The 72,089-nt window shown below is 36.4% G+C and overlaps 5 protein-coding genes across 5 annotated transcripts; 3 read left to right on the plus strand and 2 right to left on the minus strand.

The window, feature by feature from the left end:
* The first annotated feature begins 2,133 nt into the window (after positions 1 to 2,133).
* Positions 2,134 to 9,780, plus strand: LOC144448677 (fatty acyl-CoA reductase 1-like). The gene is made up of 12 exons (XM_078138962.1): positions 2,134 to 2,325; positions 2,551 to 2,726; positions 3,108 to 3,180; positions 4,089 to 4,195; positions 4,886 to 5,063; positions 5,272 to 5,316; positions 6,003 to 6,121; positions 6,536 to 6,603; positions 6,899 to 6,980; positions 8,124 to 8,213; positions 8,592 to 8,721; positions 9,487 to 9,780. The coding sequence occupies exons 1-12, from the start codon at positions 2,134 to 2,136 to the stop codon at positions 9,778 to 9,780; spliced, it is 1,554 nt and encodes a 517-aa protein (XP_077995088.1).
* A 2,037-nt stretch (positions 9,781 to 11,817) lies between these two features.
* On the plus strand, positions 11,818 to 20,771 carry LOC144448588 (fatty acyl-CoA reductase 1-like). The gene is made up of 12 exons (XM_078138865.1): positions 11,818 to 12,009; positions 12,475 to 12,650; positions 13,037 to 13,109; positions 14,171 to 14,277; positions 14,986 to 15,163; positions 15,373 to 15,417; positions 16,342 to 16,460; positions 16,861 to 16,928; positions 17,297 to 17,378; positions 18,540 to 18,629; positions 19,001 to 19,130; positions 20,478 to 20,771. The coding sequence occupies exons 1-12, from the start codon at positions 11,818 to 11,820 to the stop codon at positions 20,769 to 20,771; spliced, it is 1,554 nt and encodes a 517-aa protein (XP_077994991.1).
* Positions 20,772 to 25,159: 4,388 nt separating this feature from the next.
* Positions 25,160 to 32,812, plus strand: LOC144448699 (fatty acyl-CoA reductase 1-like). The gene is made up of 12 exons (XM_078138986.1): positions 25,160 to 25,351; positions 26,353 to 26,528; positions 27,268 to 27,340; positions 27,882 to 27,988; positions 28,222 to 28,399; positions 28,787 to 28,831; positions 29,316 to 29,434; positions 30,225 to 30,292; positions 30,603 to 30,684; positions 31,040 to 31,129; positions 31,782 to 31,911; positions 32,525 to 32,812. The coding sequence occupies exons 1-12, from the start codon at positions 25,160 to 25,162 to the stop codon at positions 32,810 to 32,812; spliced, it is 1,548 nt and encodes a 515-aa protein (XP_077995112.1).
* A 1,555-nt stretch (positions 32,813 to 34,367) lies between these two features.
* LOC144448012 (small ribosomal subunit protein uS15) lies at positions 34,368 to 38,578 on the minus strand. Its single transcript, XM_078138158.1, has 5 exons — positions 38,518 to 38,578; positions 37,947 to 37,995; positions 37,107 to 37,185; positions 36,185 to 36,354; positions 34,368 to 34,572 (listed from the first exon to the last, which is right to left on the minus strand). Exons 1-5 carry the CDS (start codon positions 38,538 to 38,540, stop codon positions 34,438 to 34,440), a joined length of 456 nt encoding a protein of 151 aa, XP_077994284.1. The 5' UTR covers positions 38,541 to 38,578; the 3' UTR covers positions 34,368 to 34,437.
* Positions 38,579 to 51,836: 13,258 nt separating this feature from the next.
* On the minus strand, positions 51,837 to 70,888 carry LOC144448557 (fatty acyl-CoA reductase 1-like). The gene is made up of 13 exons (XM_078138833.1): positions 70,792 to 70,888; positions 67,042 to 67,310; positions 64,281 to 64,456; positions 62,594 to 62,666; positions 61,275 to 61,381; positions 60,284 to 60,461; positions 58,100 to 58,144; positions 56,434 to 56,552; positions 55,875 to 55,945; positions 54,651 to 54,729; positions 54,175 to 54,264; positions 53,070 to 53,199; positions 51,837 to 52,338 (listed from the first exon to the last, which is right to left on the minus strand). Exons 2-13 carry the CDS (start codon positions 67,228 to 67,230, stop codon positions 52,006 to 52,008), a joined length of 1,590 nt encoding a protein of 529 aa, XP_077994959.1. The 5' UTR covers positions 67,231 to 67,310; positions 70,792 to 70,888; the 3' UTR covers positions 51,837 to 52,005.
* Positions 70,889 to 72,089: the final 1,201 nt, after the last annotated feature.

Raw genomic sequence — 72,089 nt, forward strand, 5'->3', positions numbered from 1 at the left:
GCGAAACATCTGAATTCGATTGTCACCGTTACTGTATCGAGATGTATTGGTATACCACACAATTCATCCAATCAATCAATCAATCAATCAATCAACCAATCAATCAATCAATCGGTCGGTGAATTTATAAAGCACCAGTATCCACTACAATGCAGAGTTCAGAGGCACTGTACAGTTAGAATGATCTGGAGGGAGAACAGATATGTCTTTAGGTCTTTTTTGAAGGCGTTAGCTGTTGGCTTTTGTCGTATTTCCAGTGGCAGTGCATTCCATAGATGGGGTGCAGCGCGTGAGAATGCACACCCGCCATACGAAAACAGTTTGCTATTTTTTTAGAGTGTGGGCCCCCCCCCCCGGGGGGGTGGGGGGAGCTGCAAAAAAATTCTGAACAAAGAATTTTCTCCTCAGACGTATAATCGAATAATTAAGCCGTAGTGTTTCGTCAAGTACAAAGACATACGAGTGCACGTGTGATTCAAATTGTAAAGTAGAGTAATACAATTATTTAATTCTAATGTTGGGGGCGCTAGATCGTGTCAAGGTCACTGATCAAGGTTCAAGTTTATACTTTGATATAACACGGACTAATCGTACTTCGTCTCTACTACTCGACCGTTGAACTTAGTTAGTGCTATAAACTTTTACGGACACCCGGATCACCTGCTAAACTTATAGATCTCATCGTCCGGTGATTTACAACAAATTTCAGGTAATGTGAGATTTTTCAGTGTAAGCGGCTTTCTTCATTATTGAATATGTACCGGTGGTTGAAAAAACTCCAATCATTATTAACGTAGCAATAGGATCGAAATACATCGCCTTTTAGCCAGTTACAGGAGAAATGAAGTCGCCTTGGTGTTTCACTCCTCAGCAGTGATGTTTTTAACACAAAGCTCTAGCATAGTGGTAACTGGGCTGTGTTTGTTAGGTACAATAACTTACTCATAATATCGTACACCCTGAATAAGTACTGCATCACATGTACCGACATGTGGGTACGGATGAACATAGTTTTGCATACACGTCAAATCAAACAAATTGATCCAAAATCAGCGCCCTCAACGGCGATCATGATTTTAACCTGTCTCTGTACTACCTATGGATATAATAACACCGACAACTGATTAACATGTAGAATGTCTAATTAGTGATATTTTAACAATTTTAAGTGAAAATAGTGTGGTTGTCTGATAAAAAAAATGATACTCAAGTTAAAACTAGCGCAGTTTTAAACAGAGAGACATTTTCAAAACCAAGCTTATATATGCGCAAGATTCAAACTACACTACCTACAGATAATATTGACCACTAATTAATAGATACAATGTCTTTTTATAAGTAACCGACTAATTTTTTTAATGAATATATCTTTTGGTTAATTGGTGGAAAAAATGGCCCAGTTGCAACTAGTGTAGGTTTGAATTAAATGAATTTGCTAACTGTTCGTTGACATTCTCTCTCAACATTAACTGTCGTCAAAAGCTTCTCCCTTGTGCCAAGTAGCATTTTCCGCTTTTCCTAAATAGGTTATTTTGCTTTGATTTCAGTAAATGTGTTAACTTTGTGAAAACGCTGTCAAAAGTCTCGCTAAATGTGTTCGACGAGCCCAACAAAACAGGTTTTAAAACTTAAACACACACACACACACACACACACACACACACACACACACACACACACTCCAATTAATTGCAGCTTTAACGATATCCCACTGTGTAAAAATTTGTGTTTGTTTCGTTCCACAATTGCCCACATGTCCATGTTTGAATTCCTTCAATAGTCATTACAGATTGCCATTGAAATTTTGCAACTGAAATATATTATAATATTATTGCACGGGTCATTAATACTGACCAAGTGTAACCCCCCACACCCACACTCACACCTCGACCCACACCCACACCCACACCCACACCCACACCCACTACACATAAGGGATTCGGTTTGACATCGGCTATTAGATGAAATTCGATTAGTATTGATATTAATATTAATGAATCAAATAAAAACGTGCAAATGTGTCGACAAAGGTCTGTTACTGAAAGCATGTTGAAATATGTTCATTCATAAAATTTGTACTAATTTCTGTTCATATTTCTATTCTCCCTGACAACAGATGCTTAAAAAGTAAATATGGCGCCAACCATAGCAGAGTTCTTTGCTGGACAGAAAGTACTGATCACCGGGGCAACTGGATTTCTTGGCAAAGTTCTTGTAGAGAAACTGTTAAGATGTTGTCCAAATATTGATGTGATGTATTTGATGGTAAGACCTAAAGCCGGACAGCCACCACAACAGAGAGTGCAAGAAATGATTGCCACAAAGGTTAGTCGAGTCCTGCAAACAACAGCTAGGCTAAACCCGCCGTTAGTTCACGGCAGTCTACGTCATTCATCAATCTATTTGGTGTGATACTCTTTGCATTTGCCAAGAACAGAGATTGTCTAGATTTAGATTCTGTAATGATCATTAACATATTTAGCATAATATCATTAACATGAGTATTTTCTCAATGGCCCTCCAGAAATATTTAAATTCTATCATTTACAGCTGTTCGATAAAGTACGAGAAGAAAACCCAAATGGTCTGGAAAGAATTATTGCAGTGAAAAGTGACATGTTAGAACCAGGTTTAGGACTGAGTGATGAAGACAGAGAGATGCTACAACAAGAAGTGGGAGTTGTATTCCATGTTGCAGCCACCGTCAGATTTGATGAAAAAATGAAGTAAGTTGTAGGGCTTTGCCGATACGAGTCGGAAGACGTGAGTAATGAAAGAAAACCTCTACTGTCACGCGTATTTTCCGGCTGAATGAAGGAAAAATGTAAATCAATAATTCTTGAATAATTTAATCGTCACGCCACAAACACAATTGGGAAAAATAATAATGATTTTGAACGTTTAGATTCATATCTTGAACGTCAACGTAGGTGCACGTTCTAATGAAGTAGTATGTCCAGGCTCAGGCCACTAGTATTTCTAGGGTAATTGCATGTTTTATGTTCGAATATGTTCAAATTGGCCTGCATATCATGAGGTGTAACAGTTGTACACGTAGTTTCAATTTCGCTTGTTGATACATGTAACTACTTTTCATTATTTTCCAGACTTTCATATCAATTGAATGTAAAGGGTCTATTGGAGCTGCTAGCAATCTGCAGAAACATGAACAAATTAAAAGTACGTCGTTGTGTCTATACATCATTCAATCAAACCTAAGTGAAACCAAAATAAGTTCGTGATAACACAGCATTATTTTACATCACTCAATCAATCCCCGATTCATAACAGTGGTGACAACTGACCAGTTATAGGTAGACAATATGAATGAGAATTATATACATTTGTCGCTGTATATGTATATATGCCACTTACTAGTAACTACTATTGATCCAGTGTGTGTATGATAATATACATCTAGGGAATTACGATATTCGACTACAAACTCTTTATTTAACAATTTCATCAAATATATAACAAATGGTTTGTATTTTTGTAATGTATCTAATATTGCTTCATGTATGCACAATGTAAATATATCATACAAAATCACAATTTTGACAAGGTAGTGCTTTTCTTTAATATTGCCCGTGGGTAATATCATCTCAGCCCGTCTGCAATATCATCTCAGCCCGTGGGAAATATCATCTCAGCCCGTGGGCACTGTCACTTCAGCCCATGGGCAATATCATTTCAGTTCATGAGCTATATCATTTCAGCCCACGAGCAATATCATCTGAGCCAATGGCCATGGATAATCTCAGTCGGTGGACAACATCATTTCAGCCAATGGGTAATCTCAGCCCATGGGCAATATAATCTCAGCCCGTGGGCAACATCATCTCAGCCATGGGCAATATCAGTTTAACCCTCGGGCAATATAATCTAAACCCATGGGCAATATCATCTCCTCCACCCATAGCCAGTCCAGTATCGAGAATGTTTTTATCTAAACAATTTCAAGATATCATGTATGTCATGCATTGAATTGACTTTTCAGTCGATTCACCTTAACACACGTGAATTAAGCTCTCCCTGTGGGAAAAGTGTAGAATCCTTTTAAAATAATACCCCTTTTCCCATTACAGGCATTTGTTCATACATCAACTGCCTTCTGTAATTGCGACAGAAAATACATTGAAGAGAAAATCTACCCACCACCCATGGACCACAGAAAATTAGACGATGTGATGGCGTAAGTACAAATATATACCGAGCAGTTAAACCAGTTAACCAAGAACTTTGCTTGGCTGTAAGTTATCCATTACATCAGTAACCCTGAATCCTCGATAGTGTGTGTTGTGATAGCACCCATACTTCTGCATCAACAACGAAAGCTGCAAAAAATATCTGTTTCTCTATGTTTCTATGTGTTTAAGGGACCGCGTTAAGGATATTTGTGTTTCTTAAGGGTACAATCAACTTAGGATAAAAATTGGTTTATAGTTTTAGTCATAATTATAAGTAAGATCAAAGTCAGGCTATTTATTTATTTATTAAACTTTATTTGAAGAAGGTAGCCCAGTTGGCCTTGGCCAATCTTCCCTGGGGGTCCTCTAAATATAAATAGTACAAAGACAAAAGAGACAAATACAAACTATACAATAAAGACATACAATAAACAGCAAAAGTGTCTAAAGTTTTGTCATAAAATATTGTATATAATTATATATATAGCCTCTTGTCAGCTATGTGTCTAACGATGATGAAACTATCCATCGAATGATTCTAAGAAATATTAAACATAAAATGAAATGAATTTTGCATTTGCCTGTTTTTGTTTGTCTTTCTGATGACATTTATAGATCTAGACTAATTTGCATATTGGAAGTACAATTTACACCTTCTTATTCATCAATGTAAAATTTTATCCTGATTTTTACAGATGGATGGATGATGATATGATAAAAACTATAACTCCAAACTTGATTTCTCCTAAACCAAATACATATACCTTCACAAAAGCCATTGCAGAGCATGTATTGATGGAATATTGTGGTGATATACCCGTTGCTATTATAAGACCGTCCATAGTTGGCGCTGTATGGAAGGAACCCATACCCGTGAGTAGGATTTATTTCTATGTGTCATTGTGAAAGTTACCGTTATAACTTTTCGCATTCTTCTTTTTATAATCCCTTGATAACTGTAGAGATTATCGACATTGGCCTTTAAACATTGCATAAATAGATTTATAGTTGTACACATTTGCAATCATAAAAACTTACACAATATTCGTATCGTTAATACAGGGTGTTTAATTTGTTGCAGGGATGGATAGATAATTTCAACGGACCAAGTGGTTTGATTGCTGCAGTAAGTGTATCTTTGCATTTCAGTGACATTTTGATGTAGTGTATAAATCTCTTGGAATGTTTATATGTTCCTGTTTGTTACCATACAAATAAGTTACATGGATTGCGGAAAGCTTGTTCTTTTCTCTGTCAATCTCTTTGGTGTTATGTGCACATGAGCGTAGTTTATTTCTGTGAAGTACCCGAACTATCATGATATACGTATTTACTGGAAAACATTCCTCAAATAACCAAAGATATATTCACTAAAAATTGATCAATTACTTAAAAAACAGACATTGTATCTGTTAATTAGTAATCAATATTATCAGTAGGCATCGTAGTGGCAATTCTATAAATTTTGCGGTTTTCGATCAGACACAATGTGATAATAAACGCTTATCAATTAGTATTATGAACAATATTGTTATATTCTTTGTAACCACAAATGATCAATTCATAGTCACCCTGACCATTGTGTGAGGTTTATGTTATCAGTAGCTCCAGATTAGGTAATACGATAACCACAGATAATCCCGTAGTCCTATGTGCGTGGGCATGCTCAGTCTGGATTGCAAGTTCCCTATTAACGTATTTATTTTTTTTTATTTTGACAGTGTCGCAAAGGTCTTATACACGTCATCAATATCAATGTTAATCATAAATCAGTTTGAAATCTATAAAAAATTATATACTGATCCATTTCAGGTTGGGAAAGGCCTATTACGTGTTGCAATGGCTAATCGCAATGGTATACTCAATTTCATTCCCGTAGACATTTCTGTCAATGTTCTGATTGCAGCAGCCTGGAATATCGGTGTACATAAGTAAGTCTATAATAATATCTAGATATGTGTTTACACGAACTCATTTTTTAATAACATACACTACGCGATACAACGGACAAACCTGAAAATAAAGAGCCCATTCGTTTGTTTGTTTATTTATTTATTTACTTTATTTGTCCTCGGTAGCCAATACAACCCATAACACCAAAGTAAAACGTTTCCTGTATGTACTACAATCGTTTATACACGTGATATGAATGCTATAAACGAGTGTGACACATCGAGAAAGTGCTTTACTTCAGTGTTACTCGTTGTACGTCTTTCCAATGAGGCCGAGACGACTACAGTTCCATCCACGCCATCTCAACATCGGTTATATTGTTTGATTGTTTGGCCCTAACGCTGCACAAAACCTAAAGAAATGCTAACAATTTACTGTATATTTTTATCCAGACCTAAAACAACTCCTGTTTACAACGTCAGCATGGGATGGAGCAATCCTTTTAGATGGGGAGAATTGGGTGAGTAAACAAAACACAAACAAATATTCTGAAAATATTGAAACACTTAAAAACTATAGCCAAATATAAAACAAATTTATATGAATCATTACATTCATACATGGCGATTTAAGAAAATGGGTATATCATAATTATACGACACAACAGAATTTTATGAATGAACTTAGCTAATGTCTTGCTATCTGCGAAAAGGAAATCAAAATTGCAATTATGAGTTAGTGCACTAGTTTAGGTTGCTAATTATGAGCTTTTTCTGTCCTATATGTTGTTAATATTATGTTTTGCTATTACACAGAGACGATTGTTTTACCATTCTACAATCGGGTTCCTTTAGACAATGTAATCAGAAGACCCGAAACGCTTATTACAGAGAATCGGTAAGTGTGAAAAAATCTCAGACCACTAGAGTTCATTCTACAGTATGTGGATGTTAGCTACATTGTTTGATATAGAGAGAAAGCGTAGCGACAAAACAACTGTGTCTGTGAAATTAATGCACATCGTCGTAAACCACAGCCTCTTTTACGGCACCGTCCAAGACGCACCGTCAAGAGGATATTTTCCTTTGCGTCAGCAGAAATATTATATTGTACTTTGGCTTGCGAGAATGCAAATATTTTTTTTCTAATGTATAACAACAGAATGTATGTCTAGCTGTAATGACGTCGGCATGCAAGACTTGGTGACTTATGTATTGTGCAAAACTTGTAATTATATTATACCAGTATATTGATGGTGGAAATCGAGGGATCTGATTGGTCTAGACATCGAACTAGCGCGTCTAAAATGAGAGATAATGCACAGTTGGCACGCATCCAAATTTTGATGTTCACTGTTCGTCTACGAACGTCGCAGTCCGTGCAGGGATGGAGGCGCAAATGAGACCAGAACACGTTACGTCTTATCTTGTTTCCGATATTTTCAATATACTGGTATAATATAATAGCGATAAACCACCACTGGGAATTCCAGTGAACGAAATATACTCGCTATCGCTCGTGCATATATTTCGTTCACTGGTCAAAACCTCTTGGTATACCATTTCCAGGGGGTGGTTTATTGCTTAAATAACTTTACACATTATTTACAGTACGTCGATATGTTGGAACTGTTACTCTGTTGATTGATGAAATTACGTTTTGTTACATGTCTATTAAAGCATTTCGAGATAGTTCTCTTAGACTCTGAGTTTTAGTTCTCACTTTATTGTTTTAAAAATGACCACATCTATAAATTCTCATTTTAAAAATCTTCCCCAATTAAGACGATATTACTGATTGTTATACTACGGTTCCAAGTCGGTTTATTGGATTTACAGGGACACTTTTGGCGGCAAGGCGAATTACAAGACTTGTGGCAAAGTAATTAACAACGCGATAATGGAAGACACATGATTTGCAATGTGGACGAGACGAAGACTAGTCTAACTCATGTTGAAAAAGAAATTATCCACAGTACAGTATCAATTTTACCCCTGGAAGTAAATTTCTTGTAGGGTTCTAACGTGATGTTTATTCCAGAGTTGTCCATGGTTACTGGGACGTCGTGTGTCATGTATTCCCAGGCTATTTTTATGATTTCCTGCTTCGTTTGATGGGACAGAAAGCAAGGTATGCACTTCAGTATAGTGTTTTTTAAAGGAGGGCGGGGTGAAAAAGAATCTGGCACTACACCTGTCTATTGAACGTGAATGCCACTACAGGATATAAGGGTATATCTATAGACGTGATTCTTATAATAAGTGTTTATTTCGATAAATAGCCATGAATATACATTGTTCATCTAATCCATATTCACGTCTGTTAAGACCCATGATGCAACAGTTTACTACTGATAGATAACAATAGAGGTGATGTATTTTCATTTGGGAAACCTCATGATACTGGGCTGATGATGAAAGCAATTGAAGCAGTATACTTTTAAACTTGATATTTCGAGTGGTAACCTGCCTCAGCAGCAGCATCTGTAATGTTGTCTTATTTTGACAGAATGGTTCGTATTTATGACAAAATGAGGAAAACCATGTCCAGTATGGAATACTTCACAATGAACACGTGGGAATGGTCTCGTGAGAACACTGACTCACTTTGTGCATTGCTGTCTGAGGAAGACAACAAGGTAAGGTGATGGTGAGGTGAGAACACTGACTCACTTTGTGCGTTGCTGTCTGAGGAAGATGATAAGGTATGGTGTTTAACATGGATGTATGAGGACCTCAACGACAAAATTAAAAGTACTAGTTCATAAGATCTAGAAGAATAACAGAACAAGTTGACTAGTATTGATTGATAAGATGTTTAACTATTGATTTATATCACTTCTTGCATTTAGTTATCATTTAGGTATAAGTTTTATCTAAACTTCGATATCCGATATTTCAAGTTCATATATTGCCCGTTTTGACCTGCCCTCTAGTGGTCAGTCTCAGAATTCGTGACTTAACATTGTCATAGCCTAATGATTTCCAAGTAAATAGGCATCAATATAGTATTATCGGTAATGTTATTTAATACTTACCAACTTAAATAAGTACCACCTAGGTAAGTTAGGAAAATCACATTTCTTCAGTCAGCCTACGGTCTATCAAACTACATAAATTACAAAGGCATCAAGCATGGCAGTTAGTTTCATCAACAAACTTGTTACACTAAATGCTAAGGGGAAAACCATTTTATTTCGTGGGGGGAGGATTTGGACCCAACGGCAAACTGTTTTTTTTCAACCGCTATGGCAGCAACTTTTTCTTCCTGCTTTTGGTCGGCTACAATTTTCCTCAAGCCCCCCCCCCCTGAAATCAAATGGTTTAGCCCTAAGACAATAATTAGTAAAGTATAACGCTGTCACTCTTTGATTTACGTGTTGTTTGTTTTTCATCTATTTCAGGTATTTTACACAGACTTTCGTCCCCTTGACTGGAAATCCTACCTGGAGGCTTATTGTCTGGGAGTCAAACGTTTCGTACTCAAAGAAGAACTATCTGGACTAGAACAAGCAAGAGCACATCTGAAGCGAATACGTAACTTACGCTACGCGTTTAACGCCATGCTCCTTATTTTCATTTGGCGTTTCTTGATTACCAGATCTCAAATCGCTCGTAATCTTTGGTATTTTATCACAGCTACTGTTGTCAAGTTTGTAAGGTTGATAAGATTAAGACTTACGAGTTCTACCAGCTAGATACAAGACGGGGATGGATAGATGGATGGGTGCATGGGTGGATGGTCGGATGGGCATCGACGGTCATACATACATACATACATACATACATACATACATACATACATACATACATACATACATGCATACATACATACATACATACATACATACATACATACATACATACATACATACACACAAACACACACACACACACACACACACATACATACATACATACATACATACATACATACATACATACATACAGACAGACAGACAGACAGACAGACAGACACACACACACACACACATACATACATACAGACAGACAGACACACACACACACACACATACATACATACATACATACATACATACATACATACATACATACATTCATACATACATACATACATACATACATACACACACACACAAACAAACACATACATGTACATACATACATACATACATACATACATACATACATACATACATACATACATACATACATACATACATACATACATGCATGCATGCATACATACATACATACATACATACATACATACATACATACATACATACATACATGCATACATACATGCATACATACATGCATGCATGCATGTATGTATGTATGTATTTATTATTATTATTATTATTATTATTAGGGAGCATCGAGCATCTTACTATTACAAAAGTAAATGGTGGAATACAACTATGGATTTTTAATTGCCTTCTTTTAATCAGATGTATTTAATATTAAAACTACACAGTGTATTGACCTAGAAACTATGGCTTGTGTAAGGAACATTCATTTTCTTGGTGTTTTATTTCTTTTTCCATTTCACCCGGTTGTATTTTAAAATTCATTCTGGTTTTTTTTTATGTTCTTTGACTGACACCCTATTTTCTTCCGTACACACACACACACACACACACACACACACGCACACACACACACACATTCATACATACATACATACATACATACATACATACATACATACATACATACATACATACATACATCTCTATTGTAAGCAAAAACTCACATTGTTTGTCTTTGTTACCCAAACCTGAGACTGAAAGATCTGCCTTTATGGACCCCGTTCGCAAATTTCCACAGTGGATGGCGAATGATGAGAGTACCCCATCAACATAGTTTACACTCTGCCCAAACCCTTTGAATGAAAGTTGTCCTCCTGATGATGTGAGATAAGGTACTACCACAACAATAAATAATCTACAGTCATTTGCATCTGAACATGCTCGGTTTGGTAAGTTAGCAACCATATCTGAGCATGCTCAGTTTGCCAGGGTTGCTGAGTTAGCAACCGTATTTGAGCATACTCAGTTTGAGTTGTTAAGTCAGTTAACCGTATCTGAGCATGCTAAGTTTGGGTTGCTAAGTAAAGTAGCAGCTTTACTAACAGAATAGTGTGTACAGTAAGTGGGTAATCAAATGATTTATTTTAAGCTTCGTTTTTTTCATGACAAGAAGCAAGAAAACTACTTCTTTCTTGAGCATCGTTTTCACAAATAGCATAGCATACCAGAAGTGATGACACACACACACACACACACACACACACACACACACACACACACACATTCCAATTAATTGCAGCTTTAACGATATCCCACTGTGTACAAATTTGTATTTGTTTCGCTCTACAATTGCCCACAGGTCCATGTTTGAATTCCTTCAATAGTCATTACAGATTGCCATTGAAATTTTTCAACTGGAATATATTATAATATTATTGCACGGGTCATTAATACTGACTAGGTGTAACCCCCACACCCCGACTCACACCCACTACACATAAGGGATTCGATTTGACATCGGCTATTAGATGAAATTCGATTAGTATTGATATTAATATTAATGAATCAAATAAAAACGTGCAAACGTGTCGACAAAGGTCTGCTACTGAAAGCATGTTGAAATATGTTCATTCATAAAATTTGTACTAATTTCTGTTCATATTTCTATTCTCCCTGACAACAGATGGTTAAAAAGTAAATTGCGTCAACTAATCCAATATGGCGCCAACAGTAGCAGAGTTCTTTGCTGGACAGAAAGTACTGATCACCGGGGCAACTGGATTTCTTGGCAAAGTTCTTGTAGAGAAACTGTTAAGATGTTGTCCAAATATTGATGTGATGTATTTGATGGTAAGACCTAAAGCTGGACAACCACCACAACAGAGAGTGCAAGAAATGATTGCCACACAGGTTAGTCGAGTCCTGCACACAACAGCCAATCTGATTAAAATCTGATGTGGTAAAAACGGCTAGATATCTTTATTTACCTCTATATGTCCATTATTTTGTGTCGTTTGTTTTGTTCCGAGTGATCGCTGCCTTATTGTCGACATTCAATGGGATTGTCTATTACACAGGTTCAGATGTAGGAAGGCGGCGATCACTCATAACAAAACAAACGCCACAACACGATGGAAATAGAGGTAAATAAAGACATCTAGCCGCTTTCACCACATCAGATTGGGTTAAAGCCACCGTTAGTTGACGGTAGTCTACGTCATTCATCAATCTATTTGGTGTGATGCTCTTTGCATTTGCCAAGAACTGATTCCAGATTTAGATTCTGTAATGATCATTAACATATTTAGCATAATATCATTAACATGAGTATTTTCTCAATGGCCCTACAAAAATATTTAAATTCTATCATTACAGCTGTTCGATAAAGTACGAGAAGAAAACCCGAGTGGTTTGGAAGGAATTATTGCAGTGAAAAGTGACATGTTAGAACCACGTTTAGGACTGAGTGATGAAGACAGAGAGATGCTACAACAAGAAGTGGGAGTTGTATTCCATGTTGCAGCCACCGTCAGATTTCATGAAAAAATAAAGTAAGTTGTAGGGCTTTGCCGATACGAGTCGGAAGACGTGAGTAATGAAAAAAAAACCTCTACTGCCACACGTATTTTCCGGCTGAATGAAGGAAAAATGTAAATCAATAATTCTTGAATAATTTAATCGTCACGCCACAAACACAATTGGGAAAAATAATAATGATTTTGAACGTTTAGATACATATCTTGAACGTCACGTTCTAATGAAATAGTATGTCCAGGCTCAGGCCACTAGTATTTCTAGTGGTCTGAGGTCCAGGGTAATTGCATGTTTTATTTTCGAATGTGTTCAAATTGGCCTGCATATCATGAGGTGTGACAGTTGTACACGTAGTTTCAATTTCGCTTGTTGATACATGTAACCACTTTTCATTATTTTCCAGACTTTCATATCAATTGAACGTAAAGGGTTTAGTGGAGCTGCTAGCAATCTGCAGAAACATGAACAAATTAAAAGTACGTTGTTGTTGTGTCTATACATCATTCAATCACTGACTCACCTATTTGTGATTTTGCTTATTAAAATAAAGACTTACTATAATGGGGAATGTCGGGAAAATGAATTGAAATTTAGTAGTTCGTGCGTTAAAATGCTAATGCAACATTTTCTTCTTGGTTTTGATGCAAACATGATTTTTTTAAAATTCAACAATTTACAAACCTAAGTGAAACCAAAATAAGTTCATGATAACACAACATTATTTTACATCACTCAATCAATCCCCGATTCATAACAGTGGTGACAACTGACCAGTTTTATGTAGACAATATGAATGAGAATTATATACATTTGTCGCTGTATGTGTATATATGCCACTTACTAGTAACTACTATTGATCCAGTGTGTGTATGATAATATACATTTAGGGATTTACAATATTCGACTACAAACTCTTTATTTAAAAATTTCATCAAATATATAACAAATGGTTTGTATTTTTGTAATGTATCTAATATTGTTTCATGTATCCACAATGTAAATATATCATACAAAATCACAATTTTGACAAGGTAGTACTTTTCTTTAATATTGCCCGTGGGTAATATCATCTCAGACCCTCTGCAATATCATCTCAGCCCGTGGGAAATATCATCTCAGCCCGTGGGCACTATCACTTCAGCCCATGGGCAATATCATTCAGTCCATGAGCTATATAATTTCAGCCCATGAGCAATATCATCTGAGCCAATGGGTAATCTCAGCCGATGGACAACATCATCTCAGCCAATGGGTAATCTCAGCCCATGGGCAACATCATCTCAGCCCATATGGGCAATATCAGTTTAACCCTTGGGCAATATAATCTAAACCCATGAACAATATCATCTTCCCTGCCCGTAGCCGCATCGAGATATCATTTATACCATAATAGATTTAATGTAACATGTAATACATATCATATAACCATGCATTGAATTGACTTTTCAGTCAATTCGCCTTAGCACACCTGAATTCAGCCCTCCCTGTGGGAAAAGTGTAGAATCCTTTTAAAATAACACCCTTTTTCCCATTACAGGCATTTGTTCATACATCAACTGCCTTCTGTAATTGCGACAGAAAATATATTGAAGAAAAAATCTACCCACCACCCATGGACCACAGAAAATTAGACGATATGATGTCGTAAGTAAAAGTCATTTACAAATATATACCGAGCATGCGCAGTTAAACCAGTTAATCAAGAACTTTGCTTGTTGTAAGTTATCCATTACGTCAGTAACCATGAATCCTCGGAAGTATGTGTTGTGATAGCACCCATACTTCTGCATCAACAACGAAAGCTGCAAAAAATGTCTGTGAAATTAATGTTCTCTAAGTTTCTATGTGTTTAAGGGACCGCGAAAGGATATTTGTGTTTCTTAAGGGTGTACAATCGTCGACTTAGGATAAAAAATGGTTTATAGTTTTAGTCATAATTATAAGTAAGATCAAAGTCAGGCTATTTATTTATTTATTAAACTTTATTTAAAGAAGGTAGCCCAGTTGGCCTTGGCCAATCTTCCCTGGGGGTCCTCTAAATATAAATAGTACAAAGACAAAAGAGACAAATACAAACTGTACAATAAAGACATACAATAAACAGCAAAAGTGTCTAAAATTTTGTCATAAAATATTGGTGACAGCCTCTTGTCAGCTATGTGTCTAACGATGAAGAAACTATCCATCGAATGATTCAAAGAAATATTAAACATTAAATGAAATGAATTTTGCATTTGCCTGTTTTTGTTTGTCTTTCTGATGACATTTATAGATCTAGACTAATTTGCATATTGGAAGAACAATTTACACCTGCTTATTCATCAATGTAAAATTTTATCCTGATTTTTACAGATGGATGGATGATGATATGATAAAAACTATAACTCCAAACTTGATTTCTCCTAAACCAAATACATATACCTACACAAAAGCCATTGCAGAGAATGTATTGATGGAATATTGTGGTGATATACCCGTTGCTATTATAAGACCGTCCATAGTTGGCGCTGTATGGAAGGAACCCATACCCGTGAGTAGGATTTATTTCTATGTGTCATTGTGAAAGTTACCATTATAACTTTTCGCATTCTTCCTTTTTATAATCCCTTGATAACTGTAGAGATTATAGACACTGGCCTTTAAACATTGCATACATAGATTTATATTTGTACATATTTGCAATCATAAAAACTTACACAATATTCGTATCGTTAATACAGGGTGTTTAATTTGTTGCAGGGATGGATAGATAATTTCAACGGACCAAATAGTTTGATTGCTGCAGTAAGTGTATCTTTGCATTTCAGTGACATTTTGATGTAGTGTATAAATCTTGGAATGTTTATATGTTCCATATAAATAAGTTACAAAGCCTGTTCTTTTCTCCGTCAACGGCGTTGGTGTTATAATAACAATGTTGGTTTCTTATATAGCACTTTCCCACTCCATGCTCAAAACGCTTTACAATTATTACCCCTGGCATTTTAGTCTTCCTCAACTCCCCCGGGAGCATACAATCCATTGCAGCCATTTAAGCGCATAGGATTAAAGCCTTCACATTGCAACCTACATCCTACCCAGTTATAAAGCTGTGTTGAGGCTCAAATCGTGGTGGTTCAAATCTTGCCCAAGGACTTTAGCCACTCAGAAACAAACAGCAGGCAGCGACGGGGCTCGAACCTGCAACCTGTAGATTCCAAGCCGGTCACGCTAACCATTCACCCATCATGACTCCACTGTACACATGAGCGTAGTTTATTGCTGTGAAGTACCCGAACTATCATGATATACGTATTTACTGGAAAACCAAAGATATATTTACTAGAAATTGATCAAATACTTCTAAAACAGTAGTGGCAAGTCTATAAATTTTGCGGTTTTCTATCAGACAAAATGTGATAATAAACGCTTATCAATTAGTATTATAAACAATATTTTTATATTGTTTGTAACCACAAATGATCAATTCATAGTCACCCTGTCCATTGTGTGAGGTTTATTTTATCAGTAGCTCCAGATTAGGTAATACGATAACCATAGATAATCCCGTAGTCCTTTGCGTCTGGGCATGCTCAGTCTGGATTGCAAGTTCCCTATCAACGTGTTTATTTTTTTTATTTTGACAGTGTCGCAAAGGTCTCATATTAATGGTAATCATAAATCAGTTTGAAATCTATATAACAATTACTTTTTACTGATCCATTTCAGGTTGGGAAAGGCCTATTACGTGTTTTAAAGGCTAATCCCAATGGTATACTCAATTTCATTCCCGTAGACATTTCTATCAATGTTATGATTGCTGCTGCCTGGAATATCGGTGTACTCAAGTAAGTCTATAATATCTAGATATGTGTTTACACGAACTCATTTTTTGATAACATACACTACGCGATACAACGGACAAACCTGAAAATAAAGAGCCCATTCCTTTGATTTGTTTATTTACTTTATTTGTCCTCGGTAGCCAATACAACCCATAACACCAAAGTAAAACGTTTTCTGTATGTACCATAAGGCTATACACTTAATATGAATGCTATAAACGAGTGTGGCACATCGTGAAAGTGCTTTACTTCAGTGTTACTCGTTGTACGTCTTTCCAATGAGGCCGAGACGACTGCAGTTCTATCCACGCCATCTCCATCGGTTATATTGTTTGATTGTTTGGCCCTAACGCTGCACAAAACCTAAAGAAATGCTAACAATTTACTGTATATTTTTATCCAGACCTAAAACAACTCCTGTTTACAACGTCAGCATTGGATGGAACAATCCTTTTAGATGGGGAGAATTGGGTGAGTAAACAAAACACAAACAAATATTCTGAAAATATTGAAACACTTAAAAACTATAGCCAAATATAAAACAAATTAATATGAATCACTACATTCATACATAGCGATTTAAGAAAATGGAGATATATATATATATATATATATATATATATATATATATATATATATATATATATATATATATAATTATATATATATAATCATAATTATACGACACAACAGAAGTTTATGAATGAACTTAACTAATGTCTTGCTATCTGCGAAAAGGAAATCAAAATTGCAATTATGAGCTAGTGCACTAGTTTAGGTTGCTAATTATGAGCTTTTTCTGTCCTATGTTGTTAATATTATGTTTTGATATTACACAGGGACGATTCTTTTACCATTCTACAATCGGGTTCCTTTAGACAATGTAATCAGAAGACCCGAAACGCTTATTACAGGGAATCGGTAAGTGTGAATAAATCTCAGACCACTAGAATTCATTCTACAGTATGTGGATGTTAGCTACATTGTTTGATATAGAGAGAAAGCGTAGCGACAAAACAACTATGTCTGTGAAATTAATGCACCTCGTCTTAAACCACGTTTTTACGGCACCGTACAAGACGCACAGTCAGGAGGATATTTTCCTTTGCGTCAGCAGAAATATTGTACTTCGCTTGCGAGAATGCAAATATTTTTTTTCCAATGTATAACAACAGAATGTATATGTCTAGCTGCACTGACGTCGGCATGCAAGACTTGGTGACTTATGTATTGTGCAAAACTTGCAATTATATTATACCACTATATTGATGGCGCAAATCGAGAGATATGATTGGTCTAGACATCGAACTAGCGTGTCTAAAATGAGCGATAATGCACAGTTGGCACGCATCCAAATTTTGATGTTCACTGTTCGTCTACGAACGTTGCAGTCCGTGTAGGGATGGGGTCGCAAATGAGACCAGAACACGTTACGTCTTATCTTGTTTCCGATATTTTCAATATACTGGTATACTATAATAGCGATAAACCACCCCTGGGAATTCATGGTACACCACTCGGTTTTGACCAGTGAACGAAATATACTCGCTATCGCTCGTGCATATATTTCGTTCACTGGTCAAAACCTCTTGGTATACCATTTCCAGGGATTGGTTTACACATTTAATATGTACAGTACGTGGACATATTGGAACACTCTGATATTTTGTTACTCTGTTAATTGATGAAATTACGTTTTGTTACATGTCTATTAAAGTTTTTCGAGATAGTTCTCTTAGACTCTGGGTTTTAGTCCTCACTTTATTATTTTAAAAAGGACCACATCTATAAATAAATTCTCATTTTAAAAATCTCCCTCAATTAAGACGATATTACTGATTGTTATACTCCGGTACCAAGTCGGTTTATTGGATTTACAGGGACACGTTTGGCGGCAAGGCGAATTACAAGACTTGTGACAAAGTAACTAACAACGTGTTAATTGAAGACACATGATTTGCAATGTGGACGACACGAAGACTAGTCTAACTCATGTTGTAAAAGAAATTATCCACAGTACAGTACCAATTTTACCCCTGGAAGTAAATTTCTTGTAGGGTTCTAACGTGATGTTTATTCCAGAGTTGTCCATGGATACTGGGACGTCGTGTGTCATGTATTCCCAGGCTATTTTTATGATTTCCTGCTTCGTCTGATGGGAAAGAAAGCAAGGTATGCACTTCAGTATAGTGTTTTTTAAAGGAGGGCGGGGTGAAAAAGAATCTGGCACTACACCTGTCTATTGAACGTGAATGCCACTACAGGATATAAGGGTATATCTATAGACGTGATTCTTATAATGAGTGTTTATTTCGATTTGATAAATAGCCATGAATATACATTGTTCATCTAATCCATATTCACGTCTGTTAAGACCCATGATGCAACAGTTTACTACTGATAAATAACAATAGAGGTGATGTATTTCATTTGGGAAACCTCATGATACTGGGCTGATGATGAATGCAATTGAAGCAGTATACTTGACATTTCCAGTTGTAACCTGCCTCAGAGGCATCTTTAATGTTGTCTTATTTTGACAGAATGGTTCGTATTTATGACAAAATGAGGAAAACCATGTCCAATGCGGAATACTTCACAATAAACACATGGGAATGGTCTCGTGAGAACACTGACTCACTTTGTGCATTGCTGTCTGAGGAAGACAACAAGGTAAGGTGATGGTTGAGTGAGAACATTGACTCACTTTGTGCATTGCTGTCTGAGGAAGATGATAAGGTAAGGTGATGGTGAGGTGAGAACACTGACTCACTTTGTGCATTGCTATCAGAGGAAGACAACAAGGTAAGGTGGTGGTGAGGTGAGAACACTGACTCACTTTGTGCATTGCTGTCTGGGGAAGACAACAAGGTAAGGTGGTGGTGAGGTGAGAACACTGACTCACTCTGTGCATTGCTGTCTGGGGAAGACAACAAGGTAAGGTGGTGGTGAGGTGAGAACACTGACTGACTTTGTGCATTGCTGTCTGGGTAAGACAACAATGTAAGGTGATGGTCCAGTGAGAACACTGACTCACTTTGTGCATTGCTGTCTGGGGAAGACAACAAGGTAAGGTGGTGGTGAGGTGAGAACACTGACTCATTTTGTGCTGCTCTAAGGAAGACAACAAGGTAAGGTGATGGTCCAGTGAGAACACTGACTCATTTTGTGCATTGCCTTTTGAGGAAGACAACAAGGTAAGGTGATGGTCCAGTGAGAACACTAACTCATTTTCTGTATTGCTGTCTGAGGAAGATGATAAGGTAGGTGATGGTGAGGTGAGAACACTGACTCACTTTAAATTTGCCCATTGCTGTCTGAGGAAGACAACAAGGTATGGTGTTTAACACGGATGTATGTGGCCCTCAACGGCAAAATTATAAGTACTAGTTCATACGATCTAGAAGAATAACAGAACAAGTTGACTTGTATTGATTGATAAGACGTTTAACTATTGATTTATATCATTTATTAAATTTAATTATCATAGGTATAAGTTTTACCGAAACTTCGATATCCGATATTTCAAGTTCATGTATATCGCCATATTGCCCGTTTTGACCTGCCCTCTAGTGGTCAGTCTGAGAATTCGTGACTTAACATTGTCATAGCCTAATGATTTCCAAGTAAATAGGCATCAATATAGTATTCTTGGTAATGTTATTTAATACTTACCAACTTAAATAAGTACCACCTAGGTAAGTTAGGAAAGTCACATTTCTTCAGTCAGCATACGGTCTATCAAACTACATAAATTACAAAGGCATCTAGCATAGCAGTTAGTTTCATCAACAAACTTAGCTTTGTTACAGTAAATGCTAAGGGGAAAACCATTTTATTTTGGTGGGGGGGGGGGATTTGGCCCCAACAGCAAACTGTTTTTTTTTTTCAACCGCTATGGCAGCAACTTTTTCTTCCTGCTTCCTGCTTGAAATCAAATAGTTTACCTCTAAGATAATAATTAGTAAAGTATGACGCTGTCACTCTTTGATTTACGTGGTTTGTTTTCATCTATTTCAGGTATTTTACACAGACTTTCGTTCCCTTGACTGGAAATCCTACCTGGAGGCTTATTGTCTGGGAATCAAACGTTTTGTACTCAAAGAAGAACTATCTGGACTACCACAAGCAAGAGCACATCTGAAGCGAATACGTAACTTACGCTACGCGTTTAACGCCATGCTCCTTATCTTCATTTGGCGTTTCTTGATTACCAGATCTCAAATCGCTCGTAATCTTTGGTATTTTATCACAGCTACTGTTGCCAAGTTTGTAAGGTGGATTAGATTAAGACTTACGAGTTCTACCAGCTAGATACAAGACGAGGATGGATGGATGGATGGGTGGATGGACGGTTTGGCATCAACGGTCATACATACATTCATACATACATACATACATACATACATACATACATACATACATACATACATACATACATACATACATACACACACACACACACACACATACATACATACATACATACATACATACATACATACATACACACACACACACATACATACATACATACATACATACATACATACACACACACATATACATACATACATACATACATACATACATACATACACACATACACACACACACATACATACATACATACATACATACATACATACATACATACACACACACACTCATATATGCATACATACATATAGACAGACAGACAGATAGACAGACAGACAGACAGACAGACAGACAGACAGACAGACAGACAGACAGACAGACAGACAGGACTGATTTCAGCTTCCTCAAAATGGGTTTATTTGGAGAATAAGGAGCAGCGAGCATCTTACTATTACCAAAGTAAATGGTGGAATACAACTATGGATTTTTAATTGCCTTCTTTTAATCAGATGTATTTAATTACAGTTGACATACTATTAAAACTACAGTGTATTGACCTAGAAACTATGGCTTGTGTAAGGAACATTCATTTTCTTGGTGTTTTATTTCTTTTTCCATTTCACCCGGTTGTATTTTAGAATTCATTCTGGGTTTTTTTATGTTCTTTGACTGACACCCTATTTTGTACGTACGTACGTACGTACGTACATACATACACACACACACACACACACACACATATACATACATACATACATACATACATACATACATACATACATACATACATACATACATACATACATACATACATACATGTGTAGTACTCGTAGGTGGTGTAATATGGTACGATACTGGAATAGATTACTTAATCTATAAGATGATAGACTAATAAAGAAAATATTTGTTTGGGACCTTTTACTGAGTGCTGGTAACTGGTCAGCAGAAATATACAACATTTTTGAGAGTTTAAATATTGATGATGTGACCCCTTGTGATATTGCTATGGCCAGAGAGAGAAAACAGAAAATGTACACTGACGGTTGGCATAACAATGTCTTAAACAAGCCTAAACTCCGTACTTATTGCACGTTTAAGACCACGTATTGTGCGGAAGGATATCTAAATCTGGACCTATCAAGGTCCGAAAGGTCCCTTCTCGCCCAGTTTCGATTAGGAATTCTACCATTAAGGATAGAAACGGGTCGCTTCAGAGGTGAAGCGCTAAACACTCGTACATGTAGATTTTGTGACTTGAACGAGATTGAGGACGAACCTCATTTTATTTTCCATTGTTCACTTTACAATGGTATTCGTCATATTCTTTTGAACAATGTAAGGATCGCTTGTCCCGAATTTCCTACCTCCAACGATACCAGGAAGTTGAACTACATCATGACTAAACATCCAAGACTCGTTTCAAAATTTGTTTCAAGGGCCTTCAATAGAAGGCGTGATATATTGTATGTACAGACCTAAGTTATTATGTTACATTGCGAAAGTTTTTTTGGATGTAGTCTGCATTTTTTTCAACACTGTTACCTGTATATATTGTACACTGACTGTAGTGACTTGTAAGCCCGCTGAGCTGGGTAATTCCTTGTATCGACTTGTATTGTTACTATTATGTTATGTGATTACATGCCACTCTAATAAACATACTACTACTACTACATACACACATACACACACACACATACATACATACATACATACATACATACATACATACATACATACATACATACATACATACATACATACATACATACATACACACACACACACACACATACATACATACATACATACATACATACATACATACATACATACATACATACATACAAAAATTAATGTAGTTGCCACTTTAGTGTTGAGGGCGCTTCACGAGAGCACCGCGGTGACACAGTCGTGGTTTGGTTTCATCCATATATAGTCACATTGTTAGGTCAAGGCCATTACCACTCTCGTTCATAACGTACTGACATTGATACCTGTGACCTCAGGTTTCAGTCACCGTCCTTTTACTTCACGACTTGACCTTTGGGATTTTAGGCTAGAACTTGGCGGAGACCTATATACAGTTTAACTGTATCGTTTACAGTGAAATTAAGGTAACGTGTGACTTTGTGTTTTAATTCTTGTGAGGATAGCAGTCGCGATTAAAAGTATGTTATATTAATCACTATAATATGAGGTTATAACCACTGCCGTGGTGTATTCGATGCAATTTGTGCAACCGTACTCTTTAGTATCATCTCAGATGTATTTTGTACATATAAATCGTATTAGAGAAAATTAAGTATAGCCGTCTTGATAACGTAATAATGTATGTCACAGCTAGTCATGTACGATTGCTTTTTTTCATTACTGTCGAAATCTGAACAGAGTGATGTCAGTTATAATATCAATGGTGACCTGATTTCATAAATCACCTTCCTAACACACGTATAGACCCTAAAGCTGTCACCATAGCCTCCCTCGATGTGTGACAATTTCCACCAAATTACCGACACCGTGTATGTATGGTCCGGGTAGTTAGGCTGATAAAAGAGTCCACAGTGCAGTGCCCCTATATATCCCCTTCTCGTAGTTTACTTTGAATGTATGTAGGCTAATAAAAAAAACATACGCTCAAAACTAGTACATGTATATGCTACCGTACGAACACTCGTGCATATTATTGTGACCCCTAGGCCTGATCTAACATTTTATAGTTAGGTGGGAGATTGGCGGAGATAGATCTTGTAGAAATTGGACACGTTTACTGCAGAGTGTCGAGAATCCATGTAACATTGAAGGCTGTCTGGCCAATCATTTGTTAGCACTCATCTTAGCGTAACCCAATCAATATACATAGTACGACTTTTAGACTGTCGACGTATTATACTGCTTTAGTTATAGAAAGGTCGGGCTATTCAAAAAGAACTATCTGATGGTGTTGTTATGTAATGTAAACGACGTATTACTACTAGGAAATTTATTACTGTTGGCGTACGTGTACACTATACGAAACGTCATATTTGACCATGTCTTTCCACCGGGGTAAATCTTGACCAGAGGATGTGTAAATGTTGTGAGTATGAGACGAAGTTCCACCTTTGACTTAATTGACCCCGGGTGATCTCTCCCCTGAGGGCTGGAGACAGTCAAAAATGATAATGCGTCTCTTACTACTCCTGGACAGAGATGGTGGTTAGGTGGGTCACAGGTTGGGTAAAGGTTGGGTAAATTGGACTTTTAATTCGCGATTGTATAGTGGTGGGGATTGCTAACACAATCGCTTGTGGGCTAATATTCTATCCAAGGATGAATAGTTGCACTATAACATGACAAAACATCACGTGACTCCATTTTTCAGGCCAGTAAAATAATGATATCTAATATCATATACTATATTCCCGCTTGTAGACGGTGAACGGGACGGTGATTCTGACAATCAGGGGGACGTTGTCAGAATCGAGTCCCGACTTTCGCAGTCTGCAAGCAGGTAGTACATAACACTAAGCCGAACACCGGTTAAACATCCATGATTCTAGAAATATTACTGTCCCAGACGTCCATGTGATAAGCGAAAGAGCATTGACTGCTATGCAACCGTATAGGTCATGGACTTCACTCCCTTGGTCCATGGAATATAACAAGTTTTAAATTTGTGTCTCAACAAGTTGGAACATGTAGGAATGCATTATTACCATTTTGCTATTGTCTTTTCGAGTTCATAGTTTAATATTAGGCGCTCTATTGTAATTTCCATCAGTGTAGTAGCGCATGCGTAGAGATGTAATTTTTATACCTCAGACCTCAAAATGTGGACTTTGCTGACGTTTCCTGGTAAATATATGGATTGAAATACTTTCGATATTTCCTAAGTGCTGAGTTTTTCAAAACTTTTTGAATAGTGTGGCAATTTCGGTTAGGTTTTCCCCTTTTCTTTCTTTTGCGAATTATTTTTCGCTTAGAACCCCCCCCCCCTCGATATCCAGTGAATCAACTTAATAAAGCAAAAGAAGTTGAAATGAGGGTAGGTGAAAGCATGGGTTTTGAGTCTCATCATAACAAAGTCCTGAATTTCTGAACTTGACGTATTAATTTTGTAAAATCACGTGACTTCGTTGCATTTTTTGATGATGAAATATTTTGTTAAAGCACACCGCTTTATTTCCGCTCTCAAAACAGACGACAAACTTTGTGGAAAATTTACTCCACTGTGAGGGAAAGAAATTTATAAAGAAAGTAAAGAACAACAAAGCGGACTGAAAGAGATCATGAAGTCATAGTAACAAAACAGAAGACCGAACGTCGTCAACTAAACCAATATGGCGCCAACTGTAGCAGAGTTCTTTGCTGGACAGAAAGTACTGATCACCGGGGCAACTGGATTTCTTGGCAAAGTTCTTGTAGAGAAACTGTTAAGATGTTGTCCAAATATTGATGTGATGTATTTGATGGTAAGACCTAAAGCTGGACAACCACCACAACAGAGAGTGCAAGAAATGATTGCCACCAAGGTTAGTTATCTACTATGCTTGCAACCACAGGGACGTGTAATATTTTTTAGGTTGTTGTATAGTATAGCATAGTATAGTATAGTGTGGTGTGGTGTGGTGTGGTGTGGTGTGGTGTAGTGTAGTGTAGTGTAGTGTAGTGTAGTGTAGCATAGCGTAGCATAGCATAGCATAGCATAGCGTAGTATAGTATAGTATAGTATAGCATAGCATAGTATAGCATAGTGAACACATATTGCCTGGCCATGAGGGCTATAGCACCCGTTTATTACACCCGAGGGACTGTGAGTTACCAGAATCACATGCTATTTCCCGAGGCCAACGGCCGAGGGAAATAGCATGTGATTCTGGTAACTCACAGTCACGAGGGGGTAATGAACGGGTGCTATAGCCCGAATATAGGCCAGGCAATATGTGTTTTATAATATACCTCATGCTGTGAACTCGCGGTGGCAGACGACATCGTCAGAAGCTGCCATTTTTACCTGCTGTGAACGCGCGGTGGTCACGTGACTATGTAAAAATTGATGGGACTATTCCCCAAGGGAAGTAGTCATTCTATTTTCCTATCACGTGACTGATTCTAGCGAATCATGGCACAGCATTATCACTAGGTATATTATAACATAACATACTATAGTATAGAGTGTACTGATACATTTGGAGTATCAGGATTCGTGTGATATTTCATCACGAACACTCTTAAGAAATACTACACGTCCCTGTGTTTGCAACTATTCTCGGAAGCTAGAAGATAAATTTCCATTGGCGTAGCGAAAAACAGTATGTGTCTTTAACAGTGCCCTTGGTTTTACTACAAGGTTTGCAACAGATTAGTCTTGTATCCATGGCGATGAACACCGTTAAACAAAGTTACGTTAATATAATGATTATTATATTAAACCATTTTTTCAAATATCGATGTTGAGCATTGATTAGGCGAGCTAGTAAGACAAAAACAGAACCTGCACTTTGATTTTGCAATATATATCTCCTTCTTATAGCTGTTCGACAAAGTACGAGTAGAAAATCCAAGTGGTCTAGAGAGACTTGTTGCGGTGAAAAGTGACATGTTAGAACCAGGTTTAGGACTAAGTGATGAAGACAGAGAGATGCTACAACAAGAAGTGGGAGTTGTATTCCATGTTGCAGCCACCATCAAATTTGACGAACAGTTAAAGTGAGTTTTCATATGAATGGGTATTCGTCGTTTTTATTTTTTCTCTTCTCGTCTCTTTCGTTGTAATACACAGTGTATAATTAGATGCCCAGAGATTTGCATATAATAGGGAACTTGTAATCCAGACTGAGCATGCTCAGACGCAAAGGACTATGGGATTATCTGTGGTTATCGTAATACCTAATCTGGAGCTACCGATAAAAAAAACCTCCCACGTGCACAATAGTCAGGGTAAACTATGAATTGACCATTCGTGGTTGCAAACAATGTAACAGTATTGTTTACAATACCAATTTATTAGTATTTATTATCATATTTCCTATGATACAACATTCAACATGGCTTGCAAGTTCCCTATTATAAGTAAGTCTTTATGTTCTTAATAGTGGTGGTTGATGTAATAGAGAATGTTTCGCTTGAATCATTCAATACGCATGCGCATATATGAAAGGCTCTCTAAATTGTGTTTTTGACGACAAAGCCCCCTTAGGTCACGAGTACTTTCCTTGGCTGAACGGAGAAAAATATTTGAGAATAACATCTATAACCTCCTATTTTACGTACAATAACAAAGATTTTACATATTTATTGAGTTACAAACAAAGACTTTGTCAATGTTGTTTCATATTAATTTTTCAAGTAGGAAGACATGATAAAATTGTTTTAGAAATTTAAAATCCAAATAAATACCCAAATCCTCATCCATATGGCCACTTTGACCAGTCTTACTGTTTTGCAGACTTTCATACCAAATGAATGTTACAGGCTTAATACAGCTACTGGAACTCTGTAAAGACATGAAGAAATTACAAGTACGTTCAACTCTAATTGTTTGATGTCCGTAAATAAGCAGTAAACACAGCCACAAACTTGGACCAACTAAGAGTAATTGGCATTTTGCTGGGGAGTCCGATGCGCCAGCTACGACAACTTCCTGAGGTTTAACTATACATGTATATCCTTACACATGGATTCATGACCGTCTGCATATTAATCAGTATTCATAATTTAACAGTAGTATTCATAGCCTCAAAAAAGATGGGACACAGGTAGTGAACATAATCTAGGCGTACTGTGACTTGGTGGTTATCACAAACATCTACTATGTGTATGACAGAATCATACATGACTTGTCTGCATTTGGTCGACCCTTCTTCTCTTCATTTGAATACATCAGATATTCGTATGCATTCTCGCAAGAAATAGCATAATAGTTCTGCCTCTTACGTGCGGTACGTTTCGGACGGTGCCATACAGAGTTCGATGCCTGTGGTTAACGAAGTTGTTCTTAAATATGTAAAATACATAATTTATATGAAAACTGAAACATCAGTTATTATTTCCACCTGGCAGGCATTTGTTCACACATCAACAGCATATTGTAACAGTGATGTACAGTACATTGAAGAGAAGATCTACCCACCACCCATGGACCACAGAAAATTAGATGATATAATAGAGTAAGTAGAAATCTATGACGCATTACAAACCGTACTTTATTTTCGATATATTAAGACGAAATTTCAACCTGTTATCAAATCCTTTTTTGCATTAATATGTTGTTAACTTTAGTCTGTTTTACTTCCCGGTAGCATTATAAGACTCAGCGTGACTTGTACATTGTAAGATTAGCCTAATCTACAGCAGAGTTTAACAATAAATGCAATATGAAATATTAATTTGATTTTTACAGTTGGATGGATGATGATATGATCGATACTATAACTCCAAAACTAATTGATCCGAAACCAAATACATACACCTTCACAAAAGCCATTGCAGAACATATATTGGTAGAAGAAGGTAATGATATACCAATTGCTATTGTAAGACCGTCTATAGTTGGTGCTGTGTGGAAGGAACCGCTGCCCGTAAGTAAAAATGTTTAGTATTGAGCTATGAATATATACTGTCGTACGCTGGCAGCATATCTTTATCTCCAAAGAAGCACTGTCAATGACAGCATTGCATTGCATTGCATTGAAGTGTCTCGTCTGTGTTTAAAATTGCTCACTACTTTGTATAATGATACTCTTCAAATGTCAGATCTCCCCCTTTAGGAAGATCACTTTATTGGTATTCTCTATAACAATGCACGATGCAGGATCTATGGAGAAGTTACCAATCAAGACTGACCAAGAGAATAGCGGAGAGATGTCTTGAATTTGTTTATTTTATTTCTACTAGTTAGATATCCACGAGACATAAGTACATCGTAACTAATATAAGGCGAATATGTCAAATACTATTTTTTTCAGGGATGGGTAGATAATTTTAATGGAGCAAGTGGTCTCATGATTGCAGTGAGTGTTGTCTCTTTTTCTTTTCTGTAGTATCTTTATCAATTTTGATTATGTTGTATTCCCAATTGTCAGAACTGGTTATGTAATCTCTCTAGAGTTCTTTGAAACAATCGCTTCAATTTGCCAGGATCCGAGTTGTCATTGATTAAACGTCTTGTAGCACTAAAGTCATGGACAGTTAGCACACTTGTGACAGTGTAAGAAGTGTTAATAACACCAGGTAAAAGAAATTCAGCCCTCTTTAATTGCCATATTCACCACAGTTTTTACCATATCACAATAGTTTCACAGCTATCTATTGTCAAAGAGTGGTAAAGGTCTGCCGAACGATAAAGATGGAGTCGCATTTCAACGATCAATTTCAGAGCCATTACAGTATGGCATAGTATGAAAGTTGACCATACCAAATTTTCACTGATTAATTTCAGAATCATAAATGTTTATTACATATTAGTATGAAAGATGACGTTTGTTAATCTTTCAGTGTGGTAAAGGTCTGTTACGTACTATGAAGGCTAACCCTAACGCAATCGCTGATGTGGTTCCTGTAGACATTCCTGTCAATGTTATGATAGCTGCAGCATGGAATATCGGTGTACTCAAGTAAGTAAAGCTAGTAAATCAACTTTTAAATCATTGTTGACAATTGTCATGACTCTAAATAAGGCCGGTATATCCATTAAAACCCAAAATCTAATGATCACAATGCTTCATTTAATAAACATACGAGAACCAAACGTGCTAAACGTGAATGTGGAAACTTTCGATATATTTTCCTTCCAAACTCTCTTAGTTTGAAACTTTAAATGTTAATAATAGTGTCTGTACGTATATGATATTCAGCCTCTTTAAACCTACAGGAGCTGTAATATAGTTTCGTGATGAGACAATCAACAATATATTCACTGAAAATAGTTAAGATACCAATAATTAGACATTATGCATTATTAATTAGAGGTCAATTTTATCAATAAGTTCAGTAAAGTGTTGAAATCATAATCGTGCTGTGGTACTGATTTTAGAGTACGGACCCCAAATAAATTTTTTATTGTACCATATGTGCAGAGTAATACGTTCACCTTCAGGTGATTCAGTACTGTTCATGTTGTACAATTTTATGAGTAAGTCATTATATTTATCAAGATTCTAAAAATGTCATAGTTGCAACTAGTGTAACTTTGATATATTTAGTGCCCTCTTTAGTTTATTGTGTAACGGTGATGTTCAAAATAATTATGCATTTTAAAGATTCAGAATGTATGATTGAAAGATGAAATCTTTTCATTGTGATTATGTATAAGTTTGACAAAATCATGGTACTTATTATAATTAGTTTATAAACTTTTAGAGTTATTCATTTCCTTTAACATTTTCCTCATAATTTGCGTTTTAGATCCACAACAATTCCTGTTTACAACATCACCACCGGGGGACTAAATCCAAACACATGGGGTGATATGGGTAAGTACAAACACAGACCGGTATATCAAGAAATGTGTTTGTGAAATTAGAAAGAAAATAATTCATAGCAAGTTGGAAGTAATTTTTCTAATGTTGTTAAAATTATAAAAGTAAAATAGTTATTCAGAGGCTAGAATTGGAATGAACTATGTTCCTTGTGTATTGATGATGCGTTGTGTTGCGTTGTGTGTTGTGTTGTGTTGTGTTGTGTTGTGTTGTGTTGTGTTGTGTTGTGTTGTGGAAATGTTCTTTACGTGTATAACTACTCATCACACATGTTTATCGTTTATACTTGTTTCCACTTAAACAGCTGACGTCATCCCAAGTACATTCAATCGTATACCTCTAGAAAATGCCCTCCGAAGACCAGATACGACTGTGACGCACATACCGTAAGTGTAGTGGACGGCATAGTAATATTTCTATCAAAGTTACAACCATTTACCTGCTCTTATAAGACACACAGCTTAGTCCTAACTGGAGAATGGGAATCCAATATATTCTTTATTTCTTACAATTTAGTAAACACGTTTAAAATGAAGGAGAGAATGTGAATATGGTTATAAGAATACAGAGCCAATGTCAATGTCATGAAATGTATGCTGCGCTCATGACGTCATCATGGTGTGCTAAAGATGTATCACGATCGTGGCAAACATTGTGGGAGAGAGCGCTATAAAAACTCACATTTATTGATTTTTATCACCTACCTACTCACCTGATGTATTTTTCTTCTTAAAATTGCAGGTTGATACATGGATACTGGCATTTAGTATGTCACACAATTCCGAGCTATTTCTACGATTTCCTGTTACGTCTTGCGGGAAAGAGGGCAATGTATGTTATTTGTACCACTGTAATATTTTACATATCTCTGGTATCATAAATTTGATATATTGATATGTGTAATACCGTCAATTGAAATAGAAGGCTTATCGATGGAGAATATATTGTTCATGGTTCCAATAATCAATAGGACAGTAAAGGGGTTACTTTGGAACGATAAATTGAAAACGAATGCGACGTTTCGTTCCGTTTACTATACGGACCTTGACCATGCAATGATTTAATCATCCAGTGTTATATATATAATAATTTTCTCTCGCCTAAACTGCCTCATTCTACTCCCATGTATGCTATAAAGTAGTGAATGTTATGTTTCTAGTACACCTTATATCAGTTTATGTATGGATTTAGCTGGGTAGTACAAATTATGATAAACTGGTGATATAAATGGCAGTCGGATTATTTGTGGTAAAAATGATCCCTGTTTGAGATGTTGAAATGTCACTTGTGATATACATGAGTAATTTCTTTAAAATTGGAAGAGGGATAAAGCAAAATTTCAAAAGTTAACATTTAGAATTGTGTATGTCAACATTTTGAATCATTTTAATACCTAAATTATCATTTTTCTGTAAATGTGTGTGAAATGATTCGTGATCAAATAACAGTTTTGTCATAATTGCATGATTTGATCTGTTCCCAGAATGGTACGTCTGTTTGACAAAATGACAAAGGCAGTGGCTACCATGGAATACTTTACACTGAACACGTGGCAGTGGTCCAATGAAAATACTGACTTACTGAGTACTTTGTTATCAGAAGAAGACAACAAGGTGAGAAATTATGTTAATTCTGAAGATTTTATGAATTTCAATTGGCAGTATTTGCGTTGCATTGCATCGACTTATATAGAGAAAATACGTTTGGATCGTACCTTCACTATTATACATCATTTCGAATTACTATGTTTTAACACAGACCACTGGGTCTGAGATTTTAAGAAGGGGGTGTAAGAACATGATTGTATACAAGAAGGGGTTTCTTTTCAGATGCGTTTGGCATCTACGTTAAACTTACAATATGTACCTCGTAGTATGCCAATATAAGTGCTAGCCTAGTACTATTTTCAGAATTTGAATTCCACATACGTAGTCACGTCAACCCCCCCCCCCCCCCCCCCACTCTTCTTTCAACATATGACTGATATCGTTATGAGTGGTAGTTCTTAGAATGCCTGGAGGTTCAGTCCTGGGTTGTTGCATTAGTGTCAGAGGTGTCATACGGATTACACAGGAATTATTGTATTTTTGTTTTAGAACAATTTGTTCTATAACTCTGGCAGACAACTGTTTTTCAAATCATAATCCCAACTGGGCCTGTAAGGTTCATGCCATGACTAGACTAGGAGGCTAGAAATTCAAAACATATTTCTGTCGATCTTTTCAGGTATTCTACTCTGACGTTCGTCCCCTTGACTGGCCATCCTACCTAGAAGCCTATTGTCTGGGAACCAAACGCTTCGTACTCAAGGAAGAACTCTCAGGTCTTCCAAAAGCTAGAGCTCATCTGAGAAAACTACGTAATATACGTTACCTCATCAACGCCTTCATCGTTGTTCTCATCTGGCGTTTCTTGATGACCCGGTCCCAAGCCGCTCGCAATCTTTGGTACTTTATCACAAGTCTCATTTCTAAGTTTGCCAGGTTAATAAAACTTTCAAGTTCTACCAGCTAGCCTAAATCTTCTCTATAGTGGTCTGACTCTGAGCATCTCACTAATACATCCATGCTCTGAGCTAGTCTGTAATGTACGCCGTACGCGTGACGGGCGCCCTCACACATCGGCCAACCCCTACTACGTGTGAGAGGAGGCCGGTGAGGGCGAAACGTCACGACACGACAGTCTATCAGCAGTCTATGGCATGGCTGAGCCTAAATGCATCTTTGCATCTTTGCCATAGATCTTGTTATGTAGTTATCAAAGACTCTTTTAAAAGTATATTTTGATCTTTGACCTAAAGATTGGCGCCAAGACCAGAGGAGGTAAAAAAATTCATAACACTCTTCACTATGATTTCACTCTTCACTATAGTTTCTGTTTTGCTATAATTGTAATACGACTTGGTTTCTGTAAACGCCCAGCTTTGCTGAAATAGTGGACACTTTTGAACTAAAAGTCTGCCGTACTTTATGTCCACTCACGCCCAGCATTTCTGTACCTTCGTGACTTTCATACGTTTATGCAGAGACCCTAAGTGAAGGGTTTATGGTTTACGGAGTCTGTCTGTTTGTATATTGTTAAGCTGTGATAATATTGTCAGATCCCCGTGTATGTCCCTCTACCCGACAATTGCAGTCAGAGATAAACTTCCCTGCTACAAAGGGTGTATATTGGTATTAAAAATGTACTAAAATCTCATTCTAAATATCCGTTTGGGTGACCCTTTTTTTAGTTTTCTCATGGCCCGACCAACTCTCTAGTTCTTTGATCCAACAAAATAATGGGGGGAATCGACACCCTCTACGGCCGTATCTGAAAAACGTCATGACGTCACTGATGAGACTTTAGGGATAATTTATTACATGTACACTAACATGTGACGTAAATGAATTGAAGTTGTGCAATTACAAGCTAACATGGTCATGGTCAAGATCACATTTTTTCAATGTTTAATGCTTCGTGGCAAGTCAGGTGTATATCTTTGTAGTTACCATGGCTACAGTAGTCTGATGTTCGAGTACAGGAGAGGGCAACTGTGGATCAATTGCGATTCGTCATTGTGCCTTATCGGATCTCTTTATAATTGATTGCCTATATTTGTATATTTCTAGTAAGATGGATGTATTGCAGGGATGTACTTTAGTTTCCATGTAATCACAGACAAGTAACACAGGTGTTACTTGTCTGTGATGTAATGTATATTTATAAACATATGCTTTAAACTATGTGAATAAACATCTATACCATTACAACACTGCCAGAGTACCATTAGATTCTGTGTCCAAAACATAGTAAATTAATATACTTCAATAAAATCAAACCCGCTTCTACCCCCCCCCCCCCCCCAAAAAAAAAAAAAAAAAAAACATTCCAGTTATCAGAGAGATGAGAGTTCATGACTTGGCCACTAGGAATGCTGTTTTCAAGACAGTTTGGAGCCATGCAGAAGTAAAGGCCAGAATAGGTAAGTACTGTAGCATAAGACAGCTGACATGAGAGTTACCACTCATTTTTGTTATGCTGTTCTCATTGTAAATACAAACTGAATACACCAATTTATTTCAGAAAAACTTCTTTATTTTTCTGTCATGTGCCCTGATAAATCCACATACAATATCATTTTGACAAATTATCCAAATTTATGCAACCAGGGCAGATGCTGTTGATGACTCGTACTTCCAGTTTGGTGCAAGGACCTGTCGGCTTTTGTAGTAACGAGCTAAACGATGGATCCTGCTTTCAATGAGAATCAGACGGAACTTGGCATCTTTGTCCTAAAAATGAGGCAAAATACGAAAACATAATTACCAAGGCACACTGCAATGTAACACAGTGGTGGAGGTTAGCATTAGCATTACATTGCCTTCTCCACTAAAGGTTCACCAGAGTAGAACACCAATGTACCATGGCGTCCATGGCCTGATTATGCTGTTGGTACACAGGACTTTTTAGCTTTATGTTAGTGTACACACTTCAGAGTACCACCAGTGGTACTGTTAGCTTACCAGTAATGGTACTAGTGTGCCATCTAAGCCAATTTGACACGCCACTGACACACAATTTCTAATGATGCACCAAAATCTGATGTTCCCTTATTTCTTACTATGTGTTAATCAGTATGCCCTCTAAGCCAATTTGACATGCCACTGATGCACACAATTTCTAGTGATGCACCAAAATTTGGTGTTCCCCTATCTTTTACTATGTGGTAACTCACAAGAAATCCCAGTTTTTATCATTTCGACTTACAACAAATCTAGCTATCATTAGAGGACACACTGAACGGTACACTAGTGTACTTCACCAGATGTCCACGGCACAACTCCACTGCTGGTGCATTGTAGGTAATACATTGATTAACTCTGCAGAGAGTACAAGTATTGCTAAAAAAAACCTAGCTATAATGACTTAGCAGCTGAGGAGAGTTACAATGATGTTACACTGTAGTACATATACAGTTATACCGTTCACGAGCCAAATTGAACAAAAATATGGAATATACACTGGTCGTTCTACGTCATGAAAACACACGTCTACATCCCTGGTTATGCTGTTTTCGAAATATATGTCAAAACGTTCAAAATTGTCATTACTTTCCCTGATTTTTCTTTGATATCACTGGTACTGGTATTCTCCAATACTTTTCTTCATTCAGCCCGAAATATTTGTGACCCAAGGCCCCTTAAGATCACTCATATATTGCTTGGCTGAATGAAGAAAAATATTGGGGAATAACATCTACTTGTGCTATCAGGTAATTTATGTGTGTATATTTACAACTTCTTAATGCATTCCTTTATGTTCAATTCTGAGCCTTCATGTAATGAACCAGTAACTAGTCCTTCGACTTCCACAATTTTTTTTAACTTTTGTTTGTAACCAATGTTATCATTAAGAATCCTATGATTCTAAGCAGAAGTCACAACAAACTTCTACAAGTATTGTGTTCACATGTTTATTTAAAGACCCACAGACATCATCATCATTCATCCATGGACGGAAGAACCATAGTTTCATCAATAGCACACACTTTGTATATTTCCTCCACATTTCTCTATTGACCCACAGATAGATAACAGGATAGTTCTACAACAGCCCTGTAGTGTGTTTTGGAAACCAGGATAACAGAGGTAAAATCTCGAACAATTTGAACAGATTGTGTGATGTATGATTCTGGTATGAATCCCCAATAGATTTTACCTATTTACCATCCTTTCTAGACCAAAAATGGCTACACTGCTGAATACAAAGGTGTGCAAGACAGAAGATGTTTGGTTGTAGTGATAGTACAAGGTATGAAAATACCTACATTATTACCAGATTTTCCCTTCGGTTACCATGGTGAACTAAGCAAAACCAATGAACGAGGTCTGCAATGTTTCTTACCTTGCGATTTCTTTCCAAATGTTTGCGGACTGCGACAGCCTTCTTGATAAGATGGTACAGATCCTCAGGAAGACCCGGTGCCAAACCTTTGGCTTTCAAAATACGTAAAATTTTATTTCCAGTGACAAAGCGGACTTGTGCGACTCCATGGGAATCTCGAAGGATAACACCTGGGAAGATAAAGATATATTTGTCGGTCATTATTTTGTTTACCTGGATCTTGTGGACTAGATCCTTGGTAATGTTATGTATAACGTAACTCTCCTGAGTTCATAAAAGTGCAGTGTCAGGTCAACTATATTGGAGGTACAGTGTAGAGGTTTTAGGAATTGTAACTTTGAACTAAGATAAATCTCTAGTATGTATATGTAATGTCTCCACTAGACCTCAGTACAGCCTATGTTAGCATATTTTAAATCATATGCTAAAACATGGAACATCTTGAAAAATTTATACTTGACTATACCCCCCCCCCCTCAATGTCGTGGGAGTTCTCTCAATAATTAAATAATTACCTAAAACATGAAATATAAAACTCTATAGGAAATTTTACTAGTTACAAAACTGCCCCCTCCCCCTCTGTTAAACAGAGAGTATGAACTTAATTATAAGCAACCTGCTGGTCCCCTGTAACTAACACCAGTTGCTAAAATATTTGGTTACTACTACAGCAAGTGTAAAACAATTTGAAAATGTGTACATTATCATAATCAGTATGGAATAATATGTTAGTTTTCCCAATTCCTACCTCTGTTACAAGGCTTCTCAATACCAAGCAAAAAGACAAAAGTTTACTTGATTTATCTCTTCTTGACTTCAAAGTAGGACATTCTTACCTATCTGTTATGAGGTTTCTCAAAACCAAGCAAAAAGACTATACAGTTTACTTGATTACCTCGACTTCAATGTAGGACATTCTTACCTATCTGTGATGGTGTTAAACCCTTCTTTGCCAGTTTGTAGATTTGTTCTTTGACATCATCTGAAGTCAGTTTCAGCCACTGTAAATAACAGAAGACATAGTCACTTTAGTCTATGCTCAGTCTGATTAAAATTTATGCCAAAAACATCACGTCCCATGAATGTAACAACAAGGGAACTTCATTTTTCCTGTAAGACAGTCCAATCTATGGATCAGTAGAAATGGGGACCCTGACCTTGGCAAGAAGTCTACTCTTTCTACACCACAATTAGGTTAGTTATGCAGTGGACAACACTATGTCTCCTAGAGTGTCAATCTGAAGTTTGATACTGACACACCATTTTATGTGGTGCACAAAACTCTGTTTACCCACAACATAACAAGACAGACTGTAAGTCCTAGATTACACTTCAGCTCTTTGCTTCTCATGCTGTTGTCAAATAAGGCAACTGTACAGCATTGTCATTAGTTTTGGCATACAAAAGAAATAAATGTATTAACATGTAAAGTATAAACAAATCAGACCCACATTCATCTGAAGAGGACTAATATTTTAAAAAGTACATTTTGCATAATATCATTAGAAACACTTTACATTTTTACATTGCCAGAAACAAACTTGTGAAACAAAAAGTATGCTTTCAGTTGAAATTTTAGTTTGTGTAATAAAAGTTTGGTATGGCAAATACTTTCACTGACATTTGAAGTTTTTTACATCTACTTATTACAAATAAAATGTAATGAGCAATGGCATTTCATATGTTTTCACGTCAGTGATACCATAAAATATTTGATTATCGCGTCTCATCAAAGATTAGCATTATTAATTATAATACTTACTGTTGGTACACTTCTTCTGTATGGGAGGGCTGATTGGGATATACCCTTGCTGTAGCAGAAAGAGAGACGTATACATGTTTAAGAAGAGGCAACAGAAAAATCGACTGCGTAAGTTCAGACAAATACGAAATAGAATTGTTAATTTCGATGTCTGTCACTATGCATGACACCTTGTTAGATTTGCAACGATCATTTCTTCACTTTCACGACCTGTGAGTAACAGTTTAACGAACGATATCTCGATTACGTTGCTATAAGCAAATCGGTGCCATGTAGAACGAAACAGTATTTCTCTTGTCTTACAGGAATAGTGTAATTTGTCGCTTTTACATTGAGATCAGTATTTTGTACACTTGCTTCGACAACCCAACTCCCAATCACATGTACGCCGCCATCTTGGATTTCCCGTGGCCACATGGTGTTCTAAAAACACGTTTAACACCTTCTTTTACGGTGTGGAGATGATAAAATCATGATTTTCGAATACTTTATTCTTTAAAATCTGTGGGGTGGGTGTCACTTTGTAATATTTTTTCAAAATACGGGAGAAACCATTGATGTTTTTACTCACCCTGGTGCATGCATACGAACCATGGTGGCGGCTTAGCGAGAAAGGACGAACAATGGTGACGTGTGCAAAAAGGGAGACTCCCACAATGCACCACGTCAAGCATAAACGAAAGCACACTTAGTACATTCTTTAGGCCGCCATTGGCGTGATTTACATGATTTTCATCCTATGACCGTTGAATGCGTTTAGCTGTCAAGTAAGGCCTAATAAAACAAATTGTGTGGTTCCGAATTTTAGAATAGGTGAGGTAGGTAGATTTTTCTTTGTTTTACTTTTTGTTTATCATATGTTTTTTCATGTGTGAGTGTCTAGTTCAGGTTTCCCATTGTTTTCCAAATGGTCTCTGTGTTACTTATTTCTTCCTATCTGAGATCATGGATGTATTAGTGCTGAGATATACGGCAATTACAGTTTGGAAGAACAGTTTTATATTGTCTTTTTAAGTTGATGTCAGTTCCGCATCCACTATTTCTTGTGAGACTTCATAATTTTTGCGATTTTGTTATTTTTTCTCGAATACGTAAAAAAAGCGTACGATCGGTGGTGTAAAACTAGGTGGGGTCGGGTAACCGGAAACAAACAATTTTTTAAAGCCTAAATGGACATGTCATGAATTTGTAATTACTATGTTTGGGTTTTCCACCATATCAAATCTTTCAGATCATCAGAAGACTTGTAGTAGAATGATAAACTGTATACGAGACGATATGTGTGGTATAAACATAGACTTTATTTATCAAAGCCCTGGCCACTCCAAGGCCAGGTCCAGGAGTCGACTAACTTAAATTTTACAAATCACTTCACAGGAAAACTTGGAATGTCTATTGTCTAAACATGACTATATGTAAACATGGATGTATTAGTGAGAGTACATCCATGATGTAAATTACGTGAATGACGCTTACGTCCGTGAATTTGAAACAAAGGGACGCATTGAGGACAATTGTTTTCCAGACACACTATCTTATAAAATACTAAACATGTAGAGTCATGACAGACAAATTGAGAAATATTTCTATTCGGTTACATTTGCAGAAAACTACATTTGTCACTTCCACTTCCTAGAATGTTTTGGAACCTGCAATACATAGCATTTATTTTATATTATGCTAGACGGTCAAAATAGAGGCTGAAGGTTGACTTTTTTCACGGTCATGTTGTTGACCTAAAAATCGAACGATTTGTCATTTTTATGACGCACCTAAGTGGTAAAATTCTACTTCAGGTAAACGAGGAATTAATTATACCCGTCTCTGTCTGTCTGTCTGTCTGTCTGTCTGTCTGTCTGTCTGTCTGTCTGTCTGTCTGTCTGTCTGTCTGTCTGTCTGTCTGACTCTCTCTCTCTGTGTGCGTGTGTCTGTGTGTATGTGTGTCTGTCTGTGTGTCTGACTGTCGCCTCTGTGTGTGTGTGTGTGTGTATGACTTAACCTTAAAAAATTGTAGTCATAAAAATGAATAAGTAAAAAAATACTCAATAAACAAACCATTGTAACCCAATATATGAAACACGTGCAATTAATCCTATTACGATTGCAAGGCCATGAAGGATAATACACGGGTCAGCTGCCCCACACAACCAATCTACAATTTACGTTGTTCCAGTAGTCCGTGCACGGAAGATGGATTATGGCAATGGTTGAATACAAACTAATTCAGCTATGAGAAAGAAGAAGACTATTTGCCTTGCTCTGGTTGTTGTCATTGGTACGACCTTTCTTTCGACGTTTTGTTTTCATTTTTCATCTTCATCATGTAATTTGTTTGGTAGGGAAACCCTGGATGGTGGCTATGATAGAAGTGACACAGATATCAGGACAATGGACCGTGATGTCATTGGATTTAAGAGAAATACGGTAACTTCAATATTTAAAGTAAACCTAACCCTCCCCCCTTAAAAAACAAACAAACAAACAAACAAACAAACAAACAAGCAAACAAACAAACAAACAAAACAAAAAACAAAAACCTTATTTCATCAAATGTGTACGACGCGGCCTTTCCAACTTGTGTTGCTAAACACATCGCTCAGGCTGGATGACGGTCTGACAATATTTATCTACCAATAGAAGAAATAGTTCCACCATGTTCACATCACCGTCACCTGCGAAATCGTTGTTTTTTCAAGCAGTTACGTTATGTTGACCCAGAAATTAATTTGAATCTGGATCATTAAAAGGGACATGGGTCTACTTGAGACACTATGCTGCCGTGGTTGATTTTTCGATGCCACAGAAGAATATATAGCTCTGGTTTGCGAGAATTCTGTCATTATAGATCTCATAATTGCTTGTGATAATTAATCAAAATTGTTCCAGTAAGGCCTAACAACTACAAAAAATATTCCGATTATGCTCAATTTTAGAATAGGTGGGGTAGGTAATATACTAAGTATATATTTTTTTTCATGTGTGAGTGTCTAGTTCAGGTTTTCCATTGTTTTCCAAATGGTCTCTGTGTTGTTTATTCCTTCCTATCAGATGTACAGCCATTACAGATTGGAAGAATAGTTTTATATTATGTCGCACTAAAAACTAGGTGGTGTCGGGTAACCATAACTGTTTAGGCCGGCCTAAGTAAAATATAATGTGTGTGTTTATGTTGATATGTACCTTGGAAATTGAATATATAAACTCCATCAGCCATACGTACAGCGTTGATGGGTTTGTGTGTGTATACTTTTTTGCTACTATATCCTGAAACAACGACTAGATCTTTCAGATATATGGTGAAACGTATGTCAGTATCAATTTGAAAGTAGAATGATCTAGAGTAACATATGTAATTCATTACCATTCTACTTCTGATTATAAAAAAAATAACACAGAAAATCGTTCAGACTAGATCTGACCAACGTTTGTATAAAGCGAGTGACATATATATTGCCGGTAGATCTAGGGAGAATCTAGTGCCGTGCATTTGTACGTATGTTAGTTACGCGTACGTACGGTCACTAGTGCCGGTGTAGTTGCAGATGATTATAGCTACGTATATGTAGTTCCCAATTCTAATGTTCACGTTTATAGATATACTTCACAACACTTCAAATCTCGATGTTTATAAATTAGTCATTACAAATTAGATAATGTATTATATTTAAAAACAGACAACACGGTATACTATATTATAATGTGGTACTTTATATGTCGATAAATCATAAATTATTATACATATACATGGGTATTATGTCAGATGTTATTACAGTATTTATTTTAGATTTAACGGTAACGGCTGATTTTGACAGGTACATTTTGTTGTAACAGTTCATGAACTCGACAGTGAACACAAATAGTTTATGTTCCTTACCCTCTTTTCAATATATGTGGTATCCACTGTATAACCATTGAGTGTATAATAAGCCACTGGTGGGGTGGGGTTTACTACGGGGAGGGCGGGCACTCTCACTGGAAGTGATAAAACACTACCCAATTTGCTACTGTAACATTATTTTTGCGTACGCATTCTTGAAATGAAAAAATAGTATTTTTTGTCAAGTCGGACAATAAAATTAAATGTAGCGATGTTTAATAGTATAGCGATGTGTTTAACTGAATATAGGTTGGTGTAAAACTAGGTAAAGTAATCATTTTACCTGTAAAGTCATATTTTCCTAAAATTCAAATACGATTTTTTTTTGTTGGACCAGACAACGTTCTATTTCGGTTTAACTGCTTTATTTTGTTATTTCCTTTCCATATCTGTATAGTTAAATAAGGTTTATACACATCTGTACTATAATCCCCTCTGTACTTGTTTATTCTGTCTCTGCTTACATATTTTTTTATATTCAATTTGGCAGAATGTGACGCCAGACAGCCTAAATCTGGGAGCCGAATCAATAACGGTGAAAGCGTCGCCATCCTACGAGTCAGATTTTGAGATCCGGAGAAGACCTCGTTATCTTCTCTCTCTTGTTCAGAATCGGACAGGCTTTGGTAATAACGTGCAATATCGGTTTTTCAAGATCACTACAGGCCAGGCTTTGGTACACAACAGAACTGTTGTCATGGTACCTTTCTTTAATAACGGCGCAACTGGTTGGGGTTACAATATAGACTCAATGAGACCGTTTGAAAACACTTTTGATATCGTAGCGTTGCGGGCGCTGTTGCCCGTAGCTACATTGGACGAGTTTAGGCAGCAGTGCAATGGCGATGTAACGATAGCGCTACAAGAAGACAAAGACGCCTACTTTTACCAGAGTAGTCAAGACTTTTTTGAAAGTATATATGACATTAACGTTCCTACAATAGAAAACTTACTGCCATCTGTACGAATTATTCCCTTACTAAGTTCAGATACACCGTGTGTAGCTCTATTTCACACATACCTAGATCCAAAGAGGAGACTACCGCTTGCGTTGACTGATACTGTATACTCGACAGTAAGTCAACATTTAATACCAACAGTAGACATGAGAAGGAAATCCAGTGAAGTTCTACCGAAGATTTGTGATGGTGACCCGTACCTTGCTGTACACTACCGTAACAGAACGGGTGAAGTGTAAGTTTGTACACTAAGTCTACAATATTAACCGTGTCAATTCAAATAGAGAAGTTGACATTTTAGTTACTAATATCACGATATGAAGAACCCCACGGCCTCACAATGGATGCCATAGTAGGTAGGGCAAACAAAAAATATTTGCGCGAGAGATGGTGTATACTGCTGCCGTATTTTCACTAGCAGAACACACCGTATCACGAATGAAAATAACTTCTATATACTCATGCTCTACCATCATTTGTAAGGCCACGTGGAGCTCTGTTATATTTTTTCATATGTACACTATTTCTTAACTCAGGAAGGGAGAACGTCATTGTGTAATGGTGCGGGTCGCCTAAAATCCGCTGGTAACCAGTGAACACTAACATGAAATGGGTTGTAGCAATGTCAGCATTGTTTTGACCGGCCAGATGGTGTTCTATTTTTGTTGACATGGTTTCTTATACCGTTGTTTTCACCGAACATGTTATTTATTTGTACGGAACAATAATGCCACCATCATAAATACGCTGGTTAAACTAGTTAGTAATCGTCAATGTGTTGTTAAAGTAATCCTATTTGAAGAAAGAAATTATTATTATTTACGCAGGTGTATGTACATGGAACGTATCTTCCATCTCTGTGATGAGCTTCTTCATGACAACGACCAAAACGCACAAATGTTGGTAGGACACATCCACAGAGTCTGGGCATATCAGAAAACTGAATGCATTTATGTTGCCCATCCTTCATGGTCAGAGGTAAATATCTACTAGCAGCAATTTAGCTAGAAACGGAAGAAATGGCCTCATTTGAGTAATACATGTACACTGATAGTTATCAATCAATCTCTTGAGAGAGAGAGAGAGAGAGAGAGAGAGAGAGAGAGAGAGAGAGAGAGAGAGAGAGAGAGAGAGAGAGAGAGAGAGAGAGAGAGAGAGAGAGCAGATGCAGATGCAGATGCAGATGCAGAAAGATAGAGACAGACAACAAATGAAACGGGATATCTAACTCGTACTGTATATTCTGTGAAGCTTCCCTCTTCTCTTTATACCCAATTTTACAGAAGTTTTCGTCTATGCTAAGTAAGCACATACCCGAGGTTCGGATTGTCAATGGACACGATGTCTTACAGTTGGCTACAGAGGTAGAGGGTATGGAAGAATACAGAAACGACAACTATTATTTCTCTCTATTAGAACAAGAAATATGTGCTCGTAAGTATGTATTAACGTGTCATTACACCAGGAAATATCCAGTAACTGTTTAATAATTAAACAAGAAGTCAATGCTAATATTGTAATGTATACTCATCCATCAAAATTAGATTTGACTTTCTGATGATACTTTCTGATGAAATTAATTGCTAATATGTTGCATTGATCAAAACCAGACTCATCGTTTATGGAAAAATAAGTTTTCAACTTTTTTTTATTATTAGATTCCTACTTATTCATCGGATGGGAAAAGTCTTATTGGGACCAAACCATCATGGAACGACGCGTGATTGATCAAATGGAGTCTGTTACATTTTCTAAGTTGCTGGGCATGAACGAGGCTACTCTGGAACAAGGATGGAAACCATTAATGCATGCAGAATATGCTAATTTAACAATACAAACAAACTAAAAGTGACCGTACCACGCCGTGTTAGCGCCCTCCCTCGGACAAGGGCTCAGTGGTTTTCTTTTGTCAATGTTTGTTGTTTGAAAAGATTCTATAAAGGCCCAGCCTCACGCTTGATCCCCATTATGTATATACACACAAATGAAATATGACAAGCTAAGGGTAACCCTATTTTTTGTTTATTGTGACTTTTTCATAGTAACTATGGGTCGGTTGGTCGATTTAAAAAAAAAAAGTTTTAAAAAATCATCTTCATGTTTCTCTGATTGACTGATTGACTGATTGATTGATTGGTTGGTTGATTGATTGATTGATTGATTGATTGATTGATTGATTGATTGATTGATTGATTAATGGATGGATGGATGGATGGGTTGATTGATTGATTGATTGATTGATTGATTGATTGATTGATTGATTGATTGGTTGGTTGATTGATTGATTGATTGATTGATTGATTGATTGATTGATTGATTGATTGATTGATTGATTGATTGATTGATTGATTGATTGATTGATTAATGAGTACAGAAAAATCTATTTGATAAACTGTATGCCGTGCTCCTCGAACCAATAATCCAAGATTGCATATTTTTGGCGATTTATGTTTCATTGATGATGAGTGTTCATAATATTAATTTCAAATTAAACTTTACAGACTTGAAGCATAATAAAACCTTCATAAATATCATTGTAATTTGCATAAGAGAACATTACCCAATAAAGAACAACAGCGTCACAAAGCGTCATCGATATCAGTACTATTTACATAATGAGGGCGCTAGTTAAGTTTTTAGCTATAAACGTGGGTATTTATATCTGGAGTATACGTGCATGCTGGCAGCACCACCACACATTGACTAGATACGGATTATAACAAAATCTATCGAATGGCAATGAACTTGAAGTCCACCCTTATTTCCTATAATTTCAACGTCTAGGTAAGTGAAACTTGAATATTGTAGTTCGACCAGATAATGTAAAAACTGTGTTTCAAAACCAGTAATGATGCAATTATTTACATGTAAAACAACCCTCATTATTCAGAGTATCGAATTTTAACTAGCAATGACTACGACAGTTGACTTATATCTATACCAATTAATACTTCTTCAAACAAAAATTCAATTTTAATTCTTGAAGTCATTCTAAATCTGACTGTTCAATGTTTGAATGCTTTTGGTAACAATACATAAAAGGGAACCGTACATCTAAAATTGATCTTCCAAAACCGTTTAGGCCAAGGAATTCTCCTATTTGATCTGTTAAATAGTGCTGGTAGATGTTTACAACCATCTGGTATAGTGGTACTATATTTAAGGTAATTCTTATTGATAGCTTCTGTCTTCTTCATTACAAACGTCCTTGATAAAAGGGGGAGGGGAAGGGGGAGGGGAGAGTGTTGGTCATCGCATATGAAACCTGCAATTGTTGTCAGGTGATAATGAAGTGAGTTTGACATGACCTTCGTGTGATCTTCTTATCCATTCTCACATGTTCATACACATTGTAAAAGTGTAGTTATGCTATATGTCTCTGACTCGCAGTGACACGGCCCACAGACCGTATTTTCTTTTGGTTAAACAAGAACTGTTACAATAATGGAAAAAATAATAACAACTACCTCCGTAAACTTATTATAAATTATATTGACAGATTGTCGATATTAGGCTAACCGTTATATTTTACATAAATATTTTTATTTTTTATTTATCGTCCATATTTAGGTCAACGGTGTGAAATAATCAAAGGAGATGATGCTGATAACATTGCTACTCTGTGATATATTCATTATACTCAATCTGTCACGTAAGTAGATTATCATGATTTATGGAAACTAATGATTTCATATTTTACAGGAGAGAGAGAGAGAGAGAGAGAGAGAGAGAGAGAGAGAGAGAGAGAGAGAGAGAGAGAGAGAGAGAGAGAGAGAGAGAGAGAGAGAGGGGGGGAGGGAGAGAGAGGAGTGAGGTACAATATATGTACTTGTGTGTGTATGTGTGTGTGTGTGTGTTTGTTTGTTTGTTTGTTGGAATTCTCATGTATTTGCTCTATTTTTTACTCAACCAAAAATGTTTTGATTGGTCTTGGACATGTAACATAATAGATTTCATATTGACATCAATGTCTGTGTCTTCTATGTGTTCTGTACAACAAAATATCTCTAAACAACCAAAGATACCACTATATAATGACGATAACAAAGATTACAGAAACAATTGTACATTTCCTGAAAATCTTCAATTTCCCATTTCCTTTCAAATTTCATACTCTAATATTGACGAAACTATCCCCTTGAACTCTAGGCGCTTATTCCGACTGGTCATCTTCAAATAACCCAAAACAGCCTCAACACTCTGGTTACCATGGATACAAAGATATACCGTATGGTCAATGGAACCAGTATGATACAGGAAAGATGTGTCGAAAACCTGCTCACAAGAAAAATGGTTATATAAACGACGAAGATCAACTGCCACAAAGGAGTGAAGCCTCAACACTTTACGACTCTGTGTTCAAAGGGTTTGACTGTCATAATATCGAGCACTGTAGTGGTAGGTGAAGTACTGTTCTTCTTTATATACGGGCTACTGCCACTACAATTGGAAGTACATGTACCAGATAAACTGTAATTAGATGCAAATACGTTATGCACAAAATGTATATCATGAATATTTTCAAACAGCTGCTCACCGCATGATATATCTATTTGTTTTACTAATATCCATTATATCATTTGAAATCTTTTTGACTGATTAATCAATTACACCTCGATTCATGTTAGTGCTCACTGGTTTGATACAACCGTGCAGACACATACAAGAAGCTGCACATTCTACACTTTAAGATAATATAAAAGAGTGCAATTTCCGGCTACACTTATAGATGTTGACACGCGAGCATCTATGTTTTGATGTCTACATGGTACCACCTCAGTTCATTTCCTTCAGACAAAATGTTGTAAACAAGAAACTGTATTTATTCAATCTTGCTATCTGCAAGTTTAGAATGAGCAGTTTTATACTGATGTGTTCATATAATAATAATTATTATTATTGTAATTTTAGTCGTCATAGTGTGTGGATAAACTATATCTCACATGATAATGTATTATATCATTTACAGTGAATTTCAAAATACTGGGCAGCTTTTATTTTTGATACAATCACGCAGAGAAACTACATATGCCACACTATTACTTCAATAGCAAGATCGCTACATTTAGTCTAAATGATGAAATGTATTGCAACTCCATGCAGACATTCGGGCACCAATGTTTTTCTTGAAGGCGCCTAAAATGTCCTTTGCGGTATTCATTTGATGTCTATATGGTGGCCCATGGCATGTGTAGTTCATTTCACTTGGACAAAATGTAGCAAAAAACTGTACTCATTCAATCTTGTTATGTTAAATAATTGTAGCAAGTCCAGTTTCTTATTGGTTTCTACGTGGTCGTATCAAACAGAAAAGCTGCAAGGTATTGAGAAATTCGATGTAAATGTTCTGTTATAATTATATGAAATTTTGACTCTCATAATGGCGTATGCTAAATATCTTATTTGAAAGGTTTCCCTCTTTCCCATGACCATGGATACGTACAGTTTGGTGTCATATCTGGACTGATGGGGGGGGGGGGGGCTTACCAGTCCTATAGTTAGTTGCAAATGTGTATAACTTTACATAGAATGTTTACGATTACATGTTACTTATACGTTATAACGTATTTCATTCATATTTTTCAGAATATCCAACAAAATTGTTCTTTTACACTTTAAAATTACAAAATAGCAAATATATATTGTGTTTCAAAGCGCTATATATAGTCAGTGTAATCATTTAATGACATTCAAATAATTTTATATGTACTGGCACTCAGACATACTCTTATTTGCATAGATGTGCTGAAAGGTCTTCGGACATCATGGTTCACCAAGGATGCAAAAGAGAACATTGACTTTGAACGACTGAGGGCGGAAGTTTCTCGTGGTCACTGTTGTGATCTGATTGAAAATGGTACGCGAAAGAAATCTGCCGATGATGGCGCTGTTTTGACTGAAGACGGTCACTTCCATTATTTCAATAATGTTGTTACAGGACTTTGTCTGCCTTGATAGTATAGAAGCTCATAGCAAATTACACAGTACATTCCTAAGTAGCAATATCATAAACATACTGTTAAATGGTGTGCTTATACACACTGTTATTATTCAGAGCGGAGCCTTCCTACTCGCAGTGGGTGAGACCATGCTTCCAGAGACAAAGTTATCGGCCATCTCTGTGCATTTTGATTGATTGGTAGTGTTGTATGCAAATGAACTGAATCGACTAATCAGGAATTACATATGGCTGCTGCATGACGTAACAGACTTTAACCTTTTGCAACACTGTTGCCACTAAGAATGTCAAAATTATGAAAATGAAATAGCCTGTCGCCAATAGCAATTGCTTTTGTAAATACAAGGTGTCACAACCACAAATCATATGTATTTGGTGAACATTCCAAAAGCAAATAAATTTGTCATTAATATTGTTATGTTTTGTTTTGTTTTGAAAAAAAACTTCTGATGCGAATAAATAAATAAATAAATAAATAAATAAAATACACACATAAATACATACATACGTACATACATGCACGCACGCTCAGTACGCACACGCACACACACATATACATACATACATACATACATACATACATACATACATACATACATACATACATACATACTATACATATATACATACATACATACATACATACATACACACACACACATACATACATACATATATACATACATACATACACACACACACATACATACATACATACATACATACATACATACATACATACATACATACATACATACATACATACATACATACATACATACATACATACATACATACAACACAATTTTCACACATTTAACGACGCACTGCAACGTGTTCACATAATGCAATATCAAGTTATAAATTAAGAAAAGAAATGAGACTATAGTAATGTTAGTACTTCGTACTATTGCATCCGTGTTTTATTTTAATATAACTGCTATCACTTGTACAACAAGTGCTTATAATAACATTACATAATTAAAAACAAAAGCGTAGTTATTTGAATATGGAATACATTCTTTAAAAAGGCAATACTATACCTATCTATATAGCTATTTACTCACAAAATGACTTAGCATTCATGTAGATTTGCTTTTAAATTTATGTTAAAACTTGTTCATTTTTCTGTGCATATTGCTTACAAATTGCATTAAAAGTCTTTGAAAATGTATCCATTACAATAAATTAGTGATAATAAATAGCTAATTTTATCAAATCACCTAGTGAAAATTGCGATGTGTTTGTCTACCTACAAGCAATGACACTTTGGATATATTCCTAGTGTATCCGTATAGTGAGGTAGTTTTAGTGGCAATATCAAAACATATTCTAGAAATGACAAATGCCCATTCTGTTCTGCATCACAAAAATTAAAAGATTAATTTCAAAGCTGTACAAGCTGCACCTGGAACGATTTTTTTTAAATTTAAATAATTAATTAATTAATTAATTGATTAATTAATTAAAAATTTAATAACTGTTTTGTTGGATAAAATGACTTATTAGTCATAAGATGCATTGAATTTATGCAAATGATGAGATGTTATTGGAAATTTCAGCAAGTAGAAAGTGCAGCAGTCGTCTGATTCACCCACACGCGCACCTCGGGGTCCCATGCTACGAAAACCGGTAACTAACGATGCTCAAACACGCACACTCGTGTTCCCATGCTACAAAACCTACACAATAACTAACGATGGTCAAATACGCACACCTCGGGGTCCCATGCTATGAACCCTAAACAGTAACTAACCACTCCCAAACACGCACACCTCGGGGTCCCATGCTATGAAACCTAAACAGGAACTAAATGACACTCAAACATGCACACCTTGGGGTCCCATGCTACGAAAACCTAAACAATTATAACTAACGACGCTCAAACACGCACACCATGCTACGAAAACCTCAACAGTATACGTAACTAACGACGCTCAAACACGTGCACCTCGGGGTCCCATGCTACGAAAACCTAAACCGTAACTAACGACGCTCAAACACGCACATCTAAATTGCGCTCTCATGCATTGCTATGGAACCTATACAATAACTAATAATGTTATAACAAACCTTTTCCCCGAAATTTACATATGATGTACGAAAGACTTTCCACAAGTGCCATCAGCAAATTAGCCATATTCCGACATGGCAATGATGCCTTCTTGTTCATATATTAGTTGCAATTTTTACACCTCAACTATATTACACGTATTTTTGTATCATGCGTTTAGAATTATATAAACTTTCCTAACTGGTCAAATTGCCAGTTGAAGTTCAATTCGTTGAGCGTATATGACAGTTATTTGTCCTTGAAACCTGGCAAGCATTGTCTATGGGGCTAGCACTCCTTGAATCTTGGCAAGTATGCGATTCTCCATGGGGCTCCTTGAAACCGAGCAATCATTATCTATGGGGCTCCTTGAAACCGAGCAAGCATTCTCCATGGGGCTCCTTGAAACCGAGCAATCATTATCTATGGGGCTCCTTGAAACCGAGCAAGCATTATGTGTGTGTTTTTTTTGAGACCTGAGATTTCCCCAAGAGGATCCTTGAAATAGTATTCAATGAACTGAAATGTACTCGGTCGGTTTAAACTGGGGTTATTTAATGCTCAGACCATTAAAGAAAATTAAAATAGTGGTCTACGTTCATTGCTATAATATGGTGAGTTTTTAGTCTGTAAGGTACGCCGTGACGAGGCGCCCTCACACATCGGTCAACCCCTTTCACAGATAGAACAGGCCGATGAGGGCGCAGCGACAGGACGCATTTCATATTTGTCATACTAGTATTTTCATATTATTTATTTTCACCAGACGTATCTTACTGTCTAGTGAGTTTTGGAAGTAAGTTAATATATAGAACACTTTTTCCTTTTAAAAAAAATGATTTATTCTGTTGGATTGCATTGAGCACTGTTTTGTCTTCTATGCCAATGTTATCCCCCCTTTTTTTTAGTTTGACGATAATGAAAAGTAAATGCACCACTAAATATTACGTATGGCCGTCAGAATTACTAGGCCTGTTTTGGTCAACAACTTTAACCGGTTGACGGGTTAGAAAGTTCCATATAAGTATTTCACGTAAAGTTTAGGACAGGTTTGCGCAAAAAAGCCTGCAGCAGTACCCTTGTTTTCCATTGCATTGCTTGTTAAAATGTGTGCTAGATGATGTCATAGCTCGATACTCAGTACTGTATGACGTCATGACCTGATAATCAGTATTTTATGTCATACCTTACTACACAATAAATGAATGACGTCATGCAAACTTGAGCTGTTTCCCGATTGCTTGAAAGAAACCATATAATTTGTCTCTATGGTTAGCTTTCAAAAGTTGAAGGACTTTCACGACCAGACTCGTCAGCAAGTACCACATATGTCGTGTGATGCGAGATTTGATGATGACGTAACGCCAAAGTGCGAGAAATGCTAACGTTTTCACGACGTATTGGATGTTTCGTACTTTTCTGATGTGTGCCCTCGCTTTCGGAAGCTCCGACAACTTTTCGTTTAGCACAAACTTTCTTGTTCCAACACAGTAGTCTTCTAAGTAGGCACGCCACTGTAGAGTACTAACATCTAGGAAGAAAACCTGGAAAACAAAGAATAATTACAGACCCCTACATCTAAGCAACAAAAACATGGCCAGCAAATGACCAGTAGTTTCATTATGTCAGTAAAAAGTCTGAAAAACGTTCAGTCATGCACGGCGCAGCTGAAAAAGTATGAGTTCCAGTCTACAGTATATGCACCCACAAATGCTTGCGCGCGCACACACACACACACACACACACACACACACACACACACACACACACACAGACACATATGTATATATATGCAGACAGACAGACAAACAGACAAACAGACAGACAGACAGACAGACAGACAGACAGACAGACAGACAGACAGACAGACAGACAGACAGACAGACAGACAGACAGACAGACAGACAGACAGACAGACAGACAGACAGCTGCAGGCAGGCAGGCAGACAGACAGACAGACAGACAGACAGACAGACAGACAGACAGACAGACAGACAGACATACATACATACATACACACATACATACACATTCATACATACATACATACATACATACATACATACATACATACATACATACATACATACATACATACATACATACATACATGCATGCATGCATGCATGCATGCATACATACATACATACATACATACATACATACATACATACATACATACATACATACATACATACATACATACATACATACACATTACGAGAAATTTTATTTCATCCACCACATTTGATATTCACATTAAACATCCTCTTACCTCTCTATCTTCGTCTGACAACATATTGCTCAGTAAGGCGACGTTTTCGTTAGCCCATTGCCAACTATGTGTCGTAAAATATTCCAGGCAAGCCATCGCTTTCTTCACCTTATCATCAATTCGTAACATTCTGTGGAAATATTCAAAACTAATCATGCCTCGATCTTATCTGAAGAACACCTTTTATGATATGCATGTATGAAGGAGAATGCTGCAGTGGAGCTGTAAATTGCTCAATTCCATGATACTTAGTAAGTCTTACAGGCTGCACCTGTCCTTTTGGAGATTTTGTTTTGTCTCATAATCTTCAAATGCCTTGAGTTTGTCATTCATTTCATGGAAAGAAAAATGTGGTTCACTTTTTATTATTTTCCCCGGTAACTATTAGTGACTGGTGTCACTCACTAGCGTTCTGTGTTATCGATCTGAAACACATGTGAAATATGTGGTCACAAAAGTTAGAACAAAGAGAATGATTGACAGGTCCAAAGATTACCCTAGCCAATCAGACGAGAGGATAGTAAGAGAATTTGCATATAGTGACCTGTAACATCTTATGACATGAAACAACGTTAGTGCAGTCTTGTCAGTCAGCCATACTATTCCAGTGTCTATTTCATGTTTTGACAACATGGCTTCAATCTTGCGCACGCAGTGGTTTATTTCTTCTCTGGTAGAGACGATGGCGATATTTTGGAGCAGATATATTGGACATTTTTCTCCGCAAATAATATACGAAAGCTTTGCAGCTTGTCGGACATGAGGGCGATCTCATATCATAACTACATCTACCATGTATATAAACAACTGCCACATGCTGTTTATGCAGATGGTTGTGGTGGTGGTGGTGGTGGTGGGGGGGGGGGGGGTTAGCTACTTATGTAGCCCAGCCCTTGTCATAATAAATAAGGACGTGGGTGTGATGATCTAATTTCATGAATAGTGAATAATTCATATCACAGGAAAGTGTACTCACTGACACAAGTTTATGGGCTATCATAGATACCACTTTTCACCATCACTCACACTTAAATGACTCTTTCACACAAAAGAAAAACCTAAACACTTTACCGTAAAAGAGTACGAAATTATGACGTCATCCTACCTTGCTTTCTGTCCCTTTATCCTAGACAAAAGGTCGAAAAAATAGAAGGGTGCGGTTTGATAGATAAAATGTACAAATCGATGCAGGAATCTGTCAGAAAAAGAAAAAAATGTCTTTCTTACAACGATCTCTGACTTACTGATAAAATATAATTCCATGTTACAGTAGCTGACACAATTTAACGGAAGAGAATTACAAAATTAAAAATCCCCAACGTTCTAAAATACTTTTCTTTGCACTTGAACACAAAGCGTCAACTATAACATTAATTCAAAATCAAGGTGCTTCGCCACTGCAATGTTCAGCGACAAAGCATTTACAGTGGAATTATATACAGACAACAGCGAACTATAATGTAATAGAAAACCCAAAAATATAAACTCTTCCAGACGTAGACGGAAACATCAACTGAGATTTTCGATTTGTCAAATAACACAGTTAAGGTCAAAGGTCAGAATTATAGATTGTAAACTTACTGATTCTTGGTGATAATCCCACCTGGTCGATGAAAACAGCCATCTAGTGGATATTCACGGTATATACTGGGTATTAGATCTGCATGTGTGACAAATTCATATTTATCAAAGACACATTCAAATATTCTCTAGTTTTAACTACAAAGTTTCTAGCATGTGAAACCAGAACTTAAAGAGGATCACCACTCCAGGAAATAATGGTATTTTCATAAAATTTGTCTTTGGTTTCTGGAGTCTCATTTCATGATTCCACATCACACAACTTTCACCAAGAAACATCGATTGAAACTGAAACTCTTTTTCACCTCATGAATATTCAATGCTCATCTAATACATATTTGTGTCTGCTAAGACTGATGAGGCAACTGTTGTCCACTGCTAGAACTAGAGGTGAAAAAGAGTTTCAATTTGGTGTTTCTATAGCAAGGAAATAAAATTATGTGATGTTAAAATCATGAAATGACTTTCCAGAACCCAGAATTTGAAAACACCTTTGTTTTCTGGAGTCACCGTGGAGTTCCCCTTTATAAGAAAATAGTTAAATTCTTCCATATTAAAGTCATCTGTCAACAAATGACAGTAAACCTAGTAAGCGTTTCTCTACATATGGGCTCCTTGAAACCTAATGTCAGCGTTTCTCTACATATGGGCTCCTTGAAACCAAGCAAGCGTACTTTTTGAGGCCCTTGAAACCTGGTAAGCAATGAAACTGATACCCCATGCTCGATAAACATGCTGTTTTTCTTTGGGGCGCCTTGAAACCCTGTGGGCATGCTCAGTGGGGTTGCATAAAACATGATGATGACGTTCAAATAGTACCATTCATATGAAAATACATTCACCACAAACGGTGAACTCTTCGTCTGTCCTACCTCGATCTAGACTAACACTAAATATTTTAGCTCGTACTATGACAACAAAAGAAGTCGTGTCTAGAGTAGCCTACAAACCCCAGAAATAGTAACAAGGCCATAAGGTACGTCTATTGTATAATATACAGTCTAACCATTCCGTTTTCAGTTACTGGTACACTGTATTTTACATTTATGTATGAAGCTACAGCATTATCATACGAGATGAAAATATGAATAAATGTATGAGCAATACTGTAAATCACTTTGATATTAAATACCCCTCCCCTTTCCTCCCCTCCCCATTTCTCCCCTCCCCTAGCCCCCAAAAGATAAAATGTACCCATAGATGAACACTTAGTGTTTCGCTTACCGTATAAATTCTTGTACGTCAATGGATTAATTGCTCCAGACATAACATTATAGATAGGAATGTTGGATGGCCTAATATTTAAAAAAATGTACAACAAAAAATACGATTTTAGTACAAAATGTGGCACTTCCACGATAATCTTGCCAGTCTTGAGGTTTTCACAACGAGAAAATAAAAGGGTTGCTGAGTATCAATGTGTGTATTCTGTGATGCTCCGTGTGATAAAAGCAAAGAGAAAATCTGAAAGAGGTGAATAATGTGGGTAGGATTTACTATTTTCACGATGTGACGGGTTGTGGCATTTTTTTTGAAATACTAATGGTTGATACTTTCATTGTCAGGCGAAAAAGACGAGAGTATGTCGTACCTATAATGGACAATTTGACAGTTACAACAACTCTGATCAAAATTGCTATATTCTGACAATATAGGCCTCAGCCTGAAAACAACATTACTTACATGGAAAAACAGGTACGCCGAAATTATATCAATTATGAAATGCGATGGCGAGCTGATATCAAACAGCGCCCTCCTATCAATATTGTAAAGGACTACGTACTTATAAACTGCTGTATACCAGGCTGCACCAATCATGGCGTTGACGGTAACGTCAACAGGAATAATGTCACATATTGCCTTTGGGTCTGCTCTCAGGGAACTGATCAGACCTTTACCGCACTAGAAAGGAGAATGAAATGTAAAAAAGCATTTATCAATATGCATGTTTGTTTTGTTTTATGTCCTATTCATATGTACGTCTCTGTCTGTCTGTCTCCATCTCTGTCTGTCTTCAGACGTCTGTCTGTCTGTCTGTCTGTCTGTCTGTCTGTCTGTCTGTCTCTCTGTCTCTCTGTCTGTCTCTCTGTCTCTCTGTCTGTCCTCAGACATCTGTCTGTCTGTCTGTCTGCCTGCCTGTCTGTCTCCCTCTCTGTCTGTCAGTCTTTGTCTCTGTCTCTCTCTGTCCCTGTCTGTCTCTGTCGCTGTTTCTGTCTGTTTGTTTGTCTGTCTGTCTGTCTGTCTGTCTGTCTGTCTGTCTGTCTGTCGGTCTGCCTGCCTGCCTGTCTGTCTCCCTCTCTGTCTGTCACTGTCTTTGTCTCTGTCTCTCTGTCCCTGTCTCTGTCTCTGTCTCTGTCGCTGTTTCTGTCTCTGTCTGTCTGTCTGTCTGTCTGTCTGTCTGTCTGTCTGTCTCTCTCTCTCTCTCTCTCTCTCTCTCTCTCTCTCTCTCTCTCTCTCTCTCTCTCTCTCTCTCTCTCTCTCTTTCTCTGTCTCTCTCTCTAGCTAATTTCACATACATTTCTTCCATTAGTGTAAGCATGACTACAGTAACTGCAGCAAATATTGAATGAAAACTATATTTTGGATGAGAAAAGACGTTGTCTTGAATACTAACACAGCATTGGTATTTATTACTAGATGACCTTGATATGAGTTATGATATTAATGTATACGTATTTGCATAGCTTTTTATTTGAAATTAATGATTATGGAGTGATGTATGAAACATTAACCCATTTCTCATATTTGCTAGAAAATGTATAATCTGTAATAGAATCTTTCGATGTTACCATGGAAACATTCCAACAATGGGCAAGCAATGTCATCAACATGTGAATGGAATATAGAACTGTAAATTAATCACTGCGAAATTTCTTCGAAATATTGCTGCACACAAACCAGTTTAAAAGGAGAAAATATAGATAAAATATAGATAAAAATACGAGTAACCTAAGGGGCCCTGAGACTTCAAATCGAGGACGAGAATTAATGAAAAATCAGTAGGTCACGAGTATTCTCCAACTGAACGAAAAAAGAGGGATAATATAATCATACCTACCAAAGCATAATTTCTGAAAATTCAAGATGAGCAATGGTGTCTTAAGTTTGAACATTTTGATTCATATTTCGATCGAGCACCACAAAACGAACTTGATGATGTAGATACGCTTTATCACGAATATATTTAGTTCGAAAGCGTCCAATTTGGCTTGCGGGTGGTATAATAACCCTTAATCTTTCACGATAAATTTGTTTAGACGATATATGAATTCAGTTTTACCAAACGCTTCATTTCTCATCGACGTTTAGATGTTTGATAAAGTGAGATAAATTTGAGGTCACATAGCAGCAACTTGAAGGTAATTATTTTAATGAATTAAAAATATCAACACATTCATTAATTAATTAATCTAGAAGGCTAAATTATTAATAGTAGACCAGGTACTCACTGCGATGAAAACTCCACTTGGTCCGTTGTAATTATCAATCCATCCCTGAAAACAGATCAATCAATCAATCAACCAATCAAGATAGTTTATACTCTATTAACAAAACACACAAGCCCTACAAAGCCAACACTGAGTTGATTGAATGAGTCAATTAGTGACTCTGTTCTGCCAATAAAGCCTCCTCTGTGACGTGTCCAAGCTTAAAAAGAGCTCAATAGTAGAATTACTGTCTGAAACCATTAACCCTAACCCTAATCCTGGTATTCACTTTGACCCTAACTCTAATCCTAACCCCAAACGCTAAGATAGAACATAGATACACGTTAAAACGTAAAAAATTGTGTTGTATATCAAGGAAAGTGTCCGATACAAGGGTTGGACTCAATTGTACTTGATAGTCAACTAACTCTAGTCTATATTTCCTGGTACTATACTGTATTTTGTATATAATTTTCTGAGAGAAAAAAAAAGAGAGAAAAAAAAAAGAGAAAAAAAAAAGAGAAAAAAAAAATATATATATATTCATATAAGTGTCTCACTGACTGGAAAGAACAGTGCTATATGCAATATAACCCAAGGAGTAAGGATGTTATAAGTCGTTACACGCTTCCTCAGGGATCACCAAACGACTTTAAAACATCTTTATATAGAAAGTATAATATATTTACAACAGAAGATCTGAAACCTATATTTGGATATGTATACTGTGTATCACAACCTACTTTCTGAATACCCGTAACAGACAAGTGAACGTTATCAATCGATAATTCTGTCATTGTTTTTAATAATTCATTTGTTGGGGCTCCAGGGATACACACGTTTATGCTTGATTGATAAATAAAATATGAATTATCTTTATTGAAGTACTTTTATATCCGGGCACTCTACACTCATTTAAAACTATCGTCGTAAACCACAGCCTCTTTTTCGGCATCGTCCAAGACGTGCCGCCATATTTCGCAGCGGAAGAAATAACAGCTCTGATTTGCGAGAATGTTAAAAACCGATGTCTGATCAATGATATCCAGTATGGCAGAAATACGGTTGGCCTTGAGAACACGTGTGCATATTTCATCCTCTGCTTTGTGTCAACAAGACTCAGCTCAAAGGGTTTCGGACTAGCTTTGGCCCTATTAACAGAGCATCATCAGGTATATGCTATGTGTAAGCTACTTCCAGTAATTGAAACTGTCATCAGAAACAATGCATAGATGTTTCTATGACGTCATTAATTAGAGTGACAGAAATTACATCATTACCGTGTATGTGTTTTATCTTATTATACGTCAAATCTTAGTGGTCTGTGGATTAAAGTAACCATACGGATGACAAATTTATATTTATTTGGAATTTGTTACATATAAAACAACTCTACTATGATCATGTTTTCCTACTTTGAAAAAAAACAACACGAGAAACAACATATACCAAGTCTGTCTTTGCAACTCAATAAATTGCAAACCATATATTGGTATATGTTGACATTGTTTCAAATAGTTTTTCAAGTAGGAAAACCTAGTAGAGTTATTTTATGAATAAAAATCCAAAATACGTAAAGAAAAATACCAATTTGTCATCCCTATGGCCAGTTTAAGTATGAAAGTGACTTATACCAACCAGACATACACATAATGTATTTAATATATGTACCTGAGGTATTGTACTACACACACTGAATCATTACTAACTGTTGACAGTAATAGAACACATCAAGGCAGGCGTTAGTTAGTATTTCCGTTGGAGTATAAAACCTTTAAGGGCCATTTTACAAATGTAAGGCCTAACAAAATAAATTGTGTGGTTCCGATTACGCTCAATTTTAGAAGTGTATATAGTTCATGTAGTTATGTTTTCCGTTGTTTTCTATATGGTCTCGAGCTCTGTGTTATTGGTTTCTTAGCATCAGATGTACAGCCATTACAGATCGGAAGAACAGTTTTATATTGTCTTTTTAAGCTGATGTCAGTTACCGCATCCACTATTTCTTGTGAGACTTCATTTTATAACTCGAATATTTAAAAAAACAAAAACAGTTTAGGGTCGGCGTGAAAAAAAAAACTAGGTGACCGGAACCAAACAATTTTTTTAGGCCAAAACATAGCTAAATAATCAAAATGGTAAGAATTTGGTATGTGCAGTATCTGTAAAATGTACAAACTATTAAAATACAAATAATGTACGTACAGGGATAGGATCCTTCCATACAGCTCCAACCTGTGATGGACGTATAATTGCAATTGGCATATCACAACCTTCCTCTGCTAACATATACTCCCCTATAGCTTTGGTGAATGTATAGGTATTTGGTCTCTCACCAATCAGATTAGGAGTGATTAGTCGTAACATCTCATCGTCCATCCATCTATGAATCAAGACATACAAATACAGTCATGTTCAGTGCTTTAATATCTGCCATTTGTTTTTCAGAGATAGCTAAATGCAAACGTCTGTGTGGACATATGAAGAATATACGTTTCATTAATTAAGTTTTGGACGTGAAACGAGGAGAATAAATTTGAATTTCCCTTTAATATAGATAATTAAGAGTTAACATATGAAATATAGTCTTTTTTATAGTATTGCACATGGTATTGAGAGATCTACAACTCCAGTCTGTTTCCGGCTTCCTATCAAATAAGTTTAAACGTATATCATGTATATAAAACACTAAAATAAGATCATTTGCTTTATGGGCACAAATTACAGACAGTCGGAGGTTGTCTTTGCACAAGCACAACATCAATACATACATCTTGCATATCTGGTTATCACTGTTTTGTAATCAACAAACTAATTAATCACACTAAGCAAACGAAGAATTTTAGAATACCACAGTCCGGGAATTAGGAGCAAAACTCTAGGAAAATAAACCTAATTGACAGTGATAACAAATATACCGCGGGTGCCTCCCCCTCCCCGCCAATGAAAAGGAGGCAGAAATGACTCCGACCCACTTGATTGTTACGATTTTTACCATGCACGAGCCATTTCGAACAAAAAATATGGAATATATATTCCGGTCGTTCTACGTCACAACAACGCGTGTCTATGTCACGACAACGCACGTCTACGTCACTGGTTCTGTTGTGTTCGAAATATGAGTCGAAAATTAAAAACGTTTATTACTACTTTCAGGGTTTATCTTAGAATCATAAAAGATGATGTCATCACTTACTCCATTGCATAGTCTAATTTGTTGTAATCTGTGGGTGGTGGATATATCTTCTCTTCAATGTACTTTTTGTCACAATTACAGAAGGCGGTTGATGTATGTACAAAAACCTGTGTATAAGAATATATAATCAATTTAAATGTTAAACTTAGTAAATGAAATACTAGTCCTGCATTGTAGTGAGACCTAGTCTGGTTGCCAACTATGGTCTAACCACTGTCTGGTCAAAGTCCCCTCAATCAGCACAGAAAGTTGTTCATCCAATCAGAGAACCCAAACTGTTATAGTGACCATAAACAGTATATACATAGCATCCTGAGCTGACAATTATACCATATTTGGACATTACATAACTGTCCCAATAAACACTAACTTTATGAGGGACTGTGTTATTGGTTAAAATTTGTGATTAACATAGATATGATGTTAATGACTCTGTGGGTGGCTGTGGATGAATTTTAAATTGCATTTCAGGACTTCTAGAGCAACAGCTTTGATTATACTGTGAGGGAAGGTATAAATCGTAACGACACTGTATAGGAACTAGCCTAAGTGAGACCCTGATCTGAGTTCAGGAGGTTGTGGCACAAAAGCCTAAGATGACAGTACCACGGCCATTGGCACACAGCAAACCCTCGACAGTGTCTTTAGCATTATGTGACATGTGGCTGCTTTTGAACTTAGCAGAATGTCGACGGGTCTAACAACTAAACTAGAAAATACACACAGAGTTGTAGTTCCTATTGATACTACAACCACATTTGTGGTGATGACGTGATGATAGTCACTGCATATCCTCATCTCAATACAATATTACTAGTACAGTATTAATTCCCATTCAAATAAGGTCACAGTATTCGGTTGTCATGGCAAATTAGTATTATGGATATAACACGGTTGGCAATGGGGGAATTCTGTTTCTGTGACAGATCATTTGAAAACATATTATACTGTTTATACTTCATTTATCGCCATAGTAACGAGTATAACATGTCGATGAATTTCTTGGCATCTTTCATCTCCCTTTTAGTAAATGACTTGCCACTGAATTAGCAATTTTAAAAATTTTATTTTGAAATATCAAAATAATGGAAATTGGATTTTGAGCTGAAAACGATCTTTCATAATCCACTTTCATTAATTCACTATACGTGTCTGTGCACAATTGGTGGTGACGTCACGTATTCTGACGTGACGTATTCCTGACAAGTTGATCACCTTCCGTGACAGCAAAGCACGTAAAACTCCCTTTCTGTAATCACGTAATTTATGAAGTTCTATTTTGTGACTTGTGTTAGAATGAATAAAAATATGACTTTTACCTCTAAATTGCTCATATCTTTGCATAGCTTCAACAGTTCGTGAATAGACTTAACATTGAGTTGATACGAAAGTCTGCAAGGAAAAAAATACTATTAACAAACAAACAAACAAACAAACAGACAGACAAGCAGGCAGGCAGACTGTATCAATATTTGAAAGCCTTTCTTCTTATATTTCCTTCGACCTTGACACGTACATTTAGCATTATACTAGTATATGTGGATTGCTATAGTGCAATATTCAATTATAGATACGTATTTTTGTAAATGCTAGGGGGTTAAGGTTAGGTTAAGTATAGGGTTAGACCCCCTAACATGTATCTGACTTGTACTGTTCACAACGTATCACCACTGTTTTACACCCCTATCTATCTCAAAATGAGTATGATAAACAATTTCCTTCAAACTAATTCACACAAAGTTGTCATCTCTGTTAATGCCATGTAAACGATATGATTAGGGTAACTTCTTGAAAATCACAAGATAGAAACGAAACAGTGAAACAGTAACTTTATGATAAATATAAATCAGTTTTTTATTTTTGTAAAGAGTGACCATATTTAAAATAAACATTATAACATATATAGTGAATACAATCTAAATCTAGATGTAACGTTTGGCTGTCACTCACGACCTAGGACGAATAATGACTCACGACTTTACAAAGAATGACCTTCTGACCCGAGAGAAAATTATCCCATAATCGGGTCATATTTTAATAAACACGAATTGAAATTCACTTTATATCATGTGTCATATTAAGTATGATTTCAATTTCAATCCAAATAGATTAACTATTTCGCCAAACGTGACGTTAAATGTGGAAATATCTTGATTAGTACGGGTACCAGAAACCATTAACTTGTCAAAGGACATGTTAGTAACGCTTATAAATATTGTAATGGCCAATAAATTCAAAAAAGGATAAATAAAATGTGTGAATCATTTAACTGTAATAACCCTACGAATTCCAGACTACCGTATTGCAGTTAATGGTGTGATTTTAGGCTTCCAGATATATATATATATCATGGCATTTGTCGCAAACCACGGACTCTTTTACGGCACCGTCCAAAACGCACCGTGTCGCGGAAGAAATAACAGTTCTGGTTCACTTTAACCAAATGCTTTATCATTAAAACAATGCCGAATAGAGTGTAATATTCAGAGGGCAAGGGACACATACTTTGCCCAAGGAGAACGATGACTATATAGTTGTACGTGATTTTGACGAGATCATGAATTACAGAATTTTTGTATAACTGTAAACACAGAAATTTCTCATATTGATAAAAATGGAATGATATTAGCCTATATATCATAAATTCGTATTTGATTATGAATTAAAATTGTTTAAAAAAAAGAGCTAAGAAATGAAAACCCTGGAAGAAGTTCTTTCAAATTTTGGTTGTGTTGACATAATTTCTGCGTGTGGCCAGTTCAAAAAGGGCAAATGCATGTGTTCCAATGATTAGTAAATATATTTCAATATCTGGCGATGACAACGTGGGTAAATTGTGTGGGTCATTGCACAACTGGGGTGGGCCGCAAAATTTCTGTCACTCAGCCGGCCTGGATGTATGTATTCAAATCACTGAGAACATTATTAGAAATTAAAACATGCAATAACTATATTGGGTTGGGTTGGCTTTATTTTATCACGGAAGAAGCTATAATCACAACTTACTTCATTTTTTCGTCAAATTTTACTGTAGCTGCAACATGGAATACAACTCCCACTTCTTGTTGTAGCATCTTTCTGTCTTCATCACTCAGTCCTAAACCTGGTTCTAACATGTCACTTTTCACCGCAACAAGTCTCTCTAGACCACTTGGATTTTCTTCTCGTACTTTGTCAAAGAGCTTCGAAAACGGATTAAAACACGATACGGTTATGTGACAAAAATGCGTTCACGTGGACACACACACACACACACACACACACACAAACACACACACACACACACACACACACACACTTGCGCGCGCACATACATACATACATACATACATACATACATACATACATACATACATACATACATACATACATACATACATACATACATACATACATAGGAGTTCAAAAGTAACAAGTGAAACGCAACACTTTTCAATCAGTATAATCCCCGATGTTTCGTATAACAACTCTTTGTCAAAAGGCATAAACAAGATAACTGTGGGTTAGCTACCTCAGTAATCATGGGGTCGATAAAGTGGGAAACGTATTCATGCTTTAGAAATACCTTTATAACACATCAGAATATGTTTTCTTCATGTGTCAGACTGGAAATCCAACATTGGGTCTGTTGTTGGGTAGATGCTTTGAACTTGGGCCGCACACCCTGTCTGAGAATTTGGGGAGTACCCCCCCCCCCCCACCCACACACACCGATTAGTGTATATGAAGCATAATAGCTTGTTTTGACTTTGATAATACAAATTTAATACATACATTTATACCAATCGTGGCAATGTGTGTTCACTATGCATTTAATGATGGATTATTGTGTGTACATTTGTCGCAGCTTCTCGTTAATATCAAGAAACTATTAAAGATGAATAAGTAACGGAGACTAAGGATGAAAGCCAGTGAAACAGTACTTTAGAGCATTCTTAGAAAATGATGAAAACCCTGCTTCAATGGACAGCGCAGCAGCTTCGAATTCAAAAGTGAATCGCAAATAAAACACCAAACAATAAACATATTGACAAAAAGGTAGATTTGTTTTGACAGAATTTACAACCATAACACGAATACAATGTTTAATATATAACCGGTTTATAAAACTAAACCATTCAATTCAACAATCGTTGAACAAATAATATATTTTCAGGAAAGAATGTGAAATATTTGTGAACGAATCGAATAACTCCATCATCGAACAATGGAAAAGTGGTTTTGCCTGTGAATGGTAAATTATACAGTCAGACATGATAGCACTTTTCTATTTCCATTGGGATCCCCCCCCCCCAACCTCCTACACGCACACGTGTGGACATGCTATAGTTCACATTTAGTATGGTCCTATAACTCACGTTGCCTTTAAACAAAAAGGGACAGTTAGAAATTATTTTGTGTTTAACTACTAATTTTGAAAATAAATTAGACCGGGAATGGTAGGGGTTAATAGGGGATAAGAAGAGCGATAGCGCTTATATGGTAGAGTTGAGTAGAAACTAATGTGGGAAAAGGAGAGATATAGAAAATGGGTAGGTAGGGAATGGGACTGAAATACCTACATACAAAACAGGCGATGACAGTGGAGGGGGCGTGTTCTATGAAACAGACAATAGTAATGAGATGGTACGTTGTTCCTATCCCATTATTTAGGTTAACCATAGACAGTGAAGGGGAGTCCATTGTCTATGGGTTAACGGGTAAATAGGTGAACTCTATACAAGTGACCCCACCTGATTAAAATCCTTCGTTTAATACAATGAGAAGAGTTCTCATTGTATTCTAAAACTAACCATGCATAATCAATTATTTGCTATACAATGCAATACAATACAATGCAATGCAATACACTTTATTATGCTCACAAGGAGAATCTGAAATGTCCGCTGATTTGAAACAAACAAAAACTACAAACATTATGTAATAAACAAATACACAAAGTAGTACTAATTAAATATCCATGCATAGACTTTGACCAAAAGAAAAAAACATTAGAGATAAAAACTAGACACGTGGTCTACCTAATTGTCAATTAACCTTTTTACGGCTCCAATGGATAATTCGATTCTCTCAACTTTTGTACCGAGTATTACAGAAATGTACTCAATTCATTATATGCATCATCATGAATTTGAACTAAATGAAGTTCTTTTTTAAAAGTACTGCATATATAAACGTAAAACATGCCAGAATAACTTGAATATTGTATTGTAGATATTTATTTATTTATTTTTTATTTATTTATTTATTAAGCCGTGTACACAAGAAGTGACATTGGCAAGAAAATATACCAAATGATGGATGTAGATATTATTGACGACATCAAAAATATCGAACAATATATATTAACTCAGCAGTGATAATCTACGTTATTTATGTATATTAGTGACAACAAATAAATCATACAATTTTTCATATCTATACTATATTATATGGGTAAATTATTAATTTAGAATGAAGTATAAAAATACATACATACATACATGCATACATACATACATACATACATACATACATACATACATACATACATACATACATACATACGTGCATTGAATGAACAGCTGCAGCTTCACGTGGTCTAGTATCTATATATGCCTAATGATTTTAGTACATGCTTCTGTTGCCATAAACACAGATGTCAGATTTCAGTCATGGGTGTTACAAAAATTATACAAAAAGACTTTCAGAGAAATAGTGATAGCTGATTATTAGTTTCAATCTTTAATTTTTTTTAAATTTTTTTTGAATAATTATTTACACGTACCTGAGATTTGACCATCTCTTGTATCCTCTGCTGTGGTGCTTGGCCAGCTTTGGGTCTGACCAATAGATAAATCGACCCCACACCACAACATCGGAGAAGCTTCTCGACAAGTACTTTCCCGACAAAACCGGTAGCACCAGTAACTAGTACGTTCTTCCCGTCGAAGAATTCGGCAATTGTTGGTATCATATTGCGGTACGTCTTTGCCGAGATGATACTAGAAATTGGTTGCTGTCCCTGTATGGCGTTCGCCAAATCTATTTGACAACCTAATGGAGAGGGTTAAAGAGGGTCAATGACACGACAATGGAAAATCAACTATCTATGGACAACATATTGAGATAGGCTACAGTCTCTTTCATGTTAATGTTTACCGGCTGGTTGATACAATCATTCATATGCATATTCTGAAATAAAGACAGCAAGGTTGCATTTTTTTGTATTATGTCTAAATTAAAACCATTTAAACTTACTGCAACTAAACACAGATACGTTGTTGTCAATCGTTTGATGTCTGCATTTGATGTGTGAATGGTGACACTTTTAGTTATATAATTCTGTTGATACTAAATGCCGAAGAGAAACTGTAGTAATCCAGCACTGTAAAAACAATTAGGTGTTCAAGTTTGCAGCAACGGTGCAATACGCGTACGTACGCTCACTCACTCACTCACTCACTCACTCACTCACTCACTCATTCACTCACTCAAGAGTAGAGAGTGGAAAAATACTCGAAAGAGCGTAGAAATAAAATCCATATTTGTTATCAATGTCTGACTTAATAACTTGGTATACGTTGCCATATTTGTATTGCTTACATTATGTAGGGTGTCACATCATCTTTCCTGTAACGTATAGGTGACACAGCCGGCATATAAACCGATGATGAAGTGTTGGTGTCCCCACGTCACGCGCCAAATATCAGAATATCCGCGATGTCAGTTTGTACGATTAGAGAAATGACGATCGCTAACATAAATGATTCATGAATACAATTCATCTACAGTCATGGCGGTGACGACGACGCTTGTTCACGAACAGCGTATTTCTTTGATGATGGAAGTATTTCAAGTAGGGTGCCTGAGAACATGCCAATTGTGTAGAGACGCTGGGAAAGGGTTTGTTACCAGGAATCCAATAAAGAAGAGTAGAGGAAGGGAAACATGAAGGTGATATTTTATTTATTTTTTTACTTTATTTTTTATAAATCGTTCGACCGACCCACAGTTGACATTGAAAAGTAATGAGAACCATGAAAAATAGGGTCACTCTGATGATGATGATGATGATGATGATGATGGTGATGGTGGTGGTGGTGGTGGTGGTGGTGGTGGTGTCATTGCATCGATAGTGACATTGATAGTTACAGTAACTTAAAAATATTTTTAGGAAGGTCGAAATGTATAATATCCGAATGTATTCGACTGTACAAATCTAGGTTCTGAAACAAGGTACATACTATCAGTGACAGAGAATATATAGTGCTGAGTGTTATCACTTTTGAGATGATCGATGTTACTATGGAATATATTCCCTTGTTTCCTTTGTTGTTATTGAGTAGAGTTGAACTCCGCTTGTCAATGTTCATCGATCCTTCAATTGTTCACGTTAAATGGAATATGAATAGCCAGTCGTGTGAAATGCATTGAATCGTATCACGTCTTTGTGGTATTTAACTCGAAATGAAAACGTTCACCTTTTTGGAAGGTAGTGTATGTATGTATGTATGTATGTATGTATGTATGTATGTATGTATGTATGTATGTATGTATGTATGTATCCATGTATGCATGTATGCATGCATGTATGTATGTATGTATGTATGTATGTATGTATGTATGTATGTATGTATGTATGTATGTATGTATGTATGCATGTATGCATGTATGTATGTATGTATGTATGTATGTATGTATGTATGTATGTATGTATGTATGCATGTGCATGCATGCATGCATGCATGCGGGTGTGTTTATGAATGTATCTGTGCCTGCCTCTGTGTGTGTATGTATGTATGTATGTATGTATGTATGTATGTATGTATGTATGTATGCATGCATGCGGGTGCGTTAATGAATGTATCTGTGCCTGCCTCTGTGTGTGTGTGTGTGTGTGTGTGTGTGTGTGTGTGTGTGTGTGTTTATTACGAAGGAGATATGTTATGATTAGTATCAGAAAGCATAGTTCCTGCATTATCTATGCTTGCAGTGAGTCTCTTGCATTGTTATGGAAAATAATAATCGATCATAATCCAATTAATAGTGGCCATTTTGAATTTAATCAAGACAGAATCGTTGAATATGGTCTTCTTTTTAAAAATTATTCATGGCGATATTTTTTGTGCTTTTCTGTGAAAAGATGGCTGGATATGATATTCAAACTATTTCTAATAGCTAATGACGTCAGTAATTTCGTGACATTTGAGTGGCAGATGTATTTCTCCATTAATTTTTTTTATCGAACAATATCTTTTGTTCCATATACATTTAACCCGCTGTGCAGTGTTTGACAGCAATATATGTAATGCTTTGTGATAACAATCGTCACGTGACCACCATGTACAGAATTTATATTTTTTTTGCCTATTCAGATTCAGGCTAAGTTAAAAAGCCGTCCGCCTCTCCCCCCTCCCCCACTAGCACCACCATCAAAATAATATCCCATACGACGCACTTTTGTCAGTGGTATTCGTGCATTACAGTCCCGCGGGCGATAATTTCCCTGGAGTCTACACACACACGACAAACCGTCCATGACTGGGGAATTAGGTGTAATAAATTATTTGCGTGTCTCTCCGATCCGTGTCTATTTTTAGCGCACATTAATTCGTGTGGAATACTGATGTATGTAACGATATAAACGAACGTCGTTCGTCGTATTTCCGTTGCTTAGTTGCAGATTCAAACCTTTTGGAGTAACGAGACGTCACTTGGTTGGTACTGGTGTTAACGAATTACAATATAAGCTAATTATTGGTAAAATGAATAGGTGCGGGCTGTGATAGATACGCCGTGTTATTTTCGTCACTGACATTTATACATGCGGTATTCATGGCTGCATACTTCGGGAGGCGACCTTTATTCGTGTATTGTATACCACAATTTCAGTATTGACAAATGACGGTCCGAGATGATATAAAAAAATTTTTAAACAAAAAAAACCCCTCGTCATACCTCGTAAACGTCATAAATAAACAGAGATAATTTTCGTATTTCATTATCAATATTAACCACTTTATTAGTTTACGTATTACACGAAATAATTTAGTAAAAAAATGCACGTTGAACAACAACATCATTTCCTATAACCGGAACGATCTATAGAACTGTAGTAAGTGGCATTATGCAAGCACTTAATTCGTCGCCATTCATCGCTAATAACAGCACTTTAAAAAGAAAGAGCTGAAAAATTCAATTTCTCTGTAAGCTGTTCGTTTAACAAAATTAATTCTTCTTATGGCCCAGTAGCGAAATGGCTCGATTTATTTCTTAGCCAGCCATCTGCCGACAATACAATCTAGTCCATTCGCTCGGGAGAAATCTTATATCGTTTCGTCCTTGGGGTAAAAAATGTTAAAAATATATCTAAACAGTATTCCTACACAGTGTTTTTAAAATAGCTCACGAAGCATGTGAAGTCCTATCCAACGGGCTTAAATCACACACCGGCAAAACTGTCTCATAATTTTCATTCGCAACTAGCAATAATCTCTCGACACGCATGCGTCCTTGTAGAACAATAAATCCTTACCTTTCGCTTGGTTGTGTTATCCTGCTATTCCCGATGTTTGCCCATCGTCTAATTAGGAAGGGAATGGGAAGAAGTCACCACTGGCAACATACGGATGTCACCTGCCCGCGTTGTATGCAAATGAGGGAAGGTCATAAGTTCAAGGTGTATCTAATTTGCTATGTTCACCACGTAGTGTATATCTACAATACTGTATGCATCGATACTCACAGCTGGGATAAATTGCTAATTATTTGACCATGGAAAATGTTCATAAGGAGACAACACGGAAGCCATTGTGAGGGTTTTAGTAATGGATAATAGAAATCTAAGGAATAAAGCTACCGTGTAATACCGCAAGGAATAAAGGCATCGTGTACGCTGTTTGCATTGTAACGATAAAACTAGCTGTGTACCTAGTATATCTACATGTGAACTAATAATCTATTCAAGCATGGTCACAATACAAAATAAGACGTTGTTATGTATTTACGAATATTTTTAAAAATACCGTCATCGGCGTTTTAATAAACAATAAGGATTCTAGTTGTGTAAACATCGCTGATGGTATTTTTTGAATACCGTATTTGTAAACACCAAAATAACGTCCTTTATTCCGTATTATTTATTATGACCGGTCCTTGAATATAATATCAGCCCACAAGTCATTGTGCATATTATATAGCGATACACGAATTTTGCAGTTTAAGTTGATGTTCGAGTGATGAGACCGTACCTTGACATAAATATATGCAAGCTGATCAGTACGTCCATTTGTATCTAAACTGTTGGTGCTTGTTTTTCAAGAGTTAGTGCCATGTACGTGTTACCATATCCCACAACGTTATCGTGTTAACAGTTATTATAGTGGCTTACCCCAGGTATCAATTGTATACTTATCATTCCACGCATTTTCAGGGATAAACTCTTGTTTAGGTTGAATACAAAATTTGGTTGACAATGAAGTACTTAAAGAGCATGAGTAGAAGTTCTCAGAATATCTACAGTAACCGTACAATGACCGATCAACGTCACCATACACTGGGTATGTTCCATTCACTTTTAGGGAGAAAAGGCGGAGAGAATAATGATATCTGGTACCCTGGAAATCATGTTTAGCATCCTAATATTGATGAAAATGAACAAATTTTGTAAAATAAAAAATACATCAGGTATTATCATCACTCGGTGTATTTGTATGTATGTATGTATGTATGTATGTATGTATGTATGTATGTATGTATGTATGTATGTATGTATGTATGTATGTATGTATGTATGTATGTATGTATGTATGTATGTACGTATGTACGTATGCA

The sequence above is a fragment of the Glandiceps talaboti genome, chromosome 17, assembly GCF_964340395.1.
Source record: "Glandiceps talaboti chromosome 17, keGlaTala1.1, whole genome shotgun sequence".
NCBI lineage: Eukaryota > Metazoa > Hemichordata > Enteropneusta > Spengelidae > Glandiceps > Glandiceps talaboti.

Bases quoted from the DNA above. Each gene is read 5' to 3' on its own strand.
- LOC144448677 (XM_078138962.1), top strand. From the start codon at position 2,134: ATGGCGCCAACCATAGCAGAGTTCTTTGCTGGACAGAAAGTACTGATC. The intron at 4,196-4,885 runs GTAAGTACAAAT...TGATTTTTACAG, and splicing joins AAATTAGACGATGTGATGGC to ATGGATGGATGATGATATGA. The intron at 5,317-6,002 runs GTAAGTGTATCT...GATCCATTTCAG, and splicing joins CAAGTGGTTTGATTGCTGCA to GTTGGGAAAGGCCTATTACG.
- LOC144448557 (XM_078138833.1), bottom strand. From the start codon at position 67,230: ATGATACCAACAATTGCCGAATTCTTCGACGGGAAGAACGTACTAGTT. The intron at 58,145-60,283 runs GTACGTACATTA...ATCTGTTTTCAG, and splicing joins TATGGAAGGATCCTATCCCT to GGATGGATTGATAATTACAA. The intron at 56,553-58,099 runs GTGAGTACCTGG...TCTCCTTTCTAG, and splicing joins CAAGTGGAGTTTTCATCGCA to TGCGGTAAAGGTCTGATCAG.
- LOC144448012 (XM_078138158.1), bottom strand. From the start codon at position 38,540: ATGGTTCGTATGCATGCACCAGG. The intron at 36,355-37,106 runs GTAAGAATGTCC...TTATCTTCCCAG, and splicing joins TTTAACACCATCACAGATAG to GTGTTATCCTTCGAGATTCC. The intron at 34,573-36,184 runs GTAAGAAACATT...CCTCATTTTTAG, and splicing joins ATTTGGAAAGAAATCGCAAG to GACAAAGATGCCAAGTTCCG.
- LOC144448588 (XM_078138865.1), top strand. From the start codon at position 11,818: ATGGCGCCAACAGTAGCAGAGTTCTTTGCTGGACAGAAAGTACTGATC. The intron at 12,010-12,474 runs GTTAGTCGAGTC...CTATCATTACAG, and splicing joins AAGAAATGATTGCCACACAG to CTGTTCGATAAAGTACGAGA. The intron at 16,461-16,860 runs GTAAGTCTATAA...ATTTTTATCCAG, and splicing joins TGGAATATCGGTGTACTCAA to ACCTAAAACAACTCCTGTTT.
- LOC144448699 (XM_078138986.1), top strand. From the start codon at position 25,160: ATGGCGCCAACTGTAGCAGAGTTCTTTGCTGGACAGAAAGTACTGATC. The intron at 27,989-28,221 runs GTAAGTAGAAAT...TGATTTTTACAG, and splicing joins AAATTAGATGATATAATAGA to TTGGATGGATGATGATATGA. The intron at 29,435-30,224 runs GTAAGTAAAGCT...TTTGCGTTTTAG, and splicing joins TGGAATATCGGTGTACTCAA to ATCCACAACAATTCCTGTTT.